Raw genomic sequence first — 72089 nt, forward strand, 5'->3', positions numbered from 1 at the left:
CAAATCATAAGACTCAAGTAAATAAGAAGTATTTGAACTTTTATTTATTTCAACAGTCATTACATTCATCTTACAAAGGCCATCGGTTAGATAGTCTTTCCTTACATACATTTGTCCTTTGCTAATTATAATTTTTCCAGAAACGGTTACACATTTGAATCCGTTATTATCTAGGAGTGAAACAGAAATTAAGTTCCTACATAACTCCGGAACATATTACACATTGTTCAATGTCAAGACCTTGCCGGAAGTCATCTTTAAACAAATTTTTCTTGTTCCCTCTACCTTAGCAGTAGCGGAGTTAGCCATGTAGATTATTTCTTCTGCTTGAGCCGGAGCAAATGACGAAAACAACTCATTGTTGGCACATACATGGCGGGTGGCACCAGAATCCATCCACCATTCGCGAGAATTCCCCACTAAGTTGCATTCTGAGAATATAGCACACAAATCATCGCATTCTTTGTTGGATTCAATCATATTTGCTTGATCCTTTTTCTTGCCTTTCTTCGGGGCTCGACAATCTGTGGACTTGTGGCCATTCTTGGGTTGATTTCTTCCATGTTCAACTTTCTTTCTTTTCTTCGAATTGTTTTGGTCATTTTCTACAATACGTGCTCCATTAATTGTAGAATTTCCCTTTGACCTTCTTTCGGCAGCTTTATTGTCCTCTTCAATACGGAGTCGGATGATAAGATCTTCAACGGTCATCTCCTTGCGTTTATGCTTTAAGTAGTTTTTGAAGTCTTTCCACAACGGTGGTAGCTTCTCAACTATCGTTGCTACTTGGAAAGCATCATTCAAAATTAAACCTACAAAACAGTTTATGTGAGTATTAAGAACATTTTTAATTTGTTCAACTACGGTATTTTTTAAAAAATGTACCTTCTATTAGGAGATCATGTATGATGACTTGCAACTCCTATACTTGAGAGACAACAGATTTGCTATCTGTCATTTTGAAATCCAGGAACCGTGTAACAAGAAATTTCTTAATTCCCGTATCCTCCATTTTATATTTCCGTTCAAGTGCCCCCCACAGCTCCTTTGATGTCTTGGTTCCACTATAGACATTGTAGAGGTCGTCTTGGAGACCACTCAGAATATAATTCCTGCAAAGGAAGTCCGAATGTTTCCAAGCTTCTACAATAACGAAGCGATCTTTGTCCGAGGTTTCCTCGGGTACCTCAGGAGCGTCTTCGCTAGTGAACCGTTGCAGACATAAAGTGGTGAGGTAAAAGAACATCTTTTGCTACCACTGCTTGAAGTCAATGCCCGAAAATTTTTCGGGCTTCTCCGCCGGTGCCATCATTGGCGGAGCATTTGTGCGGCTTAATGAAGCAATATTGTTTACCCCCGACTTTCAGTTGTCATTTTTTCTATCACCACAAGACAGAAAACTTAGTATTTTTTCAAAATACTATTTATAAAGTTAAATAACTTGAAACTCTTCTTCTTGCTTCTAGTTAACGATGAAGTTTTTATTACTTCGAATCGTCAACCGAGTGAACCTTAACCTGTAATGAAGATTTTATGTCTTTTAATCACTAGTTAAATTCAAGCGGAGTAGAAAGCTTAAGCTTTAATCTCCAAAAACAAGCAATACAGATTCTGTAAATTATTTCCTTAAGATTGTTATTTCCCAAAATATATTCGGGTACACAGAAATCTGTATAGTAGAACAACAACTTCAACTCATGTTCAAGTATAAACAAGAACACAATGAAGTATCAAATACCCTCAACACAAGATCAAAATGATCTTTCCAAGAGGTGTATTTATTTTTTCAGAAAAATAAAGATGAAACAGAAATGATTAAGGTCAAGTCGTCCGAATTCACGAACTTTTCTTAAATTTCATTTATTTTATTTCTGTCAAATAAAATTTGTCCAAAAAGATAGGCCTCATCGATCAATCCAAATCCAAATCCGAAACTGAAGCAGAGCGAGCCACGACGATGACAGCGCAAGACATCTATTATTTCTTGCCTCACTTGCCATATGGAGTAAGTATTCATCAATATAAAAACTCTCAAGTTATCTTCTTCCACCAATGCGGAAGAAAGAGTAAACTTGCCAATTTGGGAGTACACTTTCCATTTTAATGTCTCCTTCCCTCCACCCTTTTACTTTCCATTTTTCCATAAGAAATTGTGGGGGAATCAATGGTTACGATTTTGTATTACAACCACCCAACAACAACTATTTCCTAACCCAGTCTATTTCATTCGTGACATGGCTGAGATCCTGGATATTAAATAAGATTAAATAAAATTTCCTAAATTTCGTCATTGTTGTTTAAACCATCCACTTTGAAGCATTTCGGATATAAATCATTTCAGGCTTTTGTTGTTCAATGTGAGAGTTGATTCTCAAACAATCAAATGGAGATAGATTATTCCAAACTTTTGCTGTTTAATGTGAGAGTTGATTCTCAAACGGTCAAACAACTTTAGATAATCTTATAACTTATAAAGCATAAGTCATAAGTTAGAAATTCTAACTTATAATTTTAGATTAATTTTTATTGACATAATTAAAATATTTTTTTATTTTATCCTAATAAAATAAAAATATTAAAAATAATGAGTATCAAATATCTACAAGTGCAACTTTTATTCACAGGTTTGTTCTGGCTCTAATTTACTTGTAGCTTTTACTACAGATCAAAATAACCACGAAATTTAATCACCATATTTTCCTTCTACAAGGATTAGTCAATCTTTTCTAGTATACCGTTAGGAAGATAGAGATTCAAGAATATCTAGTTGTGTACTTCCTTCGTTCCATAGTAATTAGTCATCTTCTTAAAATAATTATTTCATATTAGTTGATTACCTTATTAAATCAAGAGCATTAATAAATTTTTCCCGTATTGTCCTTTCAATTAATTTTAAAATACTCACACTTGTTTGTAAAGTTTTTAAAATTTTTTTAAAGTAGTGAAAAGTAAAATTACTTTTTTATTTATAATTTCTATGTATGTCAACGGAAAGATTAATTTCTTAATATGCGTGTCAAAAAAATTAACCTCCTAATATGACTGACATGGAATGAAGTGAATATATAGTAACAAGTATTGTCACTTTATTTGTTTATTTATTGTCAAGAAATAGTAGTAGAAAAAGAAAGAAAAATTATTCATCTATCTGTATTTAAAAATTCAACCAAACCAAAATTAAATCGTTAAATATCCATAAATTTATACAAATAAAAATCATAGCTAAGAATGATGTTGAAAAAATTATGTTGACTTCCTTTATCACAAGTAAGAATAATGTCGAAGAATAATGTTAAAAAAATTATGTTGACTTCCTTTTTTGGAGCCATGACCAAGACTAGTTTTAGTAGAATAAAAACGGCGGAACAAACACGGTCTCAAAAATTTTGTTAAAATTGTCGATGTAAATACGTGATTTTTAATTCTCCATAAATTTTAACTTGTCTATTAATATTAAATATTTATATTTATATTTAATCATATATTATTTTTTTAATTTTATTCTAATTTAAAAAAATAATATAAAAATTAAAAATATATGTTTTCTTTTATAAATTTTAATAAATTAATTAATAGTTTTAATATTTTATTATATTTTTTTTTGTCTATTTATTGTTATTATGTTTTTGTTAAATTAATTAATTATTATTTATATTTATATTTATATTTATTATTATTATATTATTATTTATTTATTATTAGTATTATCTTTTATTAAAATAAATAGAAATAGTTATTTAAATTTTAAATTCTCCCTCTTATCTGCCTAAACAATAACCATTCCCCCCCAAAAAAAGATAATCGTTCCCCCAGAAGTCCATATTTTTAAGGACTTTTCCCCACTCAGAGAAAAACGTACTTGAACTCAAGAATATCAGACAAAAAGAAAACCAGAGAGGAAAAAGAAGTCAGAAAGAAAAAACAGAGGAAAGTAAGAGAGGATCCTACGTACTATTTTCACCACATACACTATATTAAAGACTGCAAAAAGAGAGTGAAAATCAGAGTAAAGAAAAACACAGAGAAAAGAGAGGAAAACATTAGCCAAAAGAGAGAAAGGAAGAAAGCTAAAGTCAAAGTCTTCGTTCGAAATTTTCGATGACAAATCTCATTAGTCAGTCTAAATTATTCAGGTTTTTGTTCAACTCTGTATTTTATTTTATAAGTTTGGTTATAAATTGAATCATTGTTTTTAGTGATCTCATTCTGAATGTGTATGTTGTAATATCTGTATCTTGTTTATATTGCAACGGTGAAAAGAAGGTTAATAATATGCAGTAGTATCTGACTTGTTTTGTATATGATAAAAACGGAGTAAAATTTACTTACACAAACTTATATTCACAGTATGTACTACTTCAGTAATATTTTTTTAATTTACATTCATGTACACAAAATTTTATCTTATGTAGTCAAACTTTCATAATCCGTCATTGTTCTGACGAACGTCGTCGAAACGGCGTAGCCATGACGCCACTGGTTTTCCATTTCAAGAAAAATTGAAGTTAAATATTAATGGAATTATATTTACTGTGTTTAGGGGTGTACAAACCGAACTGTTAAGTTAAATCGAATCGATGAATCAAATCAAACCGAGGAAAAAAACCGACTTATGGTTTGGTTTGATTGGTTTGGTGTTCAAAAAAAACCGATCATTCTTGGTTTAGTTTGGTATTAGCAAAAATAAAATCAAACCGAACCTAAACCGAACCGACATAATACATATATAATTTTAATTTTTTATACGTAAAAAAATATTACTTATAATTTACTTTCTAATTACTTTTATAACTTTTTTATATTCAGAAAATAGATATATATTCTTGGGTCTTTAGTTATAATATTTAAGGAAAGAGACATAAACTGACCATTTTAAAAAGAAATAGCCCACATTATAAAAATATGGACAATTGGAGCCAGACGACCCAATTTATTTCCTTTTTTTAGCCACTTGGCCCAAAACCACTCTCCTTACACAATTAAGGAAATTAAATGCTCTTTATAGTTGTTACTCTCAAATCACTTTTCTTTTCTAAATATACTTTCTCAAATCTTCTTTTTTTTCTCCTCTATTATGCATCGATCAATCTACTATATTTTATGATCAATATCAAAAATTGATTTGTTGTTTCTTGCATTGGAGCATTGAAAACTATGGACATGAAGCAAAAAAATAGGAAATAAAGGAAAGTTAAAATTAACGGGTAAAGCGGTCAATTTTGACCTCAAATTTGTTGTTAATGATGATTATTTTACAGAATCATTACATACAAGTTTGTACTTGAAGCAATGTCATATTTCTTTAAACTTGAAGAAGAAAAAAAATAAAATAATGAGATCTCAAGGTAAGAGAAAAGTCATGTCTTAGTCCATGTTCTTCTTAGAGGCTGATTCAATTACGGTGAGTCGGAGATGTTCTTCTTAGAGGCTGACTCAATCACGGTGAGTCGGAGATGTTTTGATGCATGTAAAGATAAAAAAAAAATGCCAATAGATACTCTTTTATACCAGATTGATACACATTTTTTAAAAGAGATAAGGGGAACCTCTGCATGAACATACAGTCTCTATACCCAATTGATACTCTTTTATACCAGTTCGATACACTTTTATATCACATTGATACACTTTTTTAAAAAAAAAAAAAAAAAGAGAAGGGGAACCTATGGATGCATATACAGTCTTTATACCCATTTAATACATTTTATGTCACATTGATACGCTTTTATACTACATTGATATACTTTTTAAAAAAGGGAGAGGGAATTCTTTGCATGCACATGCAATTCCCATACTCAGTTGATACTCTTTTATATCATATTGATACACTTAAATTCAACATCAGATATCCACTGACCTCCGTATTTTATCATTATTGAAACTAAAACTGAAGTTGAAACCATTATTTTGTATCAATTTTGAGCAAATTTACATTGGAAAAAAAATTATAGGAAGCTAATTGAATGCAAATTTTTTGAGATTTTATACAAAATTTATGGAATAAGAAAGATTAATTGAAGTATCGAAAAAGGTAAAAGAATGGAGGTTTGGGAGTTTGAATTGTAAGGAAGTTGTAAATGAAAAAGAAAGAAAGAAAGAGAAAGTTACTTTAACGACATTTTCGATTATGTTTAAGCATATGACAGTGAAGGCTAGCTAGTAAAATTAGTTTGTGGCTATTTATAGGGTATTTAATTTTGAGTGCTATTTTTATGATATTATTTTAGTTTTAGGTGCTATTGCTGTCCTTTTTCCTAATAGCTATTCATTAGTAACAGATTAATACAAAACCCAATATTAATATAAAAACCTATAACTCTTCAATTGCTTCACTTTACATTTTACTTTCCAAGTTTTCAGAGGGTTCTCATTATTTCCTCATCCTACTTTCATCTTACTTTTCTCATTCTCCTCATTCGTCAAGTTTTGATTTAGGTTTGTTTCTCCTATTTTTTCTTGTGGAATTATGTTATAATCAATTATTTTATGGAGTTAAATTTTTAATAAGTTGTCTCCAATTCTTCATTCTTCTTTGTGCTCACATTTTATGTGAAGGAAACTTTTAGACAAGTTATTGTGACTAGTGACTTACAAATTGAACCACTGAGTATCCACATAATATTACTTTGAGAGATATAGTTTAAACGTTTTAGTAATTTGCCAACTTAATTTTAATTGGAACTACTCTATGACCATTGTTTTTTTTTTTTAATCTTTTTAGTGAAATCATATAATTTTTTCTTCAATCACATTATAATTTTAAAAAAACTGAGAAAAAATTGAAAAATCGAAAAAACCAAAAAAAAAGTCGATTAAAACCGAAATATAAAAACCGATTGTATATTGGTTTGATTTGGTTTTTAGATTTAGAAAAACGACAATGTTGGTTTGGGTATATTTTAATGAAAAACCGAACCAATCCGACCTATATACACCCCTAACTATGTTGTTAGGATAGTTTCTTCTTATATATCAAAAAAAAAAAAAAAGTTCTTTGATTATTAATTAAAAAAAGAAGTATTTTAAGTAATTATCTTTTCTTTCATAATTTAAGTTAATATATTCAAAATATTTCAAAACTGAACTCATTTGTAAAAATGCAAAAATACGTCATTTAGTAAAATTTATTTTATTTTATTATTGCTATTATTATAGTTTTTTTTTTCTATATATTAAGCATACATACTAAGCTTTCGTAATATTTATTTAAAAAAAAAGAGTCAAAATGCCTTGGTTAAATTTAAAGTCCGTTTTTCTTTTTCTTAATCTTATTATTAAATAGTTTTACATATTGGACTGTGTTAATTTTTAATGAGTCTTTGTAATTGTTCTACTTATTGTTGAAATTACGGATATAAGGAAATTATATTAAAATTGATATAATTAGTATAATATGGTTAATTTTCATGTATTTATATTATTTTATTTTCATTAAAAAACTTGATAATTGTTTGTTAAATTAATTAATTATTTTAATTAATTATTTTTGGTTTATTATTAAAGTTAAATAGCATTTCGAATAGATAAAAATTATTACAAATTTATAAATGATGAATCAAAACTTTTAAATATTAGATAAATTTTAGACAAGTTTAAAATAATCGTCTCAATTAAGAATGCGGCACACGCATCTTTTCAAGACATTTAAAATTCAAGGATGCAGTAATGCACCTTGACAAATATTTTTCTAAAAAATAATTTTTCATTGAGTTAATATGAGATTTTAGACAAATTTTTAGATATTAGAAATGAGCGATTTAGGTCTTAACATAACTTATTAAAATAATTTAAGTCAAAATAAGTCAATAAAAGCGACCGTACTAAAATCACGGGACTCGAGGGGTGCCTCACACCTTCCCCTCAATCAACAAAATTTCTTACCCGGTCTTCTGTTTTCATAGACCAACAAAGAGTTATTTCCTTTTGATTAGGGATTCAATAAGGTGACTTGGAACACCACAACTCAATTCCAAGTGGCAACTCTGAAAATGATAAAAAATAATCTCTATTCAATACCGTCACTTTAATTGGAAAAACCCTTCGACTCGATCCCGTCGGGCGAAAAAGAGATGTGACATCTCTGGCGACTCTGCTGGGGATTAATAAGAATTTGAGCTTTTTATATTGACTTATTCTTACTTTAATTATTTTTGATATTGTGTTTGTTGACCGTATGTGCTACTTGTCGCTTATTTACCGCTTTAATATTGATTGAACTGTATTATATACTGTCTTTTCTTGCGCACCTCCTCTGAGTCTCTGAAATAGGATAGAAGGAATGCAGCGCATGCATCCTACTTTCTTTTTGAGATAGCCGGAGTGTCAAGGCACCTGGTGAAGGATTATAGTCACACATGTTAGGTGGGGTTCGGATCGACAATGAAGGCGGTGTTGCCCTGCTACTGAACAAGTTGTCCCTCCCCAGCTTAAGTGTTCGCTCAGGTAAGCCAGTCTAAACACCTATCCCTATTAGGCTTAAACTTAGAAGAACTGAAATTCAGAATCTGGTTATCCCTATTATGTGACGCTTTATTTGCATCATATGCATTTGACTTAGTGGGACTCGGCACAAGGGCAGGGTCTGTCTAGGACAGGTGACCTACTTTATAAAGACTAACATATGCATCCTACATGCTCTTTGACATTTTTTTGGAAGACTATTTGTTTGTTGACTAGTTTTACGTAACTTTAAAATGCAAGAGATTAATTTATCCTCACATTTAGTGAATTATTTTTTCAAAGAAAAAATTTATTTTTAAAAGAAAGAAAAATTTTAGTAACATAGTTTTACGGTCTTTATGAACTACGAGGGTCCGATTCTCACATCTTAGTGGGATACGTAGGAAGTTCTCTTCGGGATACGACCCTATCTTTTGAAAAATTATTCATAAATTTATTGGGGAATATTTTGAAAATATGATTACTTTCATAATTATTTTTTTAATTCTCTAGTCCAATTTTTATACATATCTTAATAGCCCTGAATCTTTAGGGATCATGAGGATAAGTTTTTACAAAAATAAATAAATAAATAAAAATATATATATTTCAATAGCCCGGAATCTTTAGGGATCATGAGGCTAAGTTTTTACAAAATAAATAAATAAATAAATCCTGAACTTTTAGGGGTCTTGAGGCTAAATTTTGTACGACATATATTTCAAGAACTACGCACACCTGATTTTCATTTTATTGAGATACGTAGGCAGTCCTCAATGGATTCAGTGATCTTTTAAAAAATGATTGTTTTTTCTTTTAAACTAAAAAAAAAGAAAAAAAAAGTTATTTTCAAAAATGAAAAAAATATATTAATAAATAAATAAATAAATTTCTCATTATTCAAAAAACAAAAGGTATATTTCTTCGTATCTCCAATTTTTGAGAACTAAGCACACCTGATTCTCATCTTAGTGAGATACGTAGGCAACCCTGCTGGGGTTCGGTGATCTCTTAAAAAAAAAAGATAAAAGAGAAAAGAGTTTTTGAAAAAAATATTGCATTCTGATGCCTTTGTTATTTCTTATACAGTTAGTTTAAGATGGTTGGTTTGTGGTATTTTGGCTAGTCCTCCACATCACACCAAATCTAAAGGAGGTTTAGCTGTGTCCAACAAAGATATAGAGAGTGACCTCATGGATCAAACAAAGAGTCGGGAAAATGAGAGTTTAAAGGAAAAGAATTTGAGACTAAGGCAACAAATAATGGAAATGTACCAAGCTTGGACCAGTGAGCATCCTCCTCCTCCGTTCCCCACTATTAAAGACTGGGGCATGTCTTCAAGTGTCAACCTTCTTCAAAGCTTTGAGATATCAAAATTTAAAGAACATGATGGACATGAGGATTTTGTGAAGCATTTGGGACCATACTGCAATCGATCAAGAGAAATTGAAAAAGGAAAGAAGCTGGAAAATACATTTATTGTCATGCCAGGGCCAAAGCTAAGTTTGAGAGGTCCAACCCACCAATACTGTCAGCCTCAATCTCGAGCTTACATATTAGATTCATAAAACCACATGCAACAAGGTTCCTTTCTCCAAAATCCAAGAAATTCCATTCCACTTCTTCAATATCCTTTGAACAGTGCACAGTCGTATGCTCATTTGTCTTTCTATCCACAATGGCATACCCCGGACCCTGGCGTCGTCCTCGACACTCATAAATTTACCAAAAAGCCTCTAAATCCAAGTTTCATTCGAGGCCAGATGAGGAGGAAGGCAAAGGATAATTTCAGGCCAATTGGGGAGTCCTATACCAGTTTGTTCCAGACATTGAGGTAATGGGCATGATTACTCCCATCTCTGGGTATATTTTCGATCCACATTCAAAATATTTTGATCCTAATGTACGATGTGCTTATCATTCTAATATGCAAGGTCACAGTGCTGAAGATTGTCATATTTTGAAAAGAGAAATAAAGAAAATGATTTAAGAAAAATTGATTGTGGTGCAAAACGTTGGCACCTCAATCGCCCCACAAAATTCTTTGCTAGCACATGGTACTGCACGATATGTGGAAAACACTGAGTCAAGTATGGGATTTCAGAACTTATTTGTTGAAGAAAATATGTCTAATCATGGTGGAAGCTCTAGTCATGTTGATATGCAAATCAGTGGCTAAGTTGTCAGGTTGAGCAATTGAGAAGTCACCCCTCTCCCTACTAGGAAGAGGTCTAGTAGTTTGTTTTCTTTTCTTTTCTGCTACCAGAATTATTTTAGGATTGTAGTTTAGGACCTATCTTGTCTGATTTTCTTATCGTTTTTGTTCAAACCCTTCTATCTTTCTGTCAACAAAATATTGTCTCTTTTATTTTTATTTCTCAATATATATTGTCTTTTTTTCCCTTCAAAGAGCTCTTTCTATGGTGATTCTGGTAATATGATAAGCATATTGAATTTTCAGCCAGATCTTAAAACTCAATCTAATGCTGAAATATTCGATCAAGAACCTAGAGTTGAAAAACAAATGTAAGAAAATAAGTAAAATGTTGAGATGTTTTGGGGACCTAGTTACATCCTTACTTGAATATTTTGAGACAATCACTTTGCGAATAAAAAATGGCTTGATCTTCAATGAGAAGATTCAACTTAAGCATTTTTTTATGAGATCAACCAGAGGATATATAGTTTGTATTGTCAGAAGAAGCAAAAGGAAGTTAGCTAAAAAAAAAGTCATCTGGTGTGAGGAAAGTACAATACAAGTAGACCTGTATGGTTTACAAGTTTAAAAGAAGTGACACATGTGCATATGCTTAGTCATGGTCAATATTGAAAAAGTGTGTATGATCTTCATGTTCCATTCCTAGATTGCATGTTATGTACTTGCGTTTTAAGGATTGATATAACGAAGACATTTCATTCTGCTATCCAAATGTTATGTCATCCTTTGTTATCCCTTTTGAGCTTTTGTTTTATTTCTTTTATCTCTCTTTTGGAATCAAAACAGAGTCTAAAAAAAAAAATTAAAAAAGAAGTGTCAAGAAAACTAATAGAGTCAGAAAAGTGTCAAGAAAAAATTGAGTCAGAAAAATATATTTCTCTCTCTCTAAAAAAAAAAGAGAACAGTCAAGAAAAAAATCAAGCAAAAGAACAAGATGTCTGAACTATGTTTGACCTGATTCTTGCTATGACAAGATACGTAGGCAGCCCTACTTTGGGGTTCGGTCCAACCAAAAGAAAATTTAAATTACCCAGAATGAAATGAAACTGGGGCAAAGTTTATTTCTTTAAAAGAGTCGATTCCAAAAGTTGTATGTTTCACCCAATATTATGTAAATTTTTTAGCCTCATGCCTACCCTTCTTTCTAACTTTTTTCAAAAGCCAAGTTACAACCAAAGAAAGACCTTCAGATCGATCTCTGAGAATGTCAAGGCTAAACATGTTATGGGTACATGATGTTTTGTAAGTTAGGAATTATTTAAAAAAAATGAATGAAAAAATAAATACGTAAAAATGAGAGAGTCTTATTGGTGAAAACCCTTTTGGGCACCATAAGGCGAAAGTGAGCTGAGAAAGAAATGAAAATGAGATAGGCGTTGGCAAAAACCCATTAAGGTGCCACTAGCTGAAGGAGGATTGTGATCTAGAGGGAGCATATTCAAAATTGATTTCATTTCAAACTCAATAAGTGGACAAAAGTTGTAATGATTAATGCGGGTAGATCAGGTTATTTAATTCAAAATGCATGTCATGATTGTTGGATTCGGTTACCACACCTAAACAAGTTTTCTTTTGTCGTTTCAAAAAAAAAAAGATACCTATTGTTTTTTCCTTTTCTTTTTATTTTTCTATTTTTGATTTTTTTTGGTATCTTTTTCATTAGATAAAAATTATTGTTATTTTTCTCGTGTTCTTGAGTCGAGTCCATGTCATAACAAGTGAGAAATAATCTCAAAACTTACTACCAACTTTTTCAATTGCACAAAGCAAGATAAAAAGTCAACACATGAAAACGACATGATTGTGAGCCGAAATAAGGCATGCAGAAAGTTTTGTCAATAGACGAGTCTGGAAACTTATGGAAATATCAGGGTTCAAATGGGTTTATTTGAGGAACATGGCAAAGTAGAAATATTGTGTTTGTTTCAAAGTCACTTTTGATAATATGAGTTTGGGTTAATGATGCATCAAGTTAGTGACAGATGCTAATGATTGGGAGCAAGGTTAAATGTGACGAAGGAAAGAGTGATTGCCATGGAAGCTAAAGCCACAAACCTGCCACCATGTTTTTGAACTCACAAGTTTCCTTTGATGAAACAGGAAACATGTTACTTTCAAATCAAGAACTTCAAAGCCTAAATATTAAAAGATACAATTCCTCATTTTTGCAAATGCAAGAGGCGATATTGCTACACATATTTAGTAATCACAATCATGGTAAAAACTCGTCATCCATTACTCCTAGAGGACGTACTTTCTAGTTGAGTCATTTAACCCCTAGGAGACGCACTTCTTAGTCTGAATAAGTCAGTTTTTATTTGTTAGGTAAAGCACTTCCTAATTTGAACATTCACTCCTAGAAGACGCACTTTCTAGTCGAGTCATTTCATTTAACCCCTAGGAGACGCACTTCCTAGTCTGAATAAGTCAGTTTTCATTGATTAGGTGAAGCACTTCCTAACTTGAACATTCACTCCTAGAAGACGCACTTTCTAGTCGCGTCCTTCAATTTAAATCTTAGGAGGCACACTTCTTAATTTTGGTCATCAGTTTTACTCTGACGAGACGCATTTCCTTAGCAGGGCTTTGATTCATACTCTTTCTGTACTTTTCAAAAACTGTAATCGGATGATGTTCACAAAATTTTCTCGTACAAACTGGGGCAAAAATTTTGTTCGTGTTTATTGAATTTTACTTTCTGCTCAGGACCCTCCTGAAGAATGGGACAGGACTCTCTTGAAGAATGAAAATTTATTCTTTATGATCAGGATCCTCCTAAAGAATGGGACAGAACCCTCCTGAAGAATAGGAATTTATTTTATGTCCAGGACCCTCCTGAAGAATGGGATGCTATTTTTTTGTTTCACCTTTTATTTTGAGTTCAGGAACATATTTTGAAAAATCAAAAAACGAAATCCAGGAGATCGCCTGAAGAACAAGTTGAAGAAAAGAAAGAGTTGTAAATCGAGTGTTGAAGTAAATTTCTATTCGAGTTTTCGGTGACGTCGATCATGCTTCTTGTAGTTAGTTCATTATTCAGGAACACATGTTATCTTCAAATCAATGATTTCAAAGCCTAAACATCAAAGGCCGTAATTTCTCAAAACGGCATTGGTAAGGAGATGCACTTTCTTGTTTGGGTAATTAAAGAGGCATTTGTAAGGAGATGCACATCCTTGTTTAAGACAATTCAAACAACATCTGTAAGGAAACGCAATTTCTGATTTGGATAATTCAAGCAACATTTGTGGGGAGACGTATTTCCTTGTTTGGTAATTCAAGCGACATTTGTAAGGAGACACACTTTCTAATTTGGATAATTCAAGCGGCATTGGTAAGGAGATGCACTTTCTTATTTGGATAATTAAAGAGACATTTGTTAGGAGAAGCGACATTTGTAAGGAGACGCATTTCCTTGTTTGGACAATTCAAGCAACATTTGTAAGGAGACACACTTCCTGATTTGGGTAATTCAAGCGGCATTGGTAAAGACATGCACTTCCTTGTTTGGGTAATTAAAGAGACATTTGTTAAGAGACGCACTTCAAGAGATATTTGTAAGGAGACACACTTCCTTGTTTGGATAATTCAAGTGGCATTTGTAAGGAGACGCACTTTCTAATTTGGGTAATTCAAGCGGCATTGGTAAGGAAATGCACTTCTTTGTTTGGGTAATTAAAGAGACATTTGTAAGGAGACGCACTTCCTGATTTGGAGAATTCAAGCGGCATTTGTAAGGAGACGCACTTTCTAATTTGGGTAATCTTAGCGGCATTGGTAAAGAGATACACTTCCTTGTTTGGGTAATTAAAGAGACATTTGTTAGGAGATGCATTTCCTTATTTGGTAATTCAAGCGTCATTTGTAAGGAGACGCACTTTCTTGATTAGACAATTTAAGCGACATTTGTAAGGAAACACACTTTCTTAATTGGACAATTTAAGCAACATTTGTAAGGAGACGCACTTCCTTGTTTGGGTAATTAAAAGAGACATTTGTTAGGAGACGCATTTCCTTGTTTTGGGTAATCCAAGAAGTATTTGTAAGGAGACGTACTTCCTTGTTTGAGTAATTCAAGCGGTATCGATAAGGAAACGCACTTCCTTGTTTTGGTAATTCAAGCGACATTGGTAAGGAGACGCACTTCTTTGATTTGGTAATTCAAGTGGCATTGAGACGTACTTCCTTGTTTTGTAATTCAAGCGGCATTGGAGCCCGCTTGAAGAACAGGGTGAAGAAGAAGAAGTTCAGGAGCCCACCTGAAGAATAGGGTGAATTTTCAAATTCATGTCGCGAAGATTAGAATCAAGATTCTAAGATTACAATTTTCATTTGTACTTTTTCATTTTTTGTTAGTCATTTGAATGTGAATGTAAAAGGCAGAAGTTGTTAACCGAAAACTTGGCGGAATCTCACTCTACTTCAACTTTTTCTCTCACCAAATTACTTTTGAACTACTGGTGACCTGATTTCCTAATAACCCGAGATAGGTAGGATGTTCAAAAAACAGGACTCGGTTACATTTTTTCTTTTATTTTTGTTTTTATTTTTATCTTTATTCTTACCTTTAAAATAATTGAAGGGTCAAAAATCATATCTCGTCTACTTCTTTGTATGAAAACTCTTCGAGATTTCACACAAAGAGGGGCAAAAATGTAGACACGTGATTTTTAATCCGCCCTAAATTTTAACTTATCTATCAATATTAAATATTTATATTTATATTTAATCATATATTATTTTTTTAATTTTATTCTAATTTTAAAAAAATAATATAAAAATTAAAAATATATGTTTTCTTTTATAAATTTTAATAAATAAATTAATAGTTTTAATATTTTATTATATTTATTGTCTATTTATAAATTGTTATTATATTTTTGTTAAATTAATTAATTATTATTTTTATTTATATATACATTATTATTATTATATTATTTATTTATTATTAGTATTATCTTTTATTAAAATAAATAAAAATAGTTATTTAAAATCTCCCTCTTATCTGCCTAAACAATATCAAGATAACTATTCTCCCCAAAAGTTCATATTTTTAAGAACTTTTCCCCACTCAGAGAAAAACGTACTTGAACTCCAGAAAATCAGACAGAAAGAAAATTAGAGAGGAAAAAAAAGTCAGAAAGAAAAACCAGAGGAAAGTAAGAGAGGATCCTACGTACTATTTTCACCACATACACTATACACTGTATTATAGACTGCAAAAAGAGAGTGAAAACCAAAGTAAAGAAAAACACAGAGAAAAGAGAGGAAAACTTTAGCCAAAAGAGAGAAAGGAGAAAGCTGAAGTCGAAGTTTTCATTCGAAATTTTCGGTGACAAATCTCATTAGTCAGTCTAAATTATTCAGGTTTTTGTTCAACTCTGTATTTTATTTTGTAAGTTTGGTTATAAGTTGAATCGTTATTTTTAGTGATCTCATTCTGAATGTGTATGTTGTAATATTTGTATCTTGTTTATTATATTGCAACAGCGAAAAGAAGGTTAATAATATGCAGTAATATCTGACTTGTTTTGTATATGATAAAAAATGGAGTAAAATTCACTTACACAAACTTATATTCACAGTATGTACTACTTCACTAATATTTCTTTAATTTACATTCATGTACACAGAATTTTATCTTTCACAAAAATACACAGACAGTAGAATGATTAGCAGAAAACCAGTAAAGAACATTTGATATAAAAAAAAATATATGAGAAAAGCAGTAGGGAGAAAAATAGCAAGAAAACTGAAAAATTTGAGAGAGAGAACGAACGCCGATCGGAAAAGGGAGAAAATTGGTCGAAAATGGGATTGCCGTCCCTCTTTTTCCATCTCCTTGACCGGAATGTTGACCCCGTCCCTCTGTTTTCTGATCGGCGAACCAACCGGCGAGAAAACGGCCAGATCTGGCCGGAAAAACATCACCCGTGCCGACCTCCCTTTTCCCGTTGGAAAATGATGTACCGGCGATCCCCTTTCCTCACACCGCCGCTGCAATCTCTGATGAACCGGCAAAACTGTAGTCGACTTCAACCTTCCGGATCCAGCAACATCCACTCCAGATCTAGTTGGATTTTCATAATCCGTTATTGTTCCGACGAACGTTGTCGAAACGGCGAAACCATGACGCCACTTGTTTTCCATTTCAAGAAAAAATGAAGTTAAATATTAATGGAATTGTATTTACTGTGTTGTTAGGATAGTTTCTTCTTATATATAAAAAAAATGAAAAGTTCTTTGATTATTAATTTAAAAAAAAAGTATTTTAAGTAATTATCTTTTCTTTCATAATTTAAGTTAATATATTTAAAATATTTCGCAAAAGAACTCATTTGTGAAAATGCAAAAATACGACATTTAGTAAAATTTATTTTATTTTATTATTGCTATTATTATAGTTTTTTTTTTTCTATATATTAAGCATACACACTAAACTTTCGTAATATTTGTTTTAAAAAAGAGAGTCAAAATGCCTTGGTTAAATTTAAAGTCCGTTTTTCTTTTTCTTAATCTTATTATTAAATAGTTTTACATATTTGACTATGTTAATTTTTTAATGAGTCTTTGTAATTGTTCTACTTCTTGTTGAAATTACGGATATAAGGAAATTATAATAAATTAATATAATTAATATAATATGGTTAATTTTCATGTATTTATATTGTTTTATTTATATTATTTTCATTAATAAAGCTTGATAATTTTTTGTTAAATTAATTAATTAATTTTGGTTTATTATTAAAGTTAAATAGCATTTCGAATAGATAAAAATTATTATGAATTTATAAATGATGAATCAAAACTTTTAAATATTAGATAAATTTTAGACAAGTTTAAAATAATCGTCTCAATTAAGAATGCGGCATACGCATCTTTCCGAGACATTTAAAATTCAAAGATGCAATAATGCACTTTGACAAATATTTTTTTAAAAAATAATTTTTCATTGAGTTAATACAAGATTTTAGATAAATTTTTAGATATTAGAAATGAGCGATTTAGGCCTTAACATAACTTATTAAAATAATTTAAGTCAATAAAAGCGACCGTGCTAGAACCACGGGACTCGAGGGGTGCCTCACACCTTCCCCTCGATCAACAGAATTTCTTACCCGATCTTCTGTTTTTGCAGACCAACAAAAAATCATTTCGTTTTGATTAGGGATTCAATAAGGTGACTTAGAACCTCACAACTCAATTCCAAGTGGTGACTCTGAAAATGATAAAAAATAATCTTTATTCAATACCGTCACTTTAATTGAAAAAACCTTTCGAATCGATCCCGTTGGGCGAAAAAGGAGTGTGACAGTCGCTAAAAATAATTTTTTGCTAAATAAAAATTAACATGAGAGTCATTTTTATTATAAATAGGAGTCCTCTTTTCTTTCTGACAATCAATGGATGATATTCTAATACAAAATATATAGAAGTCTAAAATTAAGTGTTTTTTTTTCAATTTATGAATACTCCTTTCATAAAAGGAGTTCTTCTATGTGGTGATTAAATCATTAGGTAAATAAAAGGTGCGTAGAAATAGTTGTTTTGTTCTTTGATTTGTTCATTTCTTTATCATTTTGTTTTCAATTGTGTATTTGGATTAATAGATCATTACATAGAATAACATAGAGTTAACAAGTTTTTATAATAATTGAGTTGTGTTATATGTATAGATATTTATTTTTGCAATCAACAAATGAAACAAGGGGAATATGCCAAAATCCGTTTATATCCTTCGGAATTATTTTTCAGCAATTAATTAGGTATTGTTATTTTATTTAAAAATTTTATTCATTCATTTTTAAAAGGTCTTATCAATTGTTCAATATATATTTAAAAAGCAGGAAGTGATACCTTTACTTTACAGTATATAGCAATTAAATTATAGCACATAAGATCAAGATGAGTACTTGAAACTTCGATTATTAATATCACGGATTTCTGACTTTTTTTATAATCATTTTTTACTTGGTTTTATGTTCCAATTTTGAATTAGTTTGCAAGCATTCATAAATGCATCCATGAGTTTTTAAATTGGGAAAAAGCATCATTTTCACCCCATACTATACAAGAAAAATCTAAACCATACCTAAATTATATAAGTGACCTATTACACACCTTAACTATATAAAAGTGATATTATTACCTCCCCGCGACCCCCATTCTAAGGCGCGTGTGTTACACTTATTTTAGGCGTGTCCAGTCTATTAAATAACAAAAGTAAACGGCTAAAAACATTAAGGAAATAGGCATCGTTTCCACCCCAAACTATAGTCGAAAAGTCGAATCCACACATAAACTATATAAGTGATCTATTACACACCTTAACTATAAAAAAATGATATTTTTTACTGACGTGATGTTGATGTGGCAGAGCATGTAAAACACTACACCACATGCAAGTGGTGGTAGCCTGACAGGGTGTAAATAGTTTCACTTTTTTATAGTTTAGGTGTGTAATAGGTCACTAGTATAGTTTATGTGTGGCTTCAACTTTTCGGGTATAGTTTAGGATGGAAACGATGTCTTTTCCCTTTTAAATTTGATTCTCCATATTATATTTACAGTGAAAGTTTTGCACCGATAACATTATTCGAACTCTTTTATTTTGATAATATTAAGACTCATGCATGTTGATTTTTTTTTCTTGGCACCCATAATCTTGCTTGATATTTGGAGAAGAATTTGGATAAGTAATTATAATTAGTCATGGTGAAAAAAGAACAACTGTCTGTATATTTAAATTATTCTTGACTTTATCACTTGAATTTCATTACAAATCTATATTATATTATATTATATTATATTATATTATATTATATTATATTATATTATATTATATTATATTATATTAAAGTGTGAAGGGTCTTATCAATATTGTTTGAACCTCTTGTCATTATTAAAAGACTCCCTTTTAGATAAAATCATCTTTTTATTATTTATCTAATAATATTTAATTAATTTAGAACTTCAAACCTAACTAAAATCAAATTCCCCCCACCCCTCTCCCTCTTCCCTCTTTTTTAGGACTTCAAATCATGCTTATATAATTTTTTAAAAACAAAAAAACATGACCTTTATCTTATATATTAAATAAAAGGAAAGCAAAAATCTATCAAAATTTTAAAAAGGTTCAGTAGACATCTTTAAAAAAATCTAATATGTATTTTACTTTAGTTTATTTGAGATTCAGAAAATTCTAATATTGATAAATAATTTATGAAAAAAGTAAAAATCTATCATATTTAGATTATTTCTTTATCAAAGAAAAATATTTGGAACTTTCATAAATTTAAATTCTTCTACAACCATACAATAATATCTAATATGAACATATGAAGCAAGATTTATTTATTTTTGTAAATGATTCTTTGTTGTCTAGAAGTATATTTTTGTAATATTTGATTTTCTTTGATGCATTGCGTTGGTAGGTTTCTTTTTTCCCCAATTTTGTAGGTATCTTGAAGATGAATGATGATAATGATAATACAGACAATTGACGATCAAAATTTTGGGCCATACAAAATATTATGATTATTTTTCTTTCTTAAGACACCAACCGTAATTTAAGGAATTATCAATGTATTTTTTTACCTACCTCATTTGTATTTAGATATTTACAATTACTATATAACTAATTAAATAAATTCTTTTATTATTTAAGTAAATATCATATTTAGTGTAACGTTTAAACTCATTATAGTGAGGTACACGCGTGAAGTGTGTACACCTAAACTAGTAAAATAATAAATTAGGACAAATGTAACAATATCTATGGAACAAACAATAAACATATGTGACTATATAATTGCACAAAAAAATTGTGAGGACTGCCAAAAAAGTAGATTCTCCCTTAAAATATAATATGCTTATTTTTACTTCGGGCCTAACATATTCTCTTGAATTAAACAACTATTTTTTAATGTTTTTCTTCTTTTAACTTTATTTGAAATTATACAAGAAAATAAATTAAAATTATGAATGTCAATATATTAATGATTTATTTGATTTAACGATAATTTTTTTGACATAATTATTTGAAAACTAACAAAAATAAATATCTTGAAATAGGTTAACAATTATAAAATTTAAGCCAACTAAATTGCAAGTAAAAAAACTAAATTACTGCATTATATATTTTTAAGATATGATTTACATAATTAATTCAGCATAATTTTTATAAATTTGCTTGTAGAATTTCATGTGTGACAATATTTATTGGGCTAAAAACTAATAATATTTAGAAAGTTGAAGCATTAAAAGTAGTGGAGGAGTGACTATTTTCACTTAAATTTTTTGAGATATTAAAAAGTAAACATACGAAGCAGTAAAAAAATTCAACATCTATCATATAAAAATAAAAATACTTTTAGTTCTATGTAAACAATCTAATATTTTGTGAAAGAGAATTCGAATGAACCCACTAGCCTTATTTAACTCCACGCTTAATTGAAAATACATACGATTGCAAGAGATAGTATCTTTGTATAAATTTAAATTTATTTGAAGTAGTACTTTGTACATAATATAGTTGAATAAATTGATATTTAAAACAAGAAAAATTGTTATTAGCCACATAACGCCCATAAATGGAGAACACATAAGCTAGAAAGAAAGAAATGACCAATAAAATTCTTTATTTGAGATAACTATGAATGTACTACCTAGATATGAAATTATATTAATGTCCTAACTCACATTTCTATATAGTAACGAAAATTATATTAATACCCTTGATCGTCCCCTAACTCACATTTCTATAATCGTTGTAACCATCAAATTCTATGTTAGAATTATATGTTTAATTTGTTATAATATTTTATGAATATTGTAGGCATGAATGTGTTTTTATCAAGAAGATTATTAATGTTATTAGCATAACATTAGGTCGTCCAGCCTTCGATATTGCTTTTTGTTCATTTTTTTTAAAAGCATAAGAACAACTCCACCATATTTAGAGATATAGAAGATAATCTCAAATTTAGAACTAAGTCTTATGAATAATACTCTTGTGATGTCTCAGAGAAGGCAACGAGCAGCAATAACCGTTAGAGCCTGTAAGAAAAAAATACAACAAATAATTAAGTCCATTAACAAATATAATGATGATATGCTAGTTCTCATGATTTCTTCATAATTAAAATAATTGTGAATAATCAAAATTTAAAAGAGAATTCATATAACGAAGAAGGCTAGAAAACTCTAGAGATGAACGCAAGGAGAAAACTTCAATGAATCACCAATAATTAAAATCAAAATAAAATAAGAAGAAAACGTAGAAGTAGAAAAATCACACGTATTTTATAAGTAAAATTTGATCAAAATGCCACTTAAATAGAATTATAGACATTTTTTTTTTTTTATGTAAGGTAAAATTCTATATGATTTAGAAGTTTTTATATAAGGTAAAATTCTAATTAGTGTTAAATACTATGATTTCTTATCTGAATCAAATAAATTTTTTCATTTTCATACGTAGAATTTTTTAAAGGAAAATATATATTTTGATTAGTAAGATTTCTTCCTTAAAAGTTGTCCTACGTATTTCCTTTTTCAATAAATATAAATTTGGTTCTTAATTTTTTTCCCCTCTTTCTATCGTTTTTCTCCTATGAATTTGCATAGGACTCCCACCAAAACATTTCACACGTTAAATTGATGATTATTTTTTAAAAATAATAAATGACGATTTTGTCTATTATGGAATGTTTTGGTGAAGGTAAACCTGTCAAACGGACTGAATTGATCCGACCCGGTTTGACCCAACCCGGTTAGGGGGTGTAGGGTACCGGATCCCGGATCAATTAAATTTTTTGATTGGGTCCGGTTAACCCGGCCTGTACCAAGCCCGGTCAATGCCCGTCAGTTAACCAGCCCAGATAAGTTTTTTTTTTAAAAAAAAATTGATATTTGTTAATAGAGCATATATATATATGAATATATCTTCTATAGACGTGTATATTTAACGTATACATGTGTATATGTTTTATAAATTAGTATATAACTATATATATTGTAATGTATTTATATTGTAGTATACTTTATTTAAAGTAGTACATATACATTGAATAGAGCGTATATATGTGAATATATCTTCTATAGACGTGTATATTTAACGTATACATGTGTATATGTTTTATAAATTAGAATATAACTATATATATATATATATACACACACACAGATATATATTGTAGTATATTTTATTTAAAGTAGTACATATACATTGAATGGTGTGTATATATGTGTATATATCTTCTATAGATGTGTATATTTAACGTATACATGTGTATATGTTTTATAAATTAGTATATAACTATATATATATATATATATATGTCTATCGGAAACAGCCTTTCTACTTCTTTGGAGGTAGAGGTATGGACTGCGTACATCTTACCCCCCCAGACCCCACTAGGTGGGAATACACTGGGTTTGTTGTTGATATATATATATATATATATATATATATATATTATAATGTATATATATTGTAGTATATTTTATTTGAAGTAGTACATATACATTGAATAGAGCATATATATGTGAATATATCTTCTACAGACGTGTATTTTAACGTATACATGTGTATATGTTTTATAAATTAGTATATAACTATATATATATATATATATATGTATGTATGTATATATAAATTGTAGTATATTTTATTTAAATTAGTACATATACATTGAATAGAGCGTATATATGTGAATATATCTTCAATAGACGTGTATATTTAACGTATACATGTGTATATATTTTACAAATTAGTATATAACTATAACTATAACTAGAACTATAACTATAACTATATATATATATATATATATATATATATATTGTAGTACATGTCATTTAAAGTAATACATATACATTGAATGGTGCGTATATATTTGTATATATCTTTTATAGACATGTATATTTAATGTATACATATGTATATATTTTATAAATTAGTATATAACTATATATATATATATATATATATATATATATATACATATATATATATATATTGTAATGTATATATATTGTAGTATATTTTATTTAAACTTTAAAGTAGTACATATACATTGAATGGTGCGTATATATGTGTAATTGTGTATATGTGTATATATTTTTTAAATTCTAATGTAGTATATACTATATATATAGTGTATATATATTGTTTAACTTATTTAAAATGTATATAGGTGGGTATATATAGTGTACTTTGAAAATTTTTTATTTTTATTTTTGATCGGGTTTGACCGGGTTTAGGTGGGTTTGATCGGGTTGGATTAAGTGGGTCGAGTTAGGGTTATTTTTAAAAATTTTACTGTTGAGCCAGCCAAGCCCGGCTCACTTAACCCCAACCTGAACCCGGCCCGGCCCACAGCCCAAATAAATTTAAAGGGCCGGTTCTGGGCTGACCCGGCCTGACCCACTTAACAACCTTAGGTGAAGGACAAAAAGTTCAAATTACTTTTTCACACTTTTAATATAATCACACTTTTAATATAATATAGATATAGATTTTATAGATTATAGATATAGATATATCTAATATTTTTTATTAATTGATTATTCCCTTTTATAATACTAGTGGTTTATAAATACCTAGTCCTTATGAATATTTAAAAATTTATGAATATTTAAATTTCAAAATGAATATTTGTTTTCAATCTTTAATTGTGAAATCTTTTAAATCATTAGTCTACCATAAATTAATAGATTCTTTTTAATAATTATAATGTCGATCTTCTTTTATAAATTTTAGTCCACCTTCATCGATTGTTCAATTAAAAAAAATAACCATGTATACTTTCAATTTAATTTAAGGAATTATTCAATGAAACAAGGGCAAATAGGCTATCTGACTTGCCTATCTGCCTTCTCATTCATTTTTTTTTTTGGTCAAAACTCTAGTCCAATATCTTTTTTCTTTTTTAGATTTTGTCAAAACTCTAGTCCAATATTTTTTTATTTTTTTTAGATGTCAAAACTGTAGTCCAAACATTATTTCTTATGTAAACTCTTTGAATGTGTTTTTCAGCGGACCCCAAATAAACGTGTTAAGATATTGCTTTATCAAATGTAGAAATGCATGTTACTTGTGGCTTATACTATCATTTTATGAGGAACATTGAACGTTGGCTTGGGGATTTTACTGAGCAAGTGGAATTTGGAAGAAGGAGAGACTTGAAAAGATTTCATGAGTAACATTGAACGTTGGCTTGGGGATTTTACTGAGCAAGTGGAATTTAGGCGAGAGATTTGAGAAAGACTTTTTGTGAGCAAGTGGAATTTGGGAGAATGAGAGACTTGAAAAGATTTCATGAGTAACATTCAATGTTGGCTTGGCGATTTTACTGAGCAAGTGAAATTTAGGCGAAGGAGAGATTTGAGAAAGACTTTTTGTGGTGGAGTGATTTACTTTTCCTTTGTTTTAGTAGGATAAAAACAGCCGAAACAAAGACGCTCTCACTAAAATTAATAATCTAAAGATAAATTTTAATCCGAGGCTTTAAAAATATATACATATATATATAATAAACAAAAAGTTAATGCTGCATTTTTTTGTTATAATTATTTTTTAAGTTTAGTATTATATTTACATAGTAATATTATTGTTTATAATAGTAAGGAATGATTCAAATTAATAAAACATTAAACAATGTGTTTTCAATATATTACCTTGGATGTTATTGTAATATATTATTTATCATTATAAAGATTTGAGTAGTTTAATTCAAAGTTTTAAAATATTTTTTATTGAATGATGATAGTTTTGTTTAACTGTATTCAATGTTGTTAACAAGAAAATAAATTCATAAAATTAACAATTAATTTTTTTTGAGGCCTAAAACAAAGGCTTTACGAGCCTCACCATTGAGCCACCTTGACTGGTAGCTGTTTGGTTGCCAGAATTAGAATAATAACTTCACTTCGTATGCTACGATATCTTTAATAGTTCAATTAACTCCTGGATTTAGAATTTCAATTGGTTTGTAGTTCTAGTTGTTGCGTCACGTTTGAATTAAAGTACTTCACTAGACTAATTTTAGTAGGATAAAAAGACTTAAGTAATCGGATCGGTCTTAGAATTCCATGCATTATATATTGGTGCAAATTCAGTTTATTAGCTATTAGCTCTCCTTCATTTTCCTAAAATTCCATAAGATCATAATGAGGATGTTAATCTCATTATTTCTTTCTCTGCTTCTGCCTTCGCTGACATTTTCGAAACCTGATTCTCCAGTGTTTAATGTTCTTGATTATGGCACAGTTGGAGGTTTATTTAACGATTCAACCAGTGTAATTTATAAACAGTCCATGAACAGATGATGAATTACATAATGTTAGATATTAGGTGGTATTAATGGACTAAGTTTTTTTTTTTTATGTTTCTATGTAGGCTTTCATCCTAGCATGGTCAGCAGCATGTACATCATCGTCTCCTTCTTCGATGATGTACGTTCCTTCTGGCCATAAGTTCTTGCTTCACCCCTTGATATTTAGCGGCCCTTGCTTATCACCGGACATCACTATTGTGGTACGTATTTGGTTATGTAATTAGATTGTACCCAATTCTTATCAATTTTTTGACAAAATTAAATAGTTCCCACCTTGATTTACTGAATTTGCAGATAAATGGAACTATACTTGCACCAGTTATACCTTCAAAATGGAGGTGTATCGCTGATCTTTGTGATAAGTGGATTTCTATTAAAGATGTTGATGGTCTTACTGTACGTGGGAGTGGAAGAATCAGTGGTCTGGCACCCGGATGGTGGGATGTTGTGGTAAGTCATTTCAGTAGAGTTTATTGGGTTTACGACAATTTATTTAAAAGGAGTTTCTAACAGATTTTATTTACCTCTATTTCCAGGACAACATGAGGCCAACTGTAAGTTTTCGATGCTCTGGAAACCTTTCATAAACATGACTTATGGCAGCCTATATTTGGCATTTAATAACGGAATTCTTTTGTAGGCTCTCGAAATTGCACACTCTAAAAACATCAGTCTAAGCGGACTGAGATTTATGGACAACCCCCGCACGCATGTTCATCTAAATAATGTGACATCTGCCAGAATCTTTTAACATAACCATAGGTGCCGCACTAAAATGTCCTAGCACTGATGGCATTCATGTTTCGGACAGCAGAGATGTTTCCATTGACCATTGTCGAATTACAACGGGTAATTTTGGATATATATATATATATGGATAATAAACTCTTTGTAGTAATTCTGATTTTTGTAAAGATTGCGCAATATACTCTTAACAAATGCAGGTGAAGATTGTATATCAATTGTCGATGGATCTTCCAATCTGAAAATCAGCAACATAATATGCGGACCAGGACCTGGTGGTATAAGGTGAGTTTTATCTCCTCGCTTCTGTTGGCCTCTTGAATTTAATTTCTGTGTTGAAGATACAATAGTAATTTAATGTAAACCGGATTCAAATGCAGTGTTGGAAAGCATGGATCTGCTGGCAACATTGAAAATATTCTTGTCAGTGACGTTGTGTTCATAGACACTAGAAAAGGTACTCAGATAAAGACGATGGAGAAGGTAAAGTGTTACTGTATTAATTTAAACTCTTATCATCATAATCTAAATCAAATTTGAGCTTGGATAATCTGAAAAAAGTCAATTATGTGTAAATTGAGTTAAAAAGATTGAGGAGCCCAAATACTATAATCTTTCGTTTTTGCTATATCAGGGAGGCAAAGGGCATGTTAAGAACATCATTTTTGAGAGAATACTGTTGCAAGATTGTCGTTACCCTATTAGTATCGATCAGTTTTATTGTGATAAAGAACATTGTACTGGAAATGTAGGTAACTTGTACTTACAATTACAATGTTATGCTTCTGGTGAAATTTGACTTCTTAAAACATTTAGTTGGTCATTGGTTGTTGCAGAATTCAGCAGTACAGATTAGCGGTGTTACCTTCAGAGAGATACTTGGAACATCCCGAGGGGAATTTGCCGTGCAGCTGGTTTGCAGGAAATCACTTCCCTGCACGGGTATATTATTCGAGGATATAAACATCTACTCCGATTTGAAAAATATGGCTAAATCGTTAACAGCTAATGCTAAAGGAGTCATCAGGGGTCAAAACATTCCTGAAACTCGCTTCAACAACCCACGCCATTAATTGGCGGATTAACTTCCAATTTTCCTGTATCACGCCTAAATTCACCAAGTAGTCGTTTCAGCAATTGTTCTTATGTTAGTGTAGTACTAATTAGTTTCTGAATTATGTGCATCTCCCAGTAGAAATTAAAGTTGCTGCTTAGCGTGGAAGTGAGTTTTATAATGTGAGGATATTTCAAATTTTCTATATATGCAAAGTATACTTGCACGGCATAGTTTTTTGATGGAGGGGATTCCTATTGAACCCCCTTGCGTTCTACCTAGCTCCTCCACTGACCGGAAGTTTTAGCCTTGTTGTATTGTATTCACTCTTATGTTTGAGCTTAACCTCAATATTTTTGAAGTTATTAACAATGAGGTCTGACAATGAGAATATAATCGAAGTAATAACTGGAAATAAGCACAAAGAAGGATAAGTTAGTAGTAACTGCTGCTCCTGATTTAAATGGATATTCTGACATGACTTGTGGGGGACAATGCTATCGCTCTTGATTTCGACTTATTACTGGCAAAACCGATTAAATGGACAATTCAAACAGCTTATAAGTTGGTACCAATCATGTGACCAATCGGCTTCCACTTTGTCCATAATTTTTTTGTAAACCGCAGTATCAAATCAAAATCTTAATTGTTTGATTTTACGCCCACAATATCAAATCAAAATCTTAATTGTTTGATGTTTGATTTTACCTCTTTGATTCTAGGGAAAAGGATTATTTAGTCTTTTACTATTGAAACAAATATCAAATCAAAATCTTAATTGTTTGATTTTATCTAGGGAAAAAGGTTATTTATTTTACTATTGAAAATGATTCTATTATATAATGGTCTATATATATACTCACTAGAACAACACGATCTTATTAAACAAATTCAAGACGATCTTATTAAAGAAATTCATGATCCTATCAGATAATTTTTTAATATATATAAATTCTATGAGATAATTTTTTAATATATATAAATATCCAATTGTATTAGCTCTATATATAAATATCCAATTGTATTAGCTTTAATATTAGCAAAAGGGTGTTCCTTTGACTATTTCTTTTTATTTTTATATGATATTCGATAATGATGAAATTGGGAAGAAATTTAACATTATCATTATCATTATCTAAGACAATGGTAATTCGATGTCCATCCCAATATTTAACGAAAATTTGATATGAGGCCTTAAATTATCACTAATACGAAGATTTACTAAGAAGTTCTAAAATATTTTTATTAAAGAGTAGATAGTTCCTTTTTTTAATTAACTTGAATTTTGTACCTTTTTATATTTTACAACTTTATATTATTTTAAGTAAAATTAAAATTAGAAAATTTACATTAAATTTTTTTTGGGGCTTCAAAATTTTGAGGCCTAAAACAAACGTTTTGCAAGCCTTAGCCTTGAGCCACCCCTCAATCCATGCCATTCTTTATAGTATATCCATTTGGCAGTTACCACTAAATCAAACATATCCTAATCCAATATTTGCTTTATTCTTATCAAATCTCTCTTTATTTACTTTACTGTGTCACATTTGAATTAAAATACTTTATTAGATTAGTTACGTTTTAGTAGGATAAAAATAATCAAATGAGTCCTTGAATTCAATGCATTATACATTGGTGCAAATTAAATTCACTCGCTACTACTTTTCTGTGATCACTAACTTAAGCTCTCATTCATTTAAGGAATTTCCATATTCCATGTATAAGATCATGATGAGGATCTTAATCTCATTCTTTCTTGCTCTACTTCTGCCTTCACTGATATTTTCAAATCCTGATTCTCCAGTGTTTAATGTTCTTGATTATGGTGCAGTTGGCAATGGATATAACGATTCAACCAGTGTAATTTATAAGCAATCCTTGAATAGATTATGAATTCCATAATTACTAGGTGGTATTAATGGACTAAGTTTTTTTTTATTTGTTTTTTTTATAGGCTTTCAACTTAACTTGGGCAGCAGCATGTACATCATCGTCTTCTTCTCCAACAATGTACGTTCCTACTGACAATACGTTCTTGCTTCACCCATTGATGTTGCACGGCCCTTGCTTATCACCGGACATCACTATTGTGGTACGTATTTGGTTATGCATTATGTAAATTTACTGCCAATTCCCCTTCTTCATAATTTTTTTGAATCTAATTAATTATCTCCCACCTTAATGCATGTACTGATTTTGCAGATAAATGGAACGACAATTCCACCATACAGAGGTTGGAGATGGAGGTGGATCCACACTCCTTGTATTAAGTGGATTTGTATTAAAAATGTTAATGGCCTTTCAGTACGTGGGAGTGGAAGAATTATCTATGGTGAGCCACCTGAATGGTGGGAAGTTCAAGTAAGTCGATTCAGTAAATTTTATTAGGTCGATGCCAATTTTCTTTTAAGGGTATTTCTAACAGATCATTTTATTTACATCTATTTCCAGGATCGCATGAGACCAGCATCTCTGATGCCCCTACCCAAAATTATCGCAACACAGGTGCACCATTATTTTAAGATAAATATATAAGATTTCATAGTGACAAAACTTGGCTGGCAAAATTTTTAACTTATTCTTTTAAACTTTAGTTTTGTTTTTGCATTTAAAACGATGGTAACTAGGATTTGACCCCGCGACATATACTTTAAAACTATACACATAATATATCGAGTTTATACATAAAATCTCGGACTGTGGGTTTTGGATGCTATGGAAACATTTCATACACATAGTAAGTTTTTTTTTTTTTCTAAAAAAAAAAATAATGACTTATGACAGCATGTATTTGGTAGTATTTAATAATGGAATTCTTTTGTAGGTTTTCGAAATTGCACATTCTAAAAACATGCGGACTGAAATTTATGGACAGCCACAACACGTCTGTTCATTTGAATAACGTGACATCTGCCAGAATCTTTAACATAACCATAGCAGAATCAAGTTATAACGCTGACGGTATTCATGTTTCGGACAGCAAAGATGTGGATAAACTCCTTGTAGTTATTCTTATTTTCACGAAGATGGCGCTAACTATTGTTGAAAAATGCAGTGGGTGATTGTATATCGATTGTAGATGGATCTTTCAATCTGAAAATCAGCAACATAGTATGCAGAACAGGGGGCGGTATAAGGTTAGTTTTATCTCCTCACTTTTGTTGGACTCTTGAATCTAATTTTTGAAGATGCAATAGTACGTAATTTAATCTAAACTGGATTGGGATGCAGTGTTGGAAAGCTTGGATCTACTGGCAACATTGAAAATATTGTTGTCAGTGATGTTGTGTTCATAAACACTAGAAATGGTGCTCAGATAAAGACGATGGGGAAGGTAATTAAAGTGTTAATTTGACCTTGGATTATCTGAAAAAGAAATCAATCGTGTGTAAATTGAGTTAAAAAGATTGAGCAGCCCAAATATATGGTCGTTTGACAATCTTTTGTTTTTGTTTAATCAGGTAAGCAAAGGGCACGTTAGGAACATCAATTTTGAGAGAATACTGTTGCAAGATAGTCGAAACCCTATTAGTATCAATCAGTTCTATTGTGGTTATGAACGATGTTCTGAACATGTAGGTAACTTCTATTTGCAATTACAACGTTCTGCTTCTGGTGAAATCGGCTTCTTAGACATTTAGTTGTTCAGTGGTTGTTACAGAAATCAGACGTACAGGTTAGGGATATTACTTTCAGAGAGATACTTGGAACCTGCAAAGGGGAATCTGCCGTGCAGCTGGTTTGCAGGACGTCACTTCCCTGCATTCGAGGATATAAACATACATTCGGATTCCAAAGAGGAGGCTAAATCGTATACAGTTAATGCAAAAGGAGTCATTAGGGGTCAAAACATTCCTGAAATTAGCTTCGATAACCAGCTGGGGTATTAATTGGCGAATCAAGTTCCAACTTTCCTGATTTCACCAAGTGTTCTTATGTTAGCGCAAAGTTTTTAGCCTTTCAATTATGTTTTGTCTTGTAACTGTTGTGGGAGCTAGGACTTTTACAATCCTTTGTAAAGGGGGTGCCGAATTTTCTATATATGCAAAGTATTTCAGTTTTCTCTTGCATGCATGGTATAGTTTTTTGATGGAACCCACTTGTGTTCTATCTAGCTCCACCCATACTGGCTGGAAGTTCTAGTCTTCTATGTGTAGTATTCTCTTATATCTATACAGGAATGTTTGAGCTTAATCTTAGTATTGTGAAGTTATTAATAATGAGGTCAGAAACAACATAATAAAACCAAATTGTGCTTAAATACATAATTACCCCACCGATGTTGGCCGAGATTTTTAAAAAGATACCTAAACTTTGAATTCGACCTATTACCCCACGATTCTTACTTAATCCGTTGCAAACACACTATTTTGACCCTCTGCGTGTATACACGCGCCACAGGCGCGTGAAAGGGCTCGAATTTGACTTTTTTGACCAATCAAAAGCTACCACGTGTAAAATAATTGATATATAATTTATATTTTTTTAAAAAAATTTATATTTATTTATTTTATAAAATTATCCCTATCCCTCCCCCCAACCCCCCACTCTTTCTTCTTCAACTCAATTCACCATTAAAGCTTCAATTTCATAAAACTTTCAATTCAATTATAAAACTATTTTTTGAAGTGATTTAAACAAAAAAAAAACAAGAACGAAAATGCATGCTGACGGAGTGTGGGAGGGGGTTGGGGGGTTAGGGGGAGATGCTGATGGAGGTGCGGGTGTTGGACGGGGGGTGGGGGTGCTGAATGAGGGTGGGGGTTGAGGGGAGCTGCTGATGCGGGGGGAGAGGTGCTCGAGGATGGGGAGAGGGTGGGGTGGGGTGTTAAATTAAATAAAAAGGAAAATTTTATTAAAAAAAATATGAAATTAAACGTAGTTGACACGTGGCAGTACCTGATTGACGCGTGTCTTCACCACTTTGTTGTGACTGAGATTCAGCGAAAAATGGTGCGCTTGCAACGAAATAAAGAAGAATTGTGGGGTAATACGTCGATGTTAAAGTTTAGATATCTTTTTAAAAATCTCGGACAAAATCAGTGGTGTAATTATTTATTTACTCTTAATACTTTGACAATGAGAATATAAGGAAAACGACATTAAGAATAATAAAGCAGATAATAGAGGGAGATGATTGAGAAATTATGTAAGAGATAGAGAAAAATTTACTTAATTATCTTACCCGATATTATCTTCGAAAAACAATGATGAATAACTGTTGGGTTCGAAATCGAGATAGCGTTATGCAGAAGTTATTAGTTGCAAACTATTGTGGTGACAATTCAGAAGACACATATAAAATAATACTAAAAAGCTTAATATTATTATATTATTTGGCCAATTGGCCTACATATAAAACTAATATAAAAAATAATATTAAAAAACATAAAACTAATGAGAGAGAAAATTCACCCTTTTTGACTTGATTTTCTGACAAAATATTCTTGATCCTTCTTCTTCACACGGTCTTCATATATCAACGATCTTCATATACCACTATTACTTACCATTATTAAAATTTGATATGGGTTAAAAGTTGGACCTCTACGCATTAAAAATAAAAACACGGGTTGATAAGATTAAAAGTAGAGCCTTGTGCATTGAAAGTGAGCACAGGTTAAGAGTGGAGCTCATGCGTTAAAAATAAATGCACAAGTTGAAAGGAGCCCAAGCGTTAAAGCAAGTATGGGTTGAAAATTGAAGCCCATAAACATGAGTTGAAAATTGATTTTGATTTTAAAGATGATTAGCAGCAGGATTGTTGAACATTTGTTTGAAATTTTTCTCCACATGTAGTTTTTGAACATATATCTTCATTATTATCAAATTTGTTACAATTTTCATCTTAAACCATCCTCAATCGAACCATCTGATATTTGAACCATTGGCTCTGATACCACTTGTTGGCTTCGAAATCGAGAGGGCGTCATGCGGAAGCTATTAGTTGCAAACCATTGTGGTGACAATTCAGAAGACACATAAAATAATACTAAAAAGCTTAATATTATTATATTATTTGGCTAATTGGCCTACATATAAAACCTAATATTAAAAATAATATTAAAAAACATAAAACTAATAAGAGAGAAAATCTCCTCCTAAACGAAACTCTTAAAAGACTACATTGTGGATAGAGGTGAACCCAGGATTTGAAGTCTAGGGGTGCACCAATATTGTCAAAGGCGCGCATAAGTTCTGAATAAAAACTCAAATTTGTGTTGATCGCTCGCCTCGTTTAATGTGCAGTTTAGGTTCTAATTTATAAGATATACTTTTCCTTGTCAATGAGGCTTTTCTGGAGATACGAACACTAAACAATTGATATTTTACTTAATACAAAAATAATAATTTTTGTGTTCATATATTTGTCATTCATGCTTATATTATTAGTCTTGAACTAGACATATGTTTATATTTTTTCTCCTTTATGCCTTTTTTGGTTAAATCTCACGCTTTATTTATAATTTGTGCTTAAATATAATGGACCTTGAAGCTTTTTTTTTACCTCTTTTGCTTTTGCTAAGACGATAAGAATTGTCTTTAAAACTAGAACTTGATTGAGGAGAATAATATCTATCCATTTTAATTCACAAGAATCAATAATAAATTCCTACAAAATAAAAAATTCATCAAGAATATAAGTAAAAATAATTATTTATTTATTTTTAATCAAATCCCATGAACTTAAATAGAAGCAAGAAAAAATAAATAAATAAATTTTACACACTAACTTTCAAGCAAAAAGTAAATATTAAAAGCAATTAACATTACCCAAACTTAAATAAAAAAATAAAAAATGAAAGGAGAAGTATATATTAGCATCAAATGAAAAATTGCGTCTGCCTAGCTGGTGGCATTTAAACAGAAATCGTGGCATTTAAATGTATATAAAGGAGAAGTAAAATGAAAAAATCGAGAGGCTCCATCAGGAACTGAACACGCGACGTCGGGCCAGAAGAGTATCAACGTTTGAGTTCCAAACCAGTGCACCCACACAAGTTTTATTATTGAGGGTGCACAATTAAATATATTAACACTTTAGTAAGATATATATACATATATATATATAATTTTTTTAAAAAGTTACCCGGTGCACGTGCACCCTCGAGGTACCACGTGGGTCCGCCTCTGATTATGGATGCTATTATGTTATGGTATTAGAAGGGGTCTTCTATTTTTAGATGTCCAAAACCTTTTCTCCGAGAAAGAGGTTTGTCAAATAAAGAAAAGTTTTATATTTTTCTTTCAGGAAAAGTAAAAGTATTCATGATTACTTTTATTTTTCTTACAAGAAAAAGTAAAACTTAAATTTGGTAAGAAAATTGGGACAAAAATCCCTAGGATTAATGGATAAGTTAGTCATAATTGCTTTGGACAGATGAATGAGGTGGGTCTCGGAGTTGATTCTCTTATGATCAAATAAGTTTTTGATTTAACCAACCTGACGAGTTGACTCTTGTGGTGAAATAGTCTTTATTTCTGTATATTTTTACAAATACATTTCGTCATTGTAACAGATACACGGTATGCAGTGTATATACGTTGGACTTTTACACAATAACTTACACTTGTGGGGGCAATGTTATGGCTCTTGATTTCGAATTATTACTTGCAAATTACTCCCAATATTAAGCTTCGATTTCCATTTGTTCCTTGCTCGAAAATGGGCAATTTCAACAGCTAGGTTGGTACCAATCATGTGACTTGAACTTTGTCCATAATCTTTTGTAGGCCATAATATCAAACCAAAACCTTGTTTGATTTTACCTCTCCAAGAGAAGAGAGGTGTATACATCTAGGGAAAAGGGTCACTGTTTACATCTCTATAATTGAAAAAAAATTAATAGTGCTTTTTTGCTATACTATCGATTTATATATGTTAATGTTATTGTATACTATTATTTTAGCCAAAATAGCATGCCAACTCACCACACCAACCTTTCTTCTTCCACCCTCCATGCCATTATGTTTAAGATCATAATGGAGAACGTCATAAAAAAGAAATACAAAAAGAAAAAATTGCCAAAGTCAACTAGGATAATAAGGTGACCTTATTCAACACATTCATGATACATACTGTTCCAGGTAATTTTCAAACATACATTACTCAACTTGTATTAGTCTTATAACAATTATATAATTTTGACATAAAGCACCAGGTGGGTCTTTAGACAATTTCTTTTATTTTAAGTGGATCGTTCTGTTTTAAACGAAGGAAGTATCTAATATGCATTTGGCATTTACTTCTACATAGTTTTCTTAGTTTTTGTCGACTTCGTCCATGACTTTGTGATACTCGATAATAATTGATGTGATACTTGATAATGATTGAAATTGGGAAGAAATTTAACAGTCATATCCTAAGCCAGTGGTATATATCCATTTGTTAGTTACCACAAAAAATCAAACATATCCTAATCCATTATTTACTATAATCTTATCAAACCTTTTCATAATTGGGAAGATTTTTAACATTGTCATATCCTCAAGCAATGGTATCCATTTGACAGTTACCACTAAATCAAATATATCCTAATCCAATATTTATTTTATCCTTATCAAACTTTTCTATAATGGCATCATTAATTTCCAATTTTGTTAATGATTATAGCGAGTTGCTTTTATGTTGGTTAGATCTAATAGTTATTGTAATGTTGGTGAATTTTCACATGTAACATATTTTGCATCTAAAGTAGTACTAGATTGAGATGAATTTAATATCGCAAATATACATATTTTTCTTACCTTTTTGTGCCCAATTACTGGCACAATTATCTGTTGTTTTTTCAACGTTTTCGGGTATAAGAATTTGTAATTTGATACAATAACTTCAACGCTAGTTCATTTAAAACAAGAACACTATGAAGTACAACAACACCCTTAACACAAGATCAAAGTGATCTTTCTAAGAAGTGTGTTTTATTTTTTCAGAAATTAAGATAAAACAGAAATGTAAAGCCAAGTCCCTCGAGTTCACGGAGTGTTCTTAAGGAATAATTTCCCTCACTGTACCCGATGTTTTGGAATCTTCCTCCCAGGATAAAATGACTTTCAATCCAACTATAGTGGTACCTCAAATAATTAGATTCGTCGAACTCGCTCAACGATTTGATTGATCACAAGAAATGTTTTGAAGACAAGAAGAGTTTGTATTTCAAAAAAAAAATTCATTCCTAAACCTGTGGATAAATGCAGGTTTATATAGCCATCAAGTGCCCCTATCGAAAGGTGGAAATGGTTCATCCGAAAAGGTGTATTCTTGGAAGAGTCATGTCTGTTCGTTCGAAACATTATGTCTTTTTCTGAACAGACACAACTATCTGAACAATCACTCCTTTCCAAAATAATATGTCTTTTCATAAAAGGTTGTGTCAAACCATTTTCCATTCACACCAATTGAACCCAACAATACCCCACATGAATAAGGAATGTCTATTTTTTCATAAAATTTTACGGACAAATATGTGACCATCAAGAAAAGATTGATTGTATCTGGATAAGTGGGTTTCCTTTTGAACTTTTCGTAGTGAACATGTATCGGATGCACTCGGTCAATCGGTAGATTTGATATCTTTGAACCATCGAGCTTTAATGTACACCTAGACAACACATGTCACACAATCAGCCTTTTACCATTTATGGTTCTCACGATTTTGTTCTTTTCAGCCATGAACACGTCCCGATTTTATGAGAGATTAGAGAATAGGCCTTTACTAACATTTTCCTTGAAGCAGTTTCCACTTTGCCCTCACATAGGTGATTTCTAAATGTTTTATCCTATAGATTAAACTATTTGGTCAAATCTGTCAAATTTAGATAATCATTAAAAGACTTTTCACCTTAAGTCTTATCCTTGTTTATTAAATATTGTCTAGATCACGAGAATGGGTTGGTATTTTGACAATGTTGAACCTGTCAGACACAACTTTATTTGATCTCCTTGAACTTAGCTCTTGGGATCTCCAGTCTGCTAGGTTGAGTTACCATCATGCTGACTTGTCCTAGGCCTTAAACTCATTTTCTTGGATATTCTCTCAACTCCTTCTATAGATAGGCCTTTTGTAAGTGGATCTGACACATTATCTTTTGACTTCACATAGTCAATAGTGATAATTCCACCAGAGAGAAGTTCTCTAACGGTATTATGTCTTCGTCTTATGTGACGAGATTTACCATTGTACATCATGTTCCCTGCCCTACCTATCGTCGTTTGGCTATCACAGTGTATACATACTGGTGCCACTGGTTTGGGCCAATAAGTAATATCTTCCAAGAAATTCTGGAGCCATTTTGCTTCTTCACCATTTTTATCTAATGCGATAAATTCAGATTCTATTGTAGAGCAAGCAATACAAGTCTATTTGGATGATTTCCAAGAGAAAGCTCCTCCTCCGATAGTAAATACATATTCACTAGTGGATTTTACTTCGTTTGATCTGGTGATTCAATTTGCATCACTATATCCTTCAAATACCGCGGGATATTTATTATAATGCAAAGCGTAGTCTTGAGTGTATTTAAGATACCCCAAAACTCTTTTCATTGCCATCCAATGAGTTTTATTAGTATTATTCGTATACCAACTCAATTTACTTATAGCGCATGCTATGTCTGGTCGTGTACAGTTTATTATATACATTAAACATCCCAATACTCTTGCGTACTCCAATTGTGAGTCACTTTCACCTTCATTCTTTCGAAGTGCAAAGCTCACATCCAATGGAGTCTTTGCAATACCAAATTCCATATACTTGAATTTTTCAAGTACCTTTTCGATGTAATGAGACTGTGACAATGACAACCCTTGTGGAGTTTTATGGATTCTTATCCCTAAGATCACATTCGCAACTCTAAGGTCTTTCATATCGAACTTTCTCTTGAGCATTCGTTTCGTTGAATTTGTGTGTGAAATGTCTCTACTGATGATCAACATATCATCCACATATAAACGCACAATGACTTGGTGATTTGAAGTGTCTTTAATATAAACACATTTATCACATGCATTAATTTTGAATCTGTTTGACAACATGGTTTGGTCAAACTTTGCATGCCATTGCTTAGGCATTTGTTTTAGTCCATAAGTGATTTAACAAGTTTACACACCTTATTTTCTTTTTCTGGAACCACAAAACCCTCAGGCTATTCCATATAAATTTCTTCCTCTAATTATCCATTTAGGAATGTGGTTTTCACATCCATTTGATGGATTTCAAGACCATATACCGCCGCCAAGACAATTAACATTCGAATCGACGTTATTCTTGTTACCGGTGAGTATGTATCAAAGTAATCAGGGCCTTCTTTTTATTTGAAGTCTTTTACTACAAGTCTTGCCTTGTATTTGTTAATAGTACCATCTGTTTTCATTTTTCTTTTGAAGATCCATTTATATCTTAAAGATTTGTTTTCTGGAGGAAGATTAATCAACTCCCACATATGGTTGCTTAAGATTGAATCAATCTCACTATCGATTGCCTCTTTCTAAAAGGAAGAGTCCGAAGACGCCATCGCTTTCATAAATGTTTGAAGCTCATTTTCTAAGAGAAATGTTACAAAATTTGATGCAAATGAAGTTGACGTTCTTTGACGTGTACTCCGTCTCGGATTCTAATCGTTATGTACATCCTCACTTGGTTCATCTCGAGATCGTTTAGACCCTCCACTAGACTGTTCATGTCTAGTTTTATACGGGTAAATGCTTTAAAAGAATTCAATATTATCTGACTCAATTACCGTATTTTCATTAATATCCGGATGTTCGGATTAATGAACCAAAAATCAACAAGCTTTACTACTTTTAGCATATCCTATGAACACACAGTCCACCGTCTTAGGTCCTATCTTAACCTTTTTTGGCGTCGAAACTTGGACCTTTGCTAGACACCTTCACACTTTAAAGTATTTCAAGTTGGGTTTCTTTCCTTTCCACTTTTAATAAGGAATTGATTGTGTCTTACTATGGGAAACTCTATTGAATATACGGTTGGCTGTAAGGATAGCCTCCCCCTATAAGTTTTACGGTAAACCTGAACTTATAAGTAAGACATTCATCATTTCCTTCAAAGTATGATTTTTTCTTTCCTCAATTCCATTAGATTGAGGTGAATACGGGGCCATAATTTAATGGACAATTCCATTCTCTACACATACTTAGGCTAAGAAAGATTTATATTCTTCGCCCCTATCACTTCTTATAGTTTTGATTTTTTTCTCTAACTGATTTTCAACTTCAGTTTTGTATTGCCTAAACACATCTATTGCTTCATCCTTACTAACAATATCTAGTGCAATCATCAATAAAAGTTATGAAATACTTTTTTCCACCACGTGATGGTGTTGACTTCATATCTCAAATATCAATGTGGATTAAGTCTAAGAGATTGGAATTCCTTTCAATGGACTTATACGGATGCTTAGCATACTTTGATTCCACACAAGTTTGACACTTTGATTTATTGCACTCAAAGTTTGGCAAAACTTCTAAGTTAATCAGTTTTCGTAGTGTTTTGTAATTAACATAGCCTAGTCGTTCATGCCACAAATTAGGAGACTCAAGCAAGTAAGAAGAATTTGAACTTTTATTGATTTCAACATTTATTACATTCATTTTGAATAGGCCCACATTGAGGTAGCCTTTTCCTACATACACTTCTCCTTTACTAAGTATAATTTTTCGGAAACAAATACATATTTGAATTCGTTCTTGTCTAGAAGTGAAACAGAAATCAAGCTCTTTCGCAACTCAGGAACATACAAGACATTGTTAAGTGTCAACACTTTGCCGGAAGTCATCTTCAAGCACACTTTTACTGTTTCTTACACTTTGCAGTAGTGGAGTTTGCTATGTAGATCTTTTCTTCTACTTGAGCACCAGCGAATGTAGAAAACAAATCCTTGTTAGCACAAACATGGCGGATGACACCAGAATCCATCTACCATTCGCGGGGATTTCCCACCAAGTTGCATTCGAAAAGCATAGAACACAGATCGTCCATTTCTTTCTTAAGCTCAGCTAGATTTGCTTGGTCCTTCTTCTTTCCTTTCTTTGGGGTATGATAATTCGTAGACTTGTGGCCAATCTTGCCACAGTTGAAGCACTTTCCCTTGAATTTCTTCTTGGGTTGATTGCTTTCATTTCCTGCTTTTTTTCACTTTTTAGAGTTGTTTTGGTCATCTTCTACAAAGTTTAGTCTACTCATTACAGAATTGCCTCTTGACCTTCTTTCCGCAGCCTTATTATCTTCTTTAATGCGTAGTCGTACAATCAGATCTTTGACTGACATCTCCTTACGTTTGTGTTTCAAATAGTTTTTAAAGTCTTTCCACATAGGTGGTAGCTTCTCTATTATTGCTGCTACTTGAGACGTTTCATTCACAATTAAACCTACAATAAAATTCATGTGAATACTAAGAACATTTTTAAATTGTTCAACAATAGTATTTGTCAAAATCACACCTGCCGCTAGGAGATCATGGATGATCACTTGCAGTTCCTGCACTTGAAAAATAACAGACTTGTTGTCTATCATTTTGTACTCTAGGAATCTTGCAACAAAGAACTTTTTAGTTCCGGTATCCTCCGTCTTGTACTTCTGTTCTAGCGCTTCCCATAACTCTTTTGCAGTTTTGGTTCTGCTATGCACGTTGTATAGGTCATCTTGGAGACCACTCAAGATATAATTCCTACAAAGGAAATCAAAGTGTTTCCAAGCCTCCACAATCACAAAGCGTTTTTTTTCAGAGGTTCCCTCGAGCACCTTCGGAGCTTCCTCAACCGTGAACCTTTGAAGATAGAGAGTTGTGAGGTAGAAGAACATTTTCTGCTACCATCTCTTGAAGTCAATACCCGCAAACTTTTCGGGTTTCTCCGCCGGTGCCATAGCTTGCGGAGCATTAGTACGACTCATCGTGGCAATACCAGTTGCCGCCATAGTCGTTCCAGCATCATGCATTTGACTATCAGTCGTCATTTTCCTATCACAATAAGACAAAACTTTTAGTATGTCAAAATACTACTAATAAAGTTGCAACAACTTTAAACACCTCTTGTTTCTAGTTTAACGATGAAATTTTTATGATTTTCAATCTTCAACCGAGAGATCTTTAACTTGTGATGAAAATTTTATATCTTCAAATCACTAGTTAAGTTTAAACGGAATAGAAAGCTAAAAGCTTTAATCTCCAAAAAAACAATACAGATTCCGAAAAAAAAAACTTTAGTGAAAAGAAAATTTCACCAAACAAGCAAAAAAAAATATTTTTTTTTTCAAAAGTTATTCCTTAAGATTATTGTTTCTCAACGTTCTCGAGTACAAGAATCTGTAGTTTGACACAATAACTTCAACACTAGTTCAAGTTTAAAATAAGAACACTATGAAGTACAACAACACGCTCAACACAAGATCAAAGTGATCTTTCTAAGAAGTGCGTTTTATTTTTTCAGAAATTAAGATGAAACAGAAATGTAAAGCCAAGTCCCCCGACTTAACGGAGTGTCCTTAAGGAATAGTTCCCCTCATTGTACCCGAGGTTTTAGAATCTTTCTCCCAAGATAAAATGGCTTTCAATCCAACTATAGACCTCAAATAATTGGATTCGTCAAACTCACTCAACGATTTGATTGATCACAAGGAATGTTTTGAAGACAAGGAGAGTATGTATTTCCGAAAATTTTTCATTCCTAAATTAAACCTGTGGATAAATGCAGGTTTATATAGCCATCAAGTGCCCCTTCCGATAGGCAATGGTTCATTCGAAAAGGTGTATCCTTTGAAAGAGTCATGTCTGTTTATTCGAAACATTGTGGCTTTTCCTGAACATACACAACTATCTGAACAGTCATTCCTTTTTCAAAATAATATGTCTTTTCATAAAAGGTTGTATCCCTTCATTTTCCATTTACACCAATTGAAACCAACATTATCCACTAGTAACAATTAAACCTAAACAAAAAAAAAATGTGTAAGGTATGGTGCGATGAACGATTGAAAAGATATTAGTTGGAAAATCGATTCTCGATCTCTTTTATGAGATATTACTTCTTGTATCAACTCAACCATACTTAGGGATAGATTCATTAAAGTTATGCATTGCAATCGCATGGAAATTACGATGAAAGCCACGAGAATATGGTACTCATTATATAATTGGCAAAACAATTACTATGTAGATTGGATACACATAAATTAGTTTTCCATTTTATGGAAAAATCTGTATAGGCTGTAGTAGTACCATACACGACACATCGTGGAAACCATTGAAGCCTTCGTCTTCATCTAAAGTCAATGCCATTTTTAGCATCAATCAATTTTCTCCCATTAATATATAGACCAAAAAATAAGTAATTTTGATGCCCACTATATTATTTTGCATAATTATAGTAAAAAAAATCAAAAATTAAATCTTTATCCGAGACGAACCATATATATGACGTGCTCAGAGGCGGAGCCAGCACTCTTTAGGAGTTCATTCGATGGAAAAATATACTATTTATATATGATTAAAATTATTTTTTATATGATTATAGTAAGTGTTAAAGCCCCTTCGAATTAGTTTTCTTTAAATATTAAAAACTCTTACTTGAAATCCTGGCTCCAACGTGCTACATAATACTTCATCCAAATAGAGAGAAAAGTGGAGAAAAAAGTAGTCCACTTTATTACTGTACCAAACCAAAAAAGAAGGGGACAAATTATATTTGTCCGTCATAATTACATTCGCAAATTAAATATATATAAAAAGTATTTTATTTTAGATAAAATATATAATATACAATATTTATTATATAAGCATATATAAAAATTATAATTTTTTATTATCATTTTAATAGATGACAATATGATGTCATTTTTCTCAAAAAATTCTCTATCTAATTATATTGACGCTATTACGGGTTCACATTGCTGCATATCTAAATGGAAGTCCCCCCCCCCCCCCCCCCATCACACACACACACCAAAAAAAAAAAAAAAGAACTAATAATAAATCTTTTGGTGTGTTTTCCTTGTAGGAGCTAGTATTATTTTTCCAAGTAGTTTATATGTGGGTAAAAAAAGTACATGATGGTAAAATGACTTAAAAGTTTCAGTAACCAAGTATGACTATCTTTTATCATTTAACTATAACTATAATTAATTAACTTGCATTCTTATGGTCTGAATACTGAGAATATAAATGAAGGGCAAAATTATCCCATTTTGAATTGTTTAAAAGAAAAATTAACTTTTCTCCCCATGTTTTGAAATAACTGTGGGTGTGGAGCATTATTTTTGAGCAAATTGACTTGTGAAAAGGGCATTATCTAACGCCTATGATAAGGATATTTTTGTTCAACACCTAGGATAAGAATATTGGCAAAATTACTCTTTTTGAATAATTAAAGATATTTTGGACTCTTTTTCTTAAGTTTAATTATTTTTGGACTATTTGATTATTTATTATCAAAGGTATTTCTAATCGTCAATACCTTAAAAGCAATACTCCTGAATAATTATAAAAGGGTACCATGAAAGAAGATTATCGTTTGGTACGAGATATAAGGAATAAGCAGTTTTAAGATAAAATAAAAAATTATTTTATTTATGTTTGATTGGAGGTATTAGTTAATATCAAGATAACTTATCTCACCATTTATACTATAGAGATGCGATAAGTTATTCGATATAAATAATGGGATAAATTATTTAACTAATCCCAAAATTAATTATTTCAAAATAACTATTTTCTAACAAAACGAATAGTTATAGTGCCTATTAAACTCAAAACAAAGGACAAAAGACTAAGAAAGGTATAAAAATTAATCACCCAGATTTCAAACTTTTCAAAAGCATTTGTTTCTCCAATTTTATTTGTCTACTGCATTAAAAATAAATGTTGAGCAACACAATTCGAAAAATAAATGAATAATTTATTATTTTTATTAAATACTATTCTAAAGATAGACGGAAGGGCTTAATTCTTTTACGGAGCAGTACTTATCTAAAAACTCTTTATATTCTCTCCTTCTCAAATTATTCGTTTCAAATTTTTAAATTAATTTCTTATTAATAGATAAAGTTCTTTTTTAATATTTTACGCTTTATACTAATTACTTTTTTTTTTTTAAATTAGTTATATTATTAATTATTTTTCTTAATTAATATGTCATCTCAATTTAAACGGATAATTTGAAAGTATTACCTAAAAATAGCAAAAACTCAATTTCCACGCAGTTTCTGACCTACTTGGGATCCTCGTCTTCATAATATATATATAGAGGGTAAAGTCCATAGGTTGAGTTGTGTATTCCTAGTACTCTACACTTGTTGATTTTTTGCTTCAGAAGTTGTAAGTCCATTCTCCCCTTTACCCCCTTACTCTGTCCCTCTGCATGAATATATTAAACATAAGATACAATTTTTATTTGTTTGTGTAGATGTTGTTGTTTTACTTTCATGGCTTTAAGTTTTTTTGACCCTTTTGTTTGTTGATTTTTAATTCTCCTCTGCTTGAATTGTTAGATTTTGACACACATATTAAGAGAAAAGCGTTAAAAGACATAAATTTAATATAATTTTTTATTTTTATCCAAAAAAAAATAAAAAATTCAGTGTTTCAAGGCCAAAATTGATTCCACCAGAACAAAATTCAATTCGTTATGTATTCATATATTATGATATGAATATACCACATCAATTTGTTATGTATTTATATCTTATGATCTTGTAATACCTTTTTAAAAGTCAATTAATTGTCAAATTTTAAGGGCAAATTTAGAAAAATATTGAATAATTGACTTGTTTTGAACACCAATAAATATCCAACAATTCACTTGTTCCGAAATGGAGGAATTATTTACAAGTTTCTCTGTTTCTTCCCCTTTTGATTTCTATGCTGTTTTTATGCATCGTTGTGAGAGAAAGGCTGTTCAGGTTCTGTAATGCCGTCGATTTTACTTCCTTGTGCTTCTCTTTCTGAAAAGCGTTTTGTTGGGTTTCATGAGGTTTAATTATTTCTTTATTTCTTTATTTCTTTATTTATTTATTGTTAATCATGGTGTCCGGGCCAGTACCTCGACTAAATCCCCACGATACTCGTCACGTCCCACTAGATATCTGTCCACCAAGGCTAGGCTAGGTTTGATGAGGCTTAATAGGTTAAAAAGTTATAGTATTTATTAAACAGGCTATTTAGTTGTAAGAAAAAATTGTTTGGTTAAATTTTTTTTTTTTACCTTTCAAGAGAATTGACAGGTAACTGCAACTTCAGTGTTAATTGGTGGGATATGGCTTTCATTATTGTTGGCATATCAATGGTTAGACTTAATATTTCTGTGTTCTAGCCCATGATCTAAAGCCTTCAACCCCCGCTCTGCCACATATTTTTGTTTTTACCCCTCCTTAGGAGCTCCCGCCTCCCCGCTTTGCGCCGTTGGTGACTTGAACACCCACGACCTCAAGGTCGGAGGTGTAGGGTGGTTACCTTGTCACATAATTTGCATACCCAAAAAAGTTATTTTTTAAAAACATTTCAAAAGGTTGCCCTCCCCATGTCCTGTTATACTAGAGAAGGGGAAACCAGGGAAAGACTGAATCAGAAGCTCTATATTAATCCATTTTGAATTCTGAAGAACTAAACTTGGGGTTTTGTTTTGTCTAATTTGTTGTTTGACAAATTTCTGGAAGGTTGAACTCTTCTACTGGAAATCTGAAATTTTCTTGTTAGTGTTACAAGGAAAAAGTATACTTGATCTAATTTATTTTGATGTTATTTGAGCTGGTTTAGTGGGTCACTATGTGGACATCGTCTGGACTTAATACGCTTAATATTTGTTGTTTGTGCTGTCCTTCCAGAAAATGGGCAATTTGTTCTGCTGTGTGCAAGTTGATCAATCAACGGTTGCGATTAAGGAGCAATTTGGCAAGTATCGGGATGTGCTTGAGCCAGGGTGCCACTGTGTACCTTGGTTCCTTGGAAGCCAGTTGGCTGGTCATCTCTCCCTCAGGGTGCAGCAACTAGATGTGCGCTGTGAAACCAAAACTAAGGTCTACTTTTTTTCCCTATCACGGAGCTCGGTTTAATTTTAGCATTAACTTAGTAGCTGTAAGTTTATCCAAATTAACTTGTTATGCTAATACATTTATTGCAATAATTTTCAGGATAACGTCTTTGTCAATGTTGTTGCATCAATTCAGTATCGTGCCCTGGCAGACAAAGCTAATGAAGCATTCTACAAGCTAAGTAACACTAAGGGTCAGATTCAGGCATATGTTTTTGATGGTCGGTAACTATACTTTCACTTTACTTAGATCTGATGATTTATTTCCTGCAATGTTTGCTCATTTGACTAATTTAATAAGATACGACAGATTTTGACTTTTCTGTTCTTTATTTTGTCAGTCATAAGAGCGAGTGTTCCAAAACTCAATCTTGATGATGTATTTGAGCAAAAAAATGAAATTGCTAAGTCTGTTGAGGAGGAACTTGAGAAAGTAAGTGGATTCTTGACGATTTTTCATGGGAATCGTTGATCTTAATCTTTAATTTGATCATATAAATGCTTTCTTGCTCTTTTACAGGCTATGTCTGCTTATGGATATGAAATTGTTCAGACCCTTATAGTTGATATAGTACCAGATGAGCATGTAAAGAGAGCTATGAATGAAATCAATGCTGGTAAATATAAATCCTTTACTCTGATTAGGCCTACCTTACATGCTTACTGTTTTTCAACTGTTTTAATAGAGAGGAACATACAATCCAGTTGACTGATTTTTCATTTACCATGATAATGAGCTTTTCGTGGATAAACATATTTAAACAAGGATGCAAAACATTGCAGTTTTAGGAAATTGTAATTTCATCTATTTCTATTAAGCACCAACTTGAAGACCAATCTCCATTTTCTTTTTTGCTTAGTATTTTGGTGCGTACACACAGACTCAAAGGCTTTGAGGGTGGTAATTCGAGAATTTTAGTTTGCTGAACTGAAAATTTTGATACTCTTGTTCAGTCTTCCAGCTATTTTTAATGTCCTAACTATCTTCAACTCTACAGCTGCTCGTCTGAGGGTGGCTGCTAATGAGAAGGCAGAGGCTGAGAAGATTTTGCAAATTAAGAGGGCTGAAGGGGAGGCTGAGTCTAAGTATCTCTCGGGATTAGGTATTGCGCGACAACGTCAAGCCATTGTGGATGGTCTGAGAGACAGTGTGCTAGGATTTTCAGTCAATGTTCCTGGAACTACAGCAAAGGATGTTATGGACATGGTCCTGGTAACCCAGTACTTCGACACCATGAAAGAAATTGGCGCTGCCAGCAAATCATCTGCTGTCTTCATCCCCCACGGGCCTGGTGCCGTAAAAGATGTGGCACAGCAGATTCGTGATGGACTTCTTCAGGCTTCTGTTGGGCATTAAGTACTTATTGCTCATCAATGTTAATGGGTTTCATATCAAAGCAAACTGTTAAAAGTTTTAGTCTTTTCTTTCTTAAGTATATGGCGGTGAGTTGACTTTGTTAGATATTTGTGAATCCCAGTGCTACCTATGTTTATAAATGGTTTGGTAAGGTTTTGAATATATTGTTTAAAGAATTCATGAGATCGCGTATTTTTGCAACTAACATTACCCGTTACACCTAATAGGTTTTTTGCTAATCAGGCATTTTGATTGTCATATGCAGGTGTGAATTGTGATGTATAAAGTTGTGATATTGGGCAGAACCTAGAATTGATGAATTCATTGACAACATCATAACAAAGAGTGCTGATATATAGAACAGTACAAAAAGATTTAGTCCCCCATTGAACAACTAGGGAACTATTAGCATTCATCATACTATCCACAAAATAAACAGTACCCCAAAATAAACGGAAGTAGCTAACGTGTGGCCTTCAAGTTATGTTAAGGTCTTTGTAATGTTGGTGTCAGTTGAGGCATTGCCAGTGAGCCCCAAAAGTACCGAAAATTTCAGATTTACATAACCTCTTGCATAAATATCATTTACTCTTTTATCAGGTTAGACACATCTAAGCAATCCAATCCAATCCAAAAGAACCTCTAGTTCTCGAGAACATTTGCCAGATCCATGTAGTTTTAATGTTAGCAACTACTACTATCATGACTTACGATTGAAGGTTATCGACCAAGAAAAAAAAGAGAGTGACGATTTTGTCGGTCAAGGCCACCACAATATGAGAATTGAGAACTGTCAGTTTACTAGTCTCGACTCGCGACAGTTCCTTCTAAATTAGTCTTAAATTGCTTCTATTTAATTATGTCAACGGACTGGTGATTGTGAAGACTTTTCCTTAAAGAAGCTCAGCAATGTCAACTTGTCTTCTAAGCTTGTTTTATGTAGGTGGAGATTTAATCGCAGAATAAATTTTGCTAACATGCAGCTTATAACAAGTTCAGAGAAGGGGCAGACCCAGAGGCCTGTAAGTTCACGAGGACCTAGTAAGTTTTGCCTAGATCTTGTATATATATATATATTAAGAAATCTCTTATAATCTGTAAATATTTGACTGTAAAACCAATTCTTATTGTAATATTAAATTGAGGTCGTTGTAGGAACTTATTTTCAAATTCTGAATTCGCCTTTGGACTTAAGTAATTCTAGGATATGGACTTAAGCTTGCATAAATAGTCGTAGGAAATACGGCTCTGAGAGAGAGTACTATGTTGTGACTTAGTGCTTAAATGCCAGAGTGATCCCCAATTTAACAGGTTTCATGGCATCCATGACATTCACCTCTGTTGCAATAGTGAGAGAGAGTGCTGAGAAAATGTTGTTTTGGACGAGAGCACCCAAACAGCCATCACTTGCAACTCGAGCTTTAATCAGCATGAAAGGAAACAGGCAATGCTGAGCTCCCAGTGTTAGAGTCGTCTGTTTGCTGAAAAACCTATGTGTTAACTCAGCTGCAATCCCAGTGTTTGTTAAGGGTAGAATTGACCCGTAAATTTGAGCTCTCAAAGTATCAGCTTTATCGCTCCTGCAAATTTTACTTGCATCAGAATATTGGGTGATATTTACTTCTCAAGAAAAAAACTGAATCGCGCTGGAGAAGATTTACAGGGAGAGTGAAGCAGTGAGAATGTCAGTATCGAAGCTCAAACCAGCATTGTATTCGGAGAGTGTAGTCGTTGCTGTATCAAAAGAGATATCAGTTCCAATGTTGAAAAATCCAATTCCAGTGACACCAGATAGACTTAACAGTGGGGTTCTTGTCAAACTGATGCCTGTTGCAACTCCAAAATAATTGTTCATGTACTGCACCTCCACCTGTTATATACATATATAGGCATAAGAAAGGAAAAGTATTCTCATAAAGAAATAAGAGAAATTCTTACCATATTAGACCTTTGATCTGGTATGCACAACTTGAGTAGTGCACTTAGACCAGGTGCAATGCCACTAACTACAATGATAACAAAAAAATAATCATACAGTAATTGTTAGAAGCAGAATATAAGGAGAGAAAGAACAATGAATACCTTGACACTTGAAGTATACGTTCCAGTCAACCGAATTGTAGTGATAATGAATTGGCGATTGTCTGATATAATCTCCATACAAAAGATCTAATGTAAATAAGTAACATATTAGATCCTCAAAAAATTTTATAAATATTTGAAAGAGAAGATCTCCAGAAGTTGAAGGATATCTTTTTCAATTTTCATTTAAATAAATGACAGTAAGTACCTGTTGCATTTTTGCCAATATGAGAATAAATTCTTGGATGTTTGCTCATCTTTTTTCTTGTCTCCAAGAGTGAGATCCTAATCTGTTAGTTGATCCTTCATTTTCTAAGTAATGCTTGAAGTTGATATGTGCAAGCAAGGTAATAACAAGACAAATATGAAGCTTCCTTATGAAACGAAATTTCACATCTTAGGATTTAGGAAGCTTCCCCTCAGAATATATTACAAGAGAGATTAAGTAAAAGATTAGATTAACCATAAGTTGCTCTTCACGGAGACAAAGAGGTGCGAATATTCATGAGCTTTTCGTGAAAAAGTTATAATTTATAAAATTTCCTTTAAACAATGTATTAAACTCTGCGAACAACTTACTTCTTGTACCTACTCTTTTAGCTTTGACACATCTCTGAAGTTACATAACTGCAGACACATGAATGTTGCGTAAGTAGTTCATCACAACATAATTAAAGACCAAAAATAAGCACTTGGAATAACTTGCTTGGTAATTTTGCAGGTTAAACAGATTGATTTACAATTCTGCCTTCCGAACTAATCCATTACATTTATGTATTTTCCTATCATTTCTCTTTACAATCTTGTTATCTGAAGAAATAATGCGGCAGAAACTTTAGTTTCCTGCTTTAGGCAGGGTTATATAGACACTATATGGTATTCACACGAGTTCATCTCAATCTCTCTATCATACAAAATTACAAAAATGGAGAAGCATCACTTGGCTTTTTTCTTTTTCTTTGTCGAGTGGCTCGATAATGGATCGAATGGAAGACGAGCAGCACTTGCATTGGCTGCAATTTTCCCAGCTTCATCAAACAACTTGAGAATAATCTCCTTCTTGTCTTCCAAATCCTGCATCTTGGCATCAATTTTCTCCACTTTAACTTTGAGTTTTTCTACGTCCTTTTTATCATTGGGATCCTTCTCTTTTTTATCCTTCTTCTTGTCATCTTTTTCATCCTTGTCCTTGTCTTCTTCATCGTTGTCTTTCTTCTTCGTCGTCTTCTTATCTTTACCTTCCTTCTCATCTTTATCGTCTTTTCCATCTTCATTCGAATGCTCAACTTCTTTCTCTTTCTTCTCATCATGTATGTCCTCATTTTCAGCTTTGGTTGTAGCCTCATCTTTTCGTGTATCATCCGTCTCTGGCATTTGTTACCTTGATAGTTTAATTTACCAGTCGAGTGATATTGGATGACGAATTAACAGACCTGAAATAGTTTCAACAATGGTCAATTTGTGTTGAAAATAAATAGGACACCAAGATTTGAGAGCCTCCATCCATGGCCCTATTTATTTGGCATGGACACAAAAGAAGTAACATATTGATTGGTGTAGGCATTTTCATGCTACATTTAATCCGAGCGCCCGACAGGCACAACAATGTGGGCCATAATTCTGAGACAGATACTAAGTACCTCTGTCCCAATTTACGTGATACACTTTTCTTTTTAGTTCGTGTCAAAAAAAATACCGTCAATAATTAGAGACAATTTAATTCTAAAATTCTACTTTCACGCACAATGAAATGATATATACTTACACAAATGTCTAAGTTTGTATTACGCACAATGAAATATCGTCAATAATTTAAAATAATTTAATTTTAAAATTCTGCTTTTACGCATAATGAAATGATTTATAGTTACACAAATGTCTAAATTTGTTTAGACTACAAAGTTTAAAAGTTTTTCTTTTTTCTTTTCTTAAATTTTGTGTCAAAGTACTACGTAGAGATGGGAAATAGTAATTAACATATTGTAGACTAGTGCTGCTAATTTAGAAATCAAAATTAAAGTTAGTTGTTGATTGGCTAAAAGATTAATGAGATGAAACAATTTCTATTGAGTAAACGGGAAGATCTTTTTGGTTTCAACTCTCAAAGGATACCACAAGAATTTCTGTTTTTGCCCCATAACTTCGGGAGAACGCAGTGACCAGGCCCGGGCGCCTCCGATATTCTCGAGGCTCAATTCCAAACGGAACTAAAGATAGAGGAAGCCTTCGTTCGTGAGAGGAAAAAAAAGAAATCAGTTTTATAAGTTTTTGCTACTAAAATAATTTCTCATTCTTTCACCTGTTTGCCAAACAAATGCCACCGAAATGAGTGTATCAAGTAGCCTTGACTGCTGTAGAATAGCACCTAATTGATCCTACATAATCAGTATAATCTTCAGTATAATCTTACAAGTGAGCTGGAGAGTTGTTTTCGATACAAATTCGGTCAACGAAAACATAGCACTAATGATATAACTATATGTGCACATGTGTGTGTCTATCTCATTTGTATCAACTAAAATTGAGTGAGAGAACGCTTGTCAAAGTTGGAACAGAATTGAGTCTAAAGCTTGGAATGCAGTAAAAGAAAGACATCATTATCTTTCATTTTTATATTTGTGGAATAGAAACCAATGTCAATACTTTCGACGACAAAAATTACATCAAAAAATAATCTTGTCCTTGTAAAAATCTACGCCCTTTAATCTCGCACTCCATTAGTCTTCCGGCCCAATGGCTCTTTTTTTTTTACTTATTCCAACAGTTAGTCAATCATCCCCACTTAGCCCTTTCACCCTACACTTTTCACTTCTTCCCATGTTGTAATGAAACCCCCCCAACACCTTTTCAGGCATCGTGGAAAAAAAGGAGATTTTCACACACTAGCTAGCTCTCTTTAGCGCCAGAAAAATAATTGTTGACTAATTTTTTATTTAATCAGATGACTGTAGTGACTGTGTGTACTACATCAAACGGTCAGATAAACTTGGAAGTCTCCTAAAGAAATTCAAAGTGGCTGGTGGCATTGGGTCCCTGAACATGGGATGGCGCAGGAAGTAGAATCCTAGGGCCACTGCTACCATTTTTGGTGGCACTGCATATAGCACTATGGTTATAATTAGGCACACGATTATGAACAATTTCGTCGCCCTTGGGTCCCTCCAGCTTACCAACGCTTGGACCCTTTCTCCCTGGGTTGCAAAATCACCTAAAACTGTTTGGACCCTTGCTGCTAATATTCTCAATCTGTCGTACCGCATCCGAATTATTTCGGGTGGCTTTGAACTTGGTATTGTGTCGAATTCCTCGTCCAATTCATCCGGGTCTACGGTTTCTGATTGGGAGATTCGGGTGTCCATACCCGCGGGTATTTTAGGCCTGAACCGATAATACCATACACCAATCAAGAAGACGTATAGAAACCCGGTGGGGACAATCAAATCGGGATACCAAACAAGCACCAAGTATAGAACATGGACTAGGATGGTTGTTACTGGATTTCTCCATCTCCTAATGTTATCCAACCATTTTGCTAAACCAACAGCCCAAGCTAACACGGCTACAATCCGAAACCAATTAGCCTTACTCTTCCTCATGCTCCATGTGTGAGAATCCGCATCCAACATGTACCGAACTACCTCAGGTCCCAATGGTGGCTCGGATCGAGCTAACCATGCTGCAACCATTTTGATAGCTGCTCCTCTCAATGCCTCTTGTTGAGCCACCCCAAGTGGGCGTAGATAATGCATTTTGGGTAACACTGGCTGCCCATAAACAGCACATGTTTCTGGTAACAACGATGGGCAAACAAATCGAATTGCTACCTCAATTTCACCCATTTTCTTCAACCCAGACCGCAACAGAACCAACAATGGATAGGAATTTGTGTACACTTTGTTATTCTCTAAAGTAGAGACTCGTATACGTACTTTTCCTATACGATAATCAGGCTTATCATCACCACCATCAGCAAACATACGCCAATTGTCGAATACTCCAATTGTAAGAACTGTACACGGATCGTATACTTGCCACGTGTACTGCTCGTTCCAACGCGGATCAAAGGTATCGGTTATGGTCCGAGTTCGAACCCATTTCTTACCGTATTTGGCAACACAGTACGCATCCGTGGATCCTTTCCCTGGACCCTTGGATTTCAAGGGTAACAACCCGCGAGCTCCAAGAATCCCCAGCTCCAAAATGCCAACAGCAGGCTTCCATAGCTGCTTAGCCGTGGGCCTAAAATCGCTACACACGTGCGCTGCTTCATCAAGCACGTGATATCCTCCTTCTAAGCACATCCTCAAGTGTAGCCTTCCACAGTAAGCCCCACCTGGTCCACCTTCCAATCCGAACCACTTAGCTGGCACGAGTCGCTCATCGAGTCGTTGCTCAATTGAGCTCACTGGAATCATAATGTGCCCAAGAAGCACTGGATCCTTCGTCGTCCGGTCTTCCACTAGCAAGATTAGGCTATCTTCAAGTGGCTCACCGGCTACGAAGATCAAATCTTCGTTCCAGTGGAACACGGAACTGTGATGATTCATGGACCCTCGTCGAGTTCTAACGGATTGAAAACCTAGCTGAGCTTTTACTCTTACCTCCGGAGCGGTCAATGGCGGTAGATTTGGAGCTATATGAAGATCCTGAGCTTCAATCACCGTGATTCTTAGATACCACAACTTCGGTGATTGATAAACTTTTGAACGAGTGTGGGCAACATACGGTGCATCGGAGCTGCACGATTCAGGAAACGCATCATCTGCTTGAGTTCCAATCCAGACAGAGAGTTGAATATCCCCGGAGACTTTATGTTGGTCATCGGCACCACCTTCGAGATGATACCACTGAGGAGCAAGAGGACTATCTGGTGGATCTCTAACTGGTACATCAGAGAGGTCGAAACAAACTCCGCCAAGAAAATGATCTGATGCGCTATCCCATACTGAAATTTCAAGTGTTGAATTGCTAGCTTCTTGCTTGTTGTGGCCTAGTGCGAACACTTGCTGCCATTCTGGATTCGATAACGGCTCGCCTGGCCGGATAATCGCTGGTTTCGACCGGACGAAATGGTTTGATGTTCGGATCTTTACGAATGGGCTTTCACTCGGAGCAAGACCTCTAGCTTTCACAATTCTAACGAATAGATACTGCATTGGTTCGACGAGGTCGAAAGCCGAGATTCTTTCCGACTCTCCGACGACTTTCCCGGAAATTACTCTAGGTGAATAGTCTCCGTTTGGACGTCTCATTACTCTCACTCTTTCACCAGCTCGAGCTGCTTGCATCCTCTTCACCTCCGGTGGTGGGTACTCAGGTGGTGGAACATTCATCATCGGTGGACCACTCATCATTTGTGGACCTGGAGCTGGACCCGGACCCTCCTCATGCCTGTGACTAAACTGTTGCTGCTGCTGTTGTTGTTCCGGTGGCATATTCATCGGTGGAGGAGATTCCTCAATCGTTACAATAGGTGGAGATTGTTCCATCGCTTCCATGGCAACCTCCGAAGGCATAGGAACTTCAAGCATCATCCTCTGTCTAGGATCTTCCATAACAACAAAAACAGGGTTCTTCTTCACTTCTTGGTCCGGCTGTTGCTGCTGCTGCGGCTGCTGTTGCTGTTGCTCCGGTTGCGGAGGCGGCGGTTCTTCTTCCTGCACCAATTCATCATAGTAATAAATCTTCAAACCCAACTCACCTCTAATCCAACTAAACACACTCTTCTTCTCCAATGGAAAATAAATCAACCCCTCTTCCCCCCTCCTCGCAAATTGACTCCCATACAACTTCACTCTCCCTAAAAAATGATTCTTCCTCGCATTCCCATTACTCAACTTCTTATCATTGAAAACCTCAATATCCAGCTCCTCAAACTCCATCGTCCTCGGATCCGTAACAATGAACTCCAAACCCTCGTTCCATTCCGGGTTAAGATTTCTAACAACAGTCGAAGTCCGCTTCTTCTGACCATCAAAATCCACAGCTACATACGGACTCGAACTCCCTTGCCCATCTTTCGGTAGTAAATTCCTTGCGTCAAGAATTTCAACAACAAGTTTACGGACAACTTGTGGTGGCTTTGACGGCGGTTCTTGCTGTTGGGGTGGCTGTTCCGGTGGTGGCCCAGATGACATATTCATGGTTTCATAGAAATTGGAGATGCCATTAATGGCGGTGAAGTGAAGTAAGTGTGGAGAATGGGAGGTAGGCCTTGAGAGTAAAAGAGTTGGAAGGGATTGGTTTGTCTTTTATGAAAATTTTTCTGCTTAATTTGTCTGTTATTTTCTCTTTGCTTTTTCTAGTTTTGGGTTTGGGTTTTTTCAATTTTTGGCGTTTTTTTCTGTTTGTGTGGATAGTAAAATGGTAATTTTGGAGAATGTTTATCGAGTGGAGGTGTGTGATAGCGACAGCAGATGCCTCTTTTTTCAGTTGGTTTTCTATTTGTGTCATATTTTACTTGAAGTTCTATTTCCATAAATTTACATCACCTAAAAATATATTTTTTATTGATCTTATTTTATTTTAAAACTTAAAATAAAAATATCTTTTTACCACAGTGACAGCAAGTGCCGTAGTTGATGTGAATTAGATGGTTGAAAAAATAGAGAAGGATTATATTCCAATCTCTCTCGTGAAGTTTCCTTTAATTTTTTTCCCTGTTCTTCTTGCCTTTCGGTTAACTCTCTTTTTTTTTTTGCTCTTAAATAATAATCCTACGTTTGTTCTTTTGTAAAAATGAGGGAACATCCAATAACTATATATTTTAATAATTAAAAAGAAATATTATGGAGGACAAGAGGAGTATCAAGTTATTCTAATCTATTGAAAATTGAACTAATTACGTTTAGGTTTTTAAAAGATTGAGATTAGCTTTATGCTTTGTGGAGAGCTAAGGTGAGGCATACATGGAGTTTGTCTCAAGTTATCCTCCATTATATATTGTTTATAACCAATAACTAATCACAGTACAGTTCAAATTATTTACCCATTTTGCATTAGGATATAATTGAAACGCTAACTATTTTAACAAAATTGTGGTTGGATCTCCACGCCATCTTCTGCATAACTATCTAAATCTATGCAACTATAAATGAAGTAAATCTCAGTTCAAGAACATATATGGATCATGACAGATAAGGTGATTAAAAAAAAAAGTGATACTTGGTGATGACACAATCAGATGAGCATCATTTCAAATATTTTTTATGCAAGTCATCTGACATTAACGGATAAAGAAAATGAATAAGGGTCTATAATATCTCTTTCAATATCTTCTTGTTACTTCCGATGTAGTGTTTGTCATAGCTCTCTTGTCAAAAAGTGTTGGGCTTATAGCCTTATAGCAGCTATTTTGCTCATTTTGTTTACCAAAGTATGTCGTTGTAACGATTAATATTATTCTCATTAGATATTTCACTTTTTGGTTCCTTTTTAGAGCATATATTCTTTTGTAGTGGTAGATAAAAATAAATTCGTATAGAGAACTATTCGAGTAAATTCTAATTTTCCAAACTTGAAATTCATAGGATTTATGTTTTTTGTTTTTCTTTATTTAAATATTAAATTTAGTTCATTTCTGTATGACTTAAACCTATAACCTTAAACATAAATTCGTCAATCTTTGCCAATTGAGCCAACTCGACGACCATGGCCAGAGCCATCTTAGACAAAGGATGACCTGATCCACACTCTTCATTGAAAAATAATATTATTTACATAGTTTAAATATTAACTATTGTGAATGTATTTTAAATTTTATGAGAAAATTTATATATTTTTTGATAAATTTTTGATTCTGACACTATCGAGGGCATGGTTTCTCCCAATGTTAGTGTGGAAGGCTTGACCATGACTAAACCGGAGTGGCGAAATAAAAAGAAAATGCTTGGTTTGGCGCACGATTCCACTGCCCAACAATTGGATGGGGCCTTCTCTTTTGTCAAAAAATTTGAAGCAAAGGTAAGTGAAAAAGAATCCACTTTTTCTCTTTTCTGGACCCCTTTTTCTTCACCACTTATTGTCAACAAAAAAATGTAGCTGTCAAATAGATTGTCTCCATTCTCAGTTATCCCACGCATATTAGATTACTAGATGCGGGAGCCCGTGCAAGGAAAACGTTATATATTAAAATTATTAGTAGTATTAACATGTACTATTTGTACATTAAACTGATTGTTACATGAAAACGTAGAAACAAACTATTAGTATTTACATTTCAGACATTGAAGTGCATTACATAAAAACACAAAAACTTTGTTTAGGCAGCCTGACTTTGTGATGCTGGTATAGCCAAGCAAAATTTTTCTGTACATATCATACCATGTGATGAAACTGGTAGAGGTCACCAAAACGTTGTTGTAGTCAGCTGTCACAGAAAGTTCAGAGAATCCACAAGTTGTTAAGAGGAGGAAGATGACTGCAGTTACTTGAATGCGTTGAATATATATAGATATTAGCTATTACTAATATATAGAAGTGCGATCAAGTAGAATGTAATAAAAGGAGAGGATGGATGTTGTACTTACCTGCTGAGATTGATATGCTGTCAATGTTGGATACAAAATGTCAATTTTCTGCAGCTATACATATTTTGAAAAGATTTCATTTGGGTAGAATAGTTGATGGTAGTATAATTTTTTCGTAATGTATATGTTATAGTTGTTGAGCTTATAACATTTGTAACATTTAATTGTTGTCAATACAATTCATAAGGACAGGAAAATTAAAGATGCATATAATTAAGTATCGGTACCTTCATTTGGTTTTCGCTGGGGTGGGTGGATCGATTTTCTGCCTCTTACCTGTCTGCTCGGGAGAAAATGGGGTTTCAGTGAAGGAGGTGATAGCCAGCATACCAGCTTTTTGATCAGGAAATCTGTATAATGGCTTTTGTAGCTGGAGCGTAAATAATTTATGAGCGACCAGCTGGTTAATGCGGGTGATACAGAGCGATTGTTGCTAAATAGGGAAACAAAAAAGATACCACGATAAATCAAACTTTGTCTAATGTAGGGATTTTATGTACCGAGAGAACCAAATTTTAAGGAAATGAGTTTTTTTGGTTGTTAATTGTATGTATATGTGTACCTGTACAGCAACCTGTTCATATATTTGTTCGGAGGTTAAGGACAACATTCTTTCACCCAGCGTTTCTGAGATCATCACCATAATTGTATCGCTAGCATCCATGATGTTAACCTCGAAGTGGCACCTGTAATTAACATAGGAGTGTAGATGAAGTGAACCAGTCTGAAAATATTCGGTAGTACTTCCGAAGATCTTTTTTGGTACAAAACAGAGAATAGAATATGTACTATACTTGGAGATGAAATGTAGAAGTTGCCTATCTATTTTCAGTTTGCATGTACTATACTTGGAGATGAAATGTAGAAGTTGTCGATAAATAGTATATTTTTCTGTCGAAGGAGATTCGACCGATCCCCTGAATATATTGTATCTACATTTTCTTGAGTTCGACACTTCTGAGGAGTCATTTGTCTATTTATATACCACAACAAGTTTTTTTAACCAAAGCAAAAGAAACCTTGCCAATTGCATTAACTATAGTGCATACCTTATGTCCCTAGAAATAACGAAGACGCTAATATCTGTTGTGGTTCTCATTTTTGTGATTTGGAGCTAAATATTCTTGACTTTCATATATTTTTATGGATAAAGTTAATAAAGAAGTTATATTTCAGCTAACAATGAAATACAAATAAAAAGGAAAAAGCAAAAACTTAAAAGAAATATATATATTTTTTCATGTTTTAAACTTGAAGGAGAGACAATTATACATTCTTAGGCTCTACATTATTGTGGCAAATCAGTTTAGGGCAGGAAATATTATCAACTTTACTTCTGATTTTCTCAGAAGATTTAGTTGTCGGGAACTTTCCTTTGATTACAATGTGTCATATTTTCCAACTTTTGCCAAAGCTTCCTAATTGCACATTTTTTTAATAATTGAGAAAGCGAGGTTAAGGATAGTCGTATTGAAGATGTTCTGCGTTATAATAATAATGCCCAGAGTCTTCAAAAAATATCAACGGGAATGTGGGGAATTCAGCAAACCTAGTGTATCTTTGGAGAATCAGACATGGGTGTGGTATCAAAAATGAAGAGTCCGCACAACTAACATATTTTTCTATTAAAACAATATGAATAACACATGTCAACTAAGCTGAATTAAACACTATTAAGTTAGCAAATTTCTTATTATGAAAATGCTAACTCAAAAGATTGATTGAAATGTCATTTTGCCTTTTCGTTTTGTTGGGATAAAGAGGCTGTGTTCGAAAACTATTTTACTGTCACTATTTCAGAACATAGTCACGTCATTCGATTTTGCGGAATTATAGAATATATGTAAACCTTACCTTTATCTCGTTGAGATGAAGAGGTCGATCCGAGAAAGTGCTAAGCTTTCCTTATTTGAGATCAGCAGAAATAAAATTCAGAAATTCCAAAAACAGGACAGCAAGAACATTTTTTCACGTTTTAAGATAGATGATAGAAAAAAGAAAGTGCGTTATAGAATCTAGGTATGATATAGTTGTAGTAGTTACTTGGGAACTAATTGCCGTTCTAGCTTACAATTGAAGCAGCGAACCATTTTTTTGGTTTTTGGGCGCACGAACTGGCTGCAATGTGAGCATGCAAGCAGATAAAATGATTGAGGACGGTCAGGGAGCGATAATCTGGCTTCCACGGTGAAACTTTGTACCTACAGTGTTAATGTAGAATAATGTTAGAAGCTTGTTCGACCTCACGAGTTGTACTCTGTGATATAGATTTACTTTGATGAGAATATAATTACTACACGTATACGTTCTGGGATAGACTAACTGTAGATAACATCTGTGGAATCGTAGATATAGCTAGCACTTGATCTTCAATTGGTGCAAGATTTAGTGAGGATGATGACATTGATGAGCTTCTTAAAGTGTAAGACAACAACATTCGCTCGTTGTGCTTCATCCTGGGAAAATTTAAACAAAATAGTAAAAATATATTTTTTCTTTGTCGTACAAATAGGTAGCATATTAGTGTATACTAGTTTGTCAATGCAGTAGCCTGTACATACTGAGGATTCGTTAAGATTGTCGACTGATATCTTGTTGCTAGTCTTAGAGCTGCGCATGTGAAAGAAAGCTTTTTAAATTCAATATGAAGGAGGGAAAAGTAAAAAAATAGAGTTGTAGAAGATGGGCCAACGAATATACCACTACGAAATTCAGTAACACCTATACGTCTGGCAAGAATGACAGGGTATTCATGCAGATGGTGGAGTAATGTAACTCCTTCGTTGTCGGCTAGATCGCCCCATATAGTGAAGAGGAAAGGCTTCTTGTTGGTCGAAATAGTAGATACAAAAATTATTATAGTCCAACCATGTTTCAACAACGAAATAAAATGCTTGCTGAAGTTGTTGTTGGTACGTAACTTACCTCTGGTCTATGACGATCGCTTCCCGGAAGTGCTTGCTTTGGTCAGTTGTATATTGGATGGCACTACAATTAACTACCACTGCCAATAAGTCTGTTAAGATTAACATATTAACAGTTACTTTGATTAGTAGGTGCTAGTTAGTTGATGGGAAAAGAGGCTAGAATGTAAGATAGATGTTTACCAAATTCGACACCTGGACGTTGCTCTTCAATAGCTGAGAAAGAGAGCGTATCCAATTTTGTTGGAGCAGGAAGGGGTGCCTCAGATCCATTGTTGTTGGTAACTGCTTCGACGATTGTGTATCTGTCCGCCACCCATTCATACATAGCCGCGCGTATTGAGTAATTGCGGGACTCTCTGACTTTCGCACATGACACCAAATATGTCTCAAAAGGCCAAACAAATTCTCATACTTCGGAATGTCATTACCATAGAGTATTATAGAAACCTGTTGTTCCTGTAGTCAAGTAAAAGAGAACAAATTTTACATGTGCTGGAACAATTTACGTAACAAGTTCTTAAGAGTTCAAAGTAGATGTGGAGAGGCAAGCTTACACATTCATCCTGCACAAGTATTGTTTGGAAATGCACGGATGAGTCACTACTTTTGCGAGGCCGAAACTTGTCTACTACCTGTATTTTACACGTTCAGTCTGTAATTTCTGGTGTGATTGCGTCTACAGGGAGCCTTTGATCCATTGGGTTAGCTTCTGTTTCATTATTGCTGGGAAGGTGTCCATGAACCATAGAAATATGAGATACTAAATTAATATACGAAGCTATAATGAAACATTTGCAAGCAAAATTAAGCCGCAGACTTTGCAATATAAGAGAAGACATATAAGATTATGTATTCATCCATAGAGTAGGAACTGACACAGCAATGCAAAGGGTAGATACACATGGAGGCATTATCAATAAATCAGAAGAGAAGTTCAAGAATAGGCAGCTTTAAGATGTTTTCGCCATCATTATCATGTTTTTCCTTTGAAAAGCATTATTATATTTACCAATTGTCAACCCACATGGAAATTTCATTCAAAGGAAAATAGAGGAGACGAATTAGTATATTTGCTCCAGTAGCTATCGACATAAATAACATTATTTAAGTCAAATTCTTAAATTTATTTTGGTCCTTCTAAATTGACGTGTATTAACACTTTTCCAGATGTTTAACAGATACAAAAGGTCCAATGATCTTGCAGCCATGTTCCAACAACATACCCATTGTAATCGAATAAAATAGAGGGTGGAGTGTACGCAGAATTTATCATTATCTTAGAGGTAGAGAAGTTGTTTCTCGTACAACATACCCATTGTAATCGAATAAAATAGAGGTGGAGTGTACGCAGAATTTATCATTATCTTAGAGGTAGAGAAGTTGTTTCTCGTAGATCCTCAGGTCAAGAAAATATAGTCTCAAGCAACCAGGAATTACTCGTCTAAACAATAATTTGATTAAGTAGTCCAGCAAAGCATATGCTTTAGTACTATACACGTTCTTTACACTTAATTTTCTTTTAATAAGTATAGAAAATGAAGTAAAGAGTGACAAATTAGACTATTTCTTCATTCTGTTTAGAAGAAAATAAAGACACAGATATTTGGTTTTATGACGTGACGCTAACTTAACCTTTCTCTAATGAAGCATCTGTCTAAACAATAATTTGATTTCTCTTAAACACTCTTCTACAAACCAATCAGGAATTTAGACTTAAGGCAGCCATTAGGAAAATTGGTAGAAGCTAATATAATTGCAGATACAAGACTGCCCAATATGCACCACCTATGGTACACATATCAACTAAATAACATGTTTACATGAGAATCAAATTAGCTACATTGGTATCATCATATTAAAAGCTTAAACAAAATTGACAGACCTCTACTATTTCATCAGTACTTGACAGACATGGCGGAAGCTCTTCCTTTGATGGAATCTTAACTGTAGCATCAACTAATTTGATGTTAGATAAACTTACCTCACTATACACCATCCTGTATTTTGAGAATATGCGAAAAGAGAAGACACAATTTCTCATCCACTACAATCAATTGAGTAGACAGCAATACAAACTGAAAATTAAACATTTTGACAAACACCTTTCGCATGTTGTTTCAGCTATTACCTCCACTAAACTCCAAATTTCTCATACAAATTAATATTTAACCAGGTTTCAAATTTACAGTTCTTTCAAACCAGCGAGCGTCTTCATCTTCATTCCATTTTTTATAACAAAATCTAAATTTAATAAACCCATTCAAACAAATCTCAAAACCGAAGGAAAATGCTAAGACGAATAGAAAACTGAAAATAAAAATACTAAACTTTACAAATCATCAAACCAATTGAAAGAATATGCAGTGAAAAGGTGAACATTATTACAAGATGGAAGAAAAAATTGGAAGCTAAAATTGCAACAATAGTTTACTGTTTAGCAATGTGTAAAACCAATCAAAAAGCATAATAACGGTAACAACTATGAACGCATCCGAGAAGAAGAAGATCTCAGCAATCAAGAAGATCAGTAATTGAAGCTCCCTTTTTTTAGTGGTTAAACTAAAAGTGAGCAGAATTTTGTGATGTATGATGTGAGAGCATGTTCATGCGTACAAGTGCAACTGGTGAAAGAAGAAACTAACGCATGTAAAATGAGATTAACACGTTGAAATGTGTTTTTTTGCTGCTGTTTTCTTGCTGACACGTGCATTTGGTGAAACCAATTAATAACACGTATAAAATGCACTGTAATAACAAAAATAGCCCTTGGGCCCCATCAAAATGATGAAAATGGCCCTTCAGAAGATGCCGCAAATAACGGAAATAACCCTTTGAAGCTGGCAGGTGGAGGTTGTCCTGCCAACTTCCACGTGAAGAGCTGTTCACCACTTCTATATATTAGTAATACTTGCCCATATTGTCAAATTATTCTAGTGTAGTTTTTTTTTCATACTAGTTTTACATTTGAAACTAATGGTTGAGATGTACAGGGACATCGTAGTGTTTTAAAAGGCGTGAGCATAACACAAGGTATTTTACTTACTATAGGGTGAGACATAATATGTAAGTTTAGAAGTGTGGATCATAAGTCGCATGAGTATTTTAACTTTTTATATTTTATGAAGTAATTTCTGCTCATATTTAACATTGGGTCATGTCATAAGAATGACCTAAGGGTGTTAAGTGGGCCGGGTTGGGTCAACCCGAAATCAGTCCGTTAAAATTATTCGGATTGTGGGTTGGGCCAGATCCGGATTGGGATTAAGTGGGCCGGATCGGGCTCAACAGTAAAATTTTTAAAAACAATCCTAACACGGCCCACTTAATCCTACCCGGTCAAACCCACCTAAACCCGGTCAAACGCGATTAAAAATCCGGTCAAACCCGGTAAAAAATAAAAATAAAAACCCTTTTTCAATATACACTATATATACCCACCTACAAACATTTTAAATACGTTAAACAATATATACACATTATATATATAGTATATACTACATTAAAATTTAAAAAATATATACACAATTACACATATATACGCACCATTCAATGTATATTGCTACTTTAAATTTTAAGTAAAATATACTACAATATATATACATTACAATATATATATATATATATATATATATATAGTTATATACTAATTTATCAAATATATACACATATATACGTTAAATATACACGTCTATAGAAGATATATACACACATATACTCACCATTCAATGTATATGTACCACTTTAAATAAAATATACTACAATATATATACGTTAGAATATATATATATATATATATATATATAGTTATATACTAATTTATAAAACATATACACACGTATGCGTTAAAAATACACGTCTATAGAAGATATATACACACATATACGCACCATTCAATATATATGTACTACTTTAAGTAAAACATATACTAAAATATATATATATATACACTACAATATATATACAATTTATAAAACATATACTCATGTATACATTAAATATACACATCTATAGAAGATATATACACAAATATACAAAACATATGCTACTTAATATAATAAATTAATAATACTTGGTAGTAAATTAATAATATATTAGAAGTAAGTTTTTAATTTAAAGTAGAAGTTTAATTTAAATCATTAAATGAAAAAAATTACAAAGTAAGGACTAAGAAGTGAATGAATGTTGAATTTTAATGATTGCGAAATGATCCAAAATTTATAATTTACAAGAATGAAAAATCTACAAATTATGCATCATTTTTTCCATCTCATTCATGTTAATATTAACGGGAACTTGCATAGGATAGTCAAAGTCAACGGGGGCAAAACCATGCATTGGACTTGATTCTGCTGAGTTCTCTCGTGAAGACATAATTTCTTCAAGATTCAGCTCGTCGTTCGGCTTCGGTTCCATTCCTTGGTTTCTTCTTTTCGATCTAATCCAATCTCCGAGGCAAACTAGTACATTCATTGTATTGCTTCTCAATGAGTGTCGGTTGTCTCCAAGCTGCTGCCATCCCTGACTAAAGGCGCTCTCTGATGCAACAGTTGACATTGAAACATTCAAGATATCTCTAACTAATCTTGAAAGCACAGGATATTGTGTTTCATTACTCCTCCACCAATCCAACGTGTTGATTCGTCGCCTGCGATCCTCCGACGGCGACCGAAGATAATATTTTAGCTCTTCCCGATAAGTTGATTTGTAAGCCCTGTCATCAACATTGTTCCAACAAGGTAAATTATAAAAGGAATCAGGAAAATCACTATGTGCCGGCCTTTTAGAAGATGATGGCTCCTCGGGAGTATGAGGAGCGACAGTTGGAGTGATATTTGTAGGTACGGCTAAATCAAATAAATCAGCATAGTGATTATATAATTTTTCTATGTATTCATTTGCATCACCCATTGCCGTCCACAAATCAAGTTGTACTTGTTCAGAATCATTGTTACTTGTTAGTATTTATTTCTAAGTTAGCATAAATAATAGTAGTATTAAAGAGGGAATCGAAAAAAAAATATTTTTTAAATTTAGTAAACATGGCACCAACAACTTCTTTATAACCTTCTTTATTTTTATATTCTTTGAGCAAACCAGAAATATCGGCTATATATGCCAAAATGTTATAAACAGTAGGATAATAAGCACCGAAAAATTCAACCCTAGCTACATAAAGATTTTCTAAAAACTTAACAAGATCATTAATTACAACCCAATTAGAATCATATAGCATGCAATCAGCAGAATCAGCAAATGAACCGCAATGTTGGTTAAAAGCTAGTGTAATAGGAACTCTATATTTATAACAAGTTTTTTAAAAAATATATGTAGAATTCCATCTAATATCAATTTCCTCAGGCATCAATGTCGGTGCAAGTTCATTTTCTTGACATTTAACTTTAAATTCTCTAATTCTTTTTCTTCGATTATTTTCTTGAATAAAATCAACAGCAAGACAGATTTTTTAAATATAAAGGTCAAAAAACTCAAGACCATCTTTTACAATTAAATTATATATATGACATGCACATTTACTATGAAAATTTCAGGCAACGGCGGAGATAGCTTAGATTTTAATTTTTTTTATAGCAGTCTTATTGTTAGAAGCATTAGCAAAAGCAATACATAAGATTTTATTTTCGATACCATAAAATCCGGCAACTTTAACAATAGAATCAGCAATAAAATTTCCAGTATATTTACAATCTTCATCATATAAAAAAACAAGAATATATTTTTGCATCACAAAATTACTATCCATCCAGTGACAAGTAACGATTAAATAATCATTTTTATTTACAGCACGACCAAAATCAGAAGTTAGGGACAATCTACATTGAATATGTTTTAACAATGTTGATAAATAAAAACAATATTGTGAATGAAGTCTAAAAATATCAGATCGACAAGTACTTCTAGGAACACTATTAAATATAGGATTATAAATTGCTTGAATATAATGAATAAAGGCACCAGAAGAAGGAAAACCAAAAGGCAAACAACTCATAAGTACCATTTTAGCTATTTCTCCTGGTCCCTCAATTTATTATACTTCTTCGTTACCTGATCGGTTGCTGGGTCCATTCTAGTTTGCGTTGGCCCACCAACATCCCCACCACCTCGTGCAATATTTAACTCTCTTTTGTGAGCTTCACCTATATGTCTCATTAACGTATCCATACTCCCTTATTTGCCTCCGATTTTATGCTTATATATTTTTTGACAAATATTGCATTGCACCTCAGTATCTGATATACGTTCAAAAAATTGTCATGCAATACTAGTTGTTTTACGAGCTCTTGGGGCATGGGGAAGACGGGAAGAGAGATTAACCGATTCAGATCTAACGTTCGCATTTCCTACTACAGGTGTTTCACCAATATTTTCATCATCTTCATCTAAATTAACCGCATCTACTTCATTTTCTTCTTCTACACCGTAATTTTCCTAAGCTTCTACATAATCCATATCGTGAGCACCTACACCTAAAAATACACCTATTTTTTCCTCAAAAGGTTGACTAAGCGGTGTCGGAGGCACACGGGTACGTTGCTATATGTGTTGTCCTTCAACTAGCCTACTTTATAGCTCAAAAAAAGTTAATATTGAGTTTCACTAATTATATCCTCAAGCTTCGAATTCCATTCTACTTTATGAGTAATGTTTCCACTATAGACTTCGTATTAAATAATTCTGTTCTACCGATAAAAGATGGGTTTAGCTCGACTAAAGTTAAGAAAATTGCCTTGATTGCACCATGTTGGAAATAACCAACAAACTTCCAGAATTAGTGCTCTTAATTTTCTCTCCTGAAATATAAATTAAGACCATGCTTATGGGGATTATATAGATAACGTTATGTTCACCTTATATTAAATGAGGATTCTGTCTTTTATTGCTTTGTGGGTGTTCTGGCACACGAGCCGAAAAAGTTTCTGTTGTGCTAAAACCGCCAAAGGACATTCTCAATACTCTATCCGTTCGATTTTACTCGTCACAAATTAAAATGACATATTTATATATTAAAAATAAAAATAATTAGTAACATGACTATCCCTATTAAATGATGTTTATATCGTGCCTTCATATTAATTTGAAGAAAAATAATTAAGGTTAAGGGTAAAATAGTAAAAAAAAAAAGTCGTCTTTTCTTGATATTAAAAATGACAAATAAAATTAAAAATTCAATTAGAAAATTTGTAGCAAGTAAACGCGAATGAAAGGAGTATGATGTAATATTGTTCATCTTGGATTAAGTACACACGATTTTTCTCAAATACCTCACACTATTCAAAGTATTATACACTTTTTATGTGTCATGTTATCTTTTTAACTACTAACTAGAGACTTGACATACCCACACTGTAATAATAAAAAAATTTAGGAGCAATAAATATGCACGTGGATGCAATGCTGCTATAGGCTTCAAGAACATTTATAAATTATTAAAATGTATTATCACTAATAATTACTTCTAAGAAATATAATTTAATCGTAATCAAGCTATTGTCGTTACTAATTGCCACTAAAATATCTACGAGGAAAAGGGATAAAGTAAGAAGTATAAACAGTATATTGCCTTTTTTATGAATTGGTGGATAGATTTCATGGGGATTGGGGGAATCAGGTCCCTTTAAGATAAAATGAAACTTTGAACTTATGCTTATTCTTGTGGATCTTTCTCTTGTAACAATCAGAATCAAATGAGTCCCTAGTTACCTCCAATTGACTTGGATTTGTTGCTTTGCCCTCTAAAAAGTTGTTATGCCATATTTCTGGTTACTTTTGTAAAGTGCTATTGAATTGATATTGTCGAAATATAATTTTTTGAACAATTTTGCAAAACTAAATGATAACCAGGGTGTACATGATCGGGTTCGTTCAAGTTTTTTAAGTACCAAATCAGATTATTCATGTCAAATTTTTAAATTTATAAATCAGACTAATAAAATTTGGATATTTCAACTTCAATTTTCAATTTTCTCAGATTTGCTTGGATTTTTTCTGTTAAGTCTTCACACAAACATATAGTTAACTTATGCTTAAATATTTCTTTAATCCTAACAAGATACAATTATCAAGTGTTCCTAAACAAAATAAAACTAAATATTAAATAAAAAGTAAATTTAGGTTATATATTTACAAAAACTAAAGAATACATATCCAACATTATTGTCATTCCAAGTGTTTAATTGAACTAGTTTAGGTGCTCAACAAAATAATACAATAGTGATCACACAGTTTCAGTTTTGATGAAAATAATTCTTATCTGATAAAAAATTTTGACCCTAGAGAATGACTTGAATGAAAATAAAGAAGATATATATACACATACACGTTAAATTCTATTATGTTGACAAAAACAGTAAAGAAGTTGAGGGATAGAAAATTAACATCCACTAATCTAGACATGCAATCGAATCAAGTTAGATGGGCATTAATTATATTTTTCCAATAAGTAAACCAATTTCTTCTCTAATTTAACGTGCATCTCAATATTTATAGAAATATTTTCTTAATAGAGTCCTATTTTAGGAGTATTTTTCTATCCTATTTTAGGAGTATTTTTCTAATTGATAAGGAAAATATTAATTGATTTTCCTTCCATATATTTTAGGAGTTTAGTTAATATAATAAAAATGATTAAATTATAAATTGAAGAAAATAGTGAAAAGACAGTTTTGACTAAAGATAGGGCTTTTAATGGAGGACAAAATGTTCAAATCACTTTTCTAAGGGGATCTTCACACTATTAATATACTATAGATATTTTTGTTAGCATTCATATTGATTTAGACTTTATTTGAATTACTAATATCTATGGACTATAAATAAGACTTATTGGACCATTTAAAATTCTAATTTAAAATTTTAAATAATAATGGAAAGATAAAAAAAATGAAAAATTTAAGAAATATTTATAAATTTCATAATAGTAAATATTTTTAAAAACGGTACAAATGTAACATCGGATTGGTTCGATTCGGTTTGACTTTTTTTAGTTGATACCAAATCAAACCAACTATAGTAGAATTTTATTTTTTCCAACACCAAACCATTAATCAGGTTTTTTTATGAGTTAACTCAAATTGCGATTTGGTGCTATTTGGTGTGGTTCAATTTTGCTCACCCCTAACCGATGTCTTTTGTCATTGACGTTCACTGCACGTTGAATATGTTCAGTACATAATAATTAAATTATTGATCACCGCGATGATGGGAGAAATAGTAGTCACATAGCTTCAATTGATTTTACTTGGACTGACATTTTTGAGATACGAATACCCCAAACGAAAATGCCAACACTGCTGTAATTACAATCGTTTTGTTCTTCCACAGAATTTCTTTTCCTGCTGTTACTAGAGCTCCCTCGTGCCACTTCTTCGCCATTTTCGCATCATGAAATTCTTCGTCGTCCTCACTCATACCCTCCTTGTCATTTTCTTTTTGATCTGTTTCATCTCCTTTCGAACTTTCTATTTCCTCCTTTTCCTTTTGTTGATTCTCTTTGTGATCAGAGCTAGCAATTGCTGCCTCGTCGCGCTCATTATTTTCTGGTGATGACTCTTTCGGGATTATGACATACAAATTCCCGTCTTCAAGCCTTGCGCTGGTATCCTCAGATTTTGATTTTTCAGGTGCTTTCATTGATTTTTGAAAGCGAATAGATTTGTATTCGCTCACCTTCCTTTCTCCACTTACTATTATATTGTCAAATATATCAACTTCAAGCTTCACCTCCTCCCTTTTGAACCCTTTTAACCAATTTAAATAGCAAGATTTAAAAAATTTTAAAAATCAACCTCATAATTGATAAGATAATTTCAATAACTGCAAATAATAGCAACGATCGAATGAATAATTTATAACAGATTACACTACGAATGATAAGTTGGAAAGGCAGTTTTTTTACAAAACCAAAATGAGGAAATGATGAAGTATGTATACCGGGGAGATGAATAATCAGATAATGGTTTTCCGTATCCCCTACCCAGCCATAGGAAGGTTCAATATCTTCATATACCGAATTGACTGAACTTGTCCAATTAGTCCCTCCTCTGTGATCCCCATAATGTGCCATAGATAAGCCTTGTTGGATGAACTATTTGTGCAATAATTTTATTGATGAAACAGTTAGTTAACGAGTTCTGTTGCAATTGAAATTGTACTTATATATAATTTCCAGAAACAAGAAAATCCACGAGAAAATTTAGCCCGATTGGTGCTATATTGTTTATTTTATTGTGATCATGTTCAGATAACTTTTCTTGCAAGATGCTGAAGTTTTTATTCTGTTCTTTCACCATGGGACTCTCGAGGCAAAGCCCATATTTCTTGTTGAGAAAGGCAATGTTTT

General features: G+C 32.6%; 6 protein-coding genes and 1 pseudogene across 6 annotated transcripts; 3 read left to right on the forward strand and 4 right to left on the reverse strand.

The window, feature by feature from the left end:
- The first annotated feature begins 25831 nt into the window (after nucleotides 1–25831).
- LOC107864855 lies at nucleotides 25832–27958 on the forward strand (annotated as a pseudogene).
- A 1566-nt stretch (nucleotides 27959–29524) lies between these two features.
- On the forward strand, nucleotides 29525–30927 carry LOC107864856 (polygalacturonase-like). The gene is made up of 5 exons (XM_047408754.1): nucleotides 29525–29656; nucleotides 29751–29888; nucleotides 29999–30157; nucleotides 30248–30301; nucleotides 30621–30927. The coding sequence occupies exons 1-5, from the start codon at nucleotides 29525–29527 to the stop codon at nucleotides 30696–30698; spliced, it is 561 nt and encodes a 186-aa protein (XP_047264710.1). The 3' UTR covers nucleotides 30699–30927.
- Nucleotides 30928–46632: 15705 nt separating this feature from the next.
- Nucleotides 46633–48357, forward strand: LOC107862499 (hypersensitive-induced response protein 1; the record flags this gene model as incomplete). Its single annotated transcript, NM_001324837.1, is given in 5 exon segments — nucleotides 46633–46824; nucleotides 46939–47059; nucleotides 47180–47271; nucleotides 47359–47455; nucleotides 47837–48357. Coding segments are annotated over 5 exon segments (858 nt in total). The 3' UTR covers nucleotides 48196–48357.
- A 929-nt stretch (nucleotides 48358–49286) lies between these two features.
- On the reverse strand, nucleotides 49287–50647 carry LOC107862500 (mitochondrial outer membrane protein porin of 36 kDa). Its single transcript, XM_016708103.2, has 5 exons — nucleotides 50486–50647; nucleotides 50278–50364; nucleotides 50134–50201; nucleotides 49857–50065; nucleotides 49287–49775 (listed from the first exon to the last, which is right to left on the reverse strand). Exons 1-5 carry the CDS (start codon nucleotides 50532–50534, stop codon nucleotides 49469–49471), a joined length of 720 nt encoding a protein of 239 aa, XP_016563589.1. The 5' UTR covers nucleotides 50535–50647; the 3' UTR covers nucleotides 49287–49468.
- Nucleotides 50648–51213: 566 nt separating this feature from the next.
- On the reverse strand, nucleotides 51214–51651 carry LOC107864857 (nucleolar protein 58). Its single transcript, XM_016711269.1, has one exon. It carries the CDS (start codon nucleotides 51649–51651, stop codon nucleotides 51214–51216), a length of 438 nt encoding a protein of 145 aa, XP_016566755.1.
- A 1202-nt stretch (nucleotides 51652–52853) lies between these two features.
- Nucleotides 52854–56915, reverse strand: LOC107862501 (protein QUIRKY). The gene has a single exon (XM_016708104.2). It carries the CDS (start codon nucleotides 56418–56420, stop codon nucleotides 53241–53243), a length of 3180 nt encoding a protein of 1059 aa, XP_016563590.1. The 5' UTR covers nucleotides 56421–56915; the 3' UTR covers nucleotides 52854–53240.
- Nucleotides 56916–70643: 13728 nt separating this feature from the next.
- Nucleotides 70644–72021, reverse strand: LOC107865962 (22.0 kDa class IV heat shock protein). Its single transcript, XM_016712146.2, has 2 exons — nucleotides 71681–72021; nucleotides 70644–71487 (listed from the first exon to the last, which is right to left on the reverse strand). The coding sequence occupies exons 1-2, from the start codon at nucleotides 71811–71813 to the stop codon at nucleotides 70985–70987; spliced, it is 636 nt and encodes a 211-aa protein (XP_016567632.1). The 5' UTR covers nucleotides 71814–72021; the 3' UTR covers nucleotides 70644–70984.
- Nucleotides 72022–72089: the final 68 nt, after the last annotated feature.

This window comes from Capsicum annuum, chromosome 3 (assembly GCF_002878395.1).
Source record: "Capsicum annuum cultivar UCD-10X-F1 chromosome 3, UCD10Xv1.1, whole genome shotgun sequence".
Lineage (NCBI taxonomy): Eukaryota > Viridiplantae > Streptophyta > Magnoliopsida > Solanales > Solanaceae > Capsicum > Capsicum annuum.

Excerpts from the sequence above, each read along its gene's own strand:
- LOC107864856 (XM_047408754.1), top strand. The coding sequence starts at position 29,525 with ATGATGAGGATCTTAATCTCATTCTTTCTTGCTCTACTTCTGCCTTCA. Across the intron at positions 30,158-30,247 it reads CTGAATGGTGGGAAGTTCAA|GATCGCATGAGACCAGCATC; the intron begins GTAAGTCGATTC and ends ATCTATTTCCAG. Across the intron at positions 30,302-30,620 it reads CCAAAATTATCGCAACACAG|GTTTTCGAAATTGCACATTC; the intron begins GTGCACCATTAT and ends ATTCTTTTGTAG.
- LOC107862500 (XM_016708103.2), bottom strand. The coding sequence starts at position 50,534 with ATGAGCAAACATCCAAGAATTTATTCTCATATTGGCAAAAATGCAACA. Across the intron at positions 50,365-50,485 it reads TATTGGCAAAAATGCAACAG|ATCTTTTGTATGGAGATTAT; the intron begins GTACTTACTGTC and ends TATTTACATTAG. Across the intron at positions 49,776-49,856 it reads CTCACTGCTTCACTCTCCCT|GAGCGATAAAGCTGATACTT; the intron begins GTAAATCTTCTC and ends TAAAATTTGCAG.
- LOC107864857 (XM_016711269.1), bottom strand. The coding sequence starts at position 51,651 with ATGCCAGAGACGGATGATACACGAAAAGATGAGGCTACAACCAAAGCT.
- LOC107862501 (XM_016708104.2), bottom strand. The coding sequence starts at position 56,420 with ATGAATATGTCATCTGGGCCACCACCGGAACAGCCACCCCAACAGCAA.
- LOC107865962 (XM_016712146.2), bottom strand. The coding sequence starts at position 71,813 with ATGGCACATTATGGGGATCACAGAGGAGGGACTAATTGGACAAGTTCA. Across the intron at positions 71,488-71,680 it reads TCTGATTATTCATCTCCCCG|GGTTCAAAAGGGAGGAGGTG; the intron begins GTATACATACTT and ends ATTGGTTAAAAG.